Here is a 60,948-nt window from a genome sequence, read left to right on the forward strand (position 1 = left end):
ATCCCCAAGTAGCCACCAGGAACCCTCAGGTCAGTTAACACAAAAGCACCCTTTTACACTTTGTCCTGTATCCTAATTTTCCAGGATAGGCAGAATTGTAGCCTCTAATGAATGAGGCCTTAAAAAAATTATCAGCAACTTGATTACAATTTTGACTGTTCTTTCCTTTGAACTTTTTTAAGTATTCACAAAAGCTCATTGATGTTTTCATTGAATTTATTATTATTTATTTTAGAAAGAAATCTAGTAATTATCTTTGATTCAAGAATGAACTTTTGCGATTTGTTTGTGGGAATACAATGATTTATGTACCCCTTTACAGTGGATCAGAAGAGGCTAGCATCAGGTGTGGCTCCCAAATTTGTGCTCTCCAAAACTGGTCAGTCTGGACTGCCTGTTTTCTCCCACCTACCTCCTGCCCGGCTGGCTGCATTTGGCTTCATTCGGAGTGCAAGTGTGTCCTCCGTGTCCAGCAACCAATCAAATGACAGTACACACAGTGACCCCTGCCGAACCAGCCGTGAGTGTCATAACTCTTCCTGTCATAATCCTGCTGTCAGTCACATGCAAAACATTTTACCCATGCTGAACCACACAGTGGTCTGACTGGAGAAGCACTTGCTAAAACATGTGGCCATACAGCTTCAGGTTCAGTTGATTTCTTAGCTACTGGCTGCTCCACCTTCTTTTTCTTCTTCATCTTTTTATTCATCTTTATCCTTTACTTTTTCTTCATCTTTCTTTTTGTTTTTATCTTCACCTTTTTCTTCCTCATCTTCATCTTTCTCTTTTTATTTATCTTTTTTTCTATCTTTCCCTTTTTATTCATCTTCTTTCTTATTTCCTCTTCTTAATCCTCAACATTAACTTCATACTATTTTCATAATTTAAGACAAACATTTTTAAATCTCCCATTGACAAAAAAGTCAACGTTCAACATCCAGAATCTTACTGAACAAAACCAACAAAATACAAGACCCATGACAAGCTTACTTTAACACTGCTCTTTTGTTGCCTTGCAAGTACTGGCATTTTCTTCAGTAAATGCAAATCTAGTTTATCATATGTCCCTTCTACCCCATGTAAAAATCCTAGCACAGTAAGAATGCTCTTCCAATTTCGTATGTGTGACAGATCTCTGTCATTCCTTAGAAAGGAGGGAGCGAGAGCCGGCTTAAACACACTATCGGAAACTTTATACACTCTGAATAATTAAACTCTGTTTTGGGCTTTTCAGCCATAGCACACACACACACACACACAGGTTCAGTCTTCTTCCTCTGGGCTTCTTGTCTCCCCTTTATATCCCCAATGTCGCTCACTGAATCACAGAATGGCTGTTAGAGAAATTATGCACAGGTGAGAGTCCTTCCCATTCATTCCACCAGTGCTCGGCCACGCCCCTTCACAACAAAATGTTTAGTATGTTCCTCTAAATTCTTAACAGTGTGAAGAATTATCTCTGAGTGTATATAAACCCCAATTACTCACAGTGTTGGATTGTCAACCCAAATGCCCTTTTCAGTCTAGTACTGGTGTTGTGACAGGATTAGTCAAGGATCTATGGATTATCCAACTCATCCTGTCATAAGCCCTCAGTTACAAAGCACAATCAATGTCTTGAACACTCTGCTGATAATTCTATGTTTACACAAGTCTATACTTCAGATTGAAATACTGTGTCCTGGATAGAGAGTTCTGTATTTCCTTGATATGTAATTTGTGAGATTCGCTTTTTTCAGTTCATGTTTTTGTTCAGAACAGATGGCATGTGAAATGGTTGCATTAATTTGAAAGTCAAAATTATGTACAAACATCATCATACACCAGACAATGTTAAATTGACTGTTTCTTTGATATAGTGTATGAATACACCAAACAAGACAGCAAATGTGTTTTCAGGGAACAAACTATGTCACTGCAGACTATGAGTGGAGGTGAAATGTATTTGATTATTTTCTACAGATAAGATTTAGATTTCCCCATATTCTTTACACATATGAGTGCTTATATTAGTGTCCCAATGCTTGAGGTTTGAAGGGCTGAATAAGCGGCGGCAGATCGGCATGATAGACATGCGATGCACGCCATGCCCATCTCGGGACTCAAGTCTGAAGCCAGTGCTGAAGCGATCTCATATGTATCAACCCGAGGGGTGTGACCGTCGCCGAGGATGCCATATGCCCCAGGTGCCTCTGAAATTGTTTCAGTGAGACCGCTGTTCTCCCCCTGAATGCCTTCAGGCAATTCATCACCGACTGAGTGTACTCTTTCGTGAGACGAGCGATGCCCGCAGGTCCAAGATTGGTTGCAACCCACCACCTTTCTTGGGCACGATGAAGTAGGGGCTGTAGATGCCATTCTTCATCTCGGCTGGAATTAGTCATAGATATTACGATTCTAAAGTTACAGGTTAAACTTTTCAGATTAAGAAGAAATTCAGAACTCTGAATACAAATCTCTCTAATTCAGATTGCGTAAACAAACTAGGCTAAAGATCAAGCTTGCATGTTCCACAAGGAAAAGTAGAGGTATTCAGACTAGTCGAATTTAGCATTTTAGCCAATCACAGACCTACCAGTGGTGTCTCTACATTTGAGGCAGGTGGGGTTGAGCTTCACCAGATGTGCTATTTATTTATTTTTTGCTATTGTGCAAAATGCATGGCATAATCATTTATTTTAAGAAATAATATAATTTCAGCATCTTAAATAGTTTAATGTCCATAACACCTGATAACTTTTGAGAAATTCTATAATTATTATGGTCTGTTGTGTTAATGCCATTCAATCGTTCTCAGTTGCTATGTGTTGAGCTAGTCTGTCGTTCTCAGTGTTAATCAAGGGAGATCTGGAAAACATCATGATAGCCTGAGAGGCACGTTTGCCGTTGCTGCATAGCAAATGAAAAGCTTTGATCCTATGTATGTCAAGCTGACAGGTTTTTGGAAATGACCGCTCTTGAGTGCAGACCTGCATAGTGCACTTCATTGGTAAATTTTAAAAGCAAATCTTTATTTTAATGTGTTGCTGGTTGGCTTAAAGTGCACCATTCATCATTTCAATTAATTGTATACCATTGCTTTGAAGTATTGTTGATGCATTGGTTTGTATTTGATTACAATAACTGCTAAATATTCAGACTTTTGTTTGAATTAGTTTAATTAATAAGTTGCTCCCAATGGCAGGCTAGCGCCTTGCATGGCAGCTCTGCCTTCATTGGTGTATGAGTGTGATGTGTGTGTGTGTGTGTGTGTATGGGTGAATGGTACACAGTGTAAAACGCTTTGGTAACCACTAAGGTTAAAAAAGGTGCTTTATAAGTGCAGGCCATTTATTTGTTATGTGAGTTAGGAGACAATATGCACTGTCTTTGACGTATTGCTTATATATGGTTAGATTTCACGGTCACTTGAGCGTTTTGACATGGATGTACACGTTTTATTGTTGTTTTGTGCTAAAATGTCATTATTATGGATGTTTTTGAATAGCATCATGCTCAGAGGTTGTGCTAGAAAAAAACATTTGTCACAACTTTTGTCACTGTTATGATTTATTTTATCCCTGGTTTTGTTTTGATTTAAGTACTAGGGCTACATTCAGGGGCGTAGCATCCATTATAATGGCATATATATTACAGTGGAAACATACAGTGGATTTAGACTTTTTTTTACATTTTTGACTCTGAAAATGTGTAAAAGCGCATACATACAAACACAATTTATTGTCATAAGAGATGCTTAATACCAGGTGTAAATTGTGATGGAGCCTGTTAATATGCATCTTTATACCAGGTAATAAATAGGGCACACACACAGTGGGAGTGTGTGTGTGTGTGTGTGTGTGTGTGTGTGTGTGTGTGTGTAAGAGAGAGAAAGAGTGAAGTCAAAACAGATGCCCTAGGTTCAAATGATTTTTCGTTTTATCTGTCAAAATGACAGACAGCATTTGGAATTATCTGTCAATTAAAAAAATAATTAAATGACCTCTGAATTTATGTTGGGTTAAGTGATTGTTTGTGTCCCACCAGAAATAATGAGCCTGAGATGCCACAAGACCAATACGAATTCTCTGATTTTGGGCCATGATGTTGTTTATTCTGATAGCCTTCACCTGTGTAACAGAATTACGTAAAGGATGCTCATCATTTTAGTCTTCTGTGACTAAACATGGAAATACTTATGTACTGCATTTCCATAATTCTCATTATGAATCTGACAATTTGAGATAATAACTAAAGGCACACTCTAATAGTCCTAGGTAGTTAGATAACACACTTATGGATTACTTTTTTGCTGCCTTTATGTGCTTTTGGAGCTTAAAATGTGGTCACCATTCACTTGCATTGTATGGACCTACAGAGCTGAGATATTCTCCTAAAAATCTTTGTTTGCACTGAGCAATGATAGAAAGCAATACACATGTGGGATGGCATGAGGGTGAGTAAATAATGAGAGAATATTCATTTTTGGGTGAACTATCCCTTTAAGATCAGAAAAAATTGCACACATCAGCTTTAACAATTGCAACATCCAGGCAAATTTACAGACCAGATGAGAGTCTTTTCCCTATGTCAGAGATAGCAGTAGTTTATATACAGTGTTAACAACGCCATGTATTGGGCTACTTTCAGCAATCACTCACAATTCCCTATTACTCTGAAAGCTAATGTTCTGCTGAGTGTGGTCATAGATGACTGTGCACAGTGCTGCAGTATGTGTTGCCTTTGATTCAGCTTCATTGACCTATGTTAGGCTTAAGTGTTCTCTCATTGATTAATATAGATAACATTCTCTGCAGTCATTCCCCCAAGACTGCAGACAAATGCTGTCTCTAAAGCAAAAGGGGTTGCAAATGTGCTGAGTATAATGTATGCATTCTCTCTCTCTGATTCTGTTGGGTTGTTAAAGTTGCCATCTGCTGTACTGTAAGGACAGAGTGTGTTTTGAAACCACACCTTCATTTTGCGTCCCATTATGACATCAGGAGACGTCCCGACATGTCTGCTACTATAGTGGGGACACATTTGTCTCTCAGCTCGGACAGCTGAGGGGTCAACGGTGGCGCCTTCCCTTCCCAATTTTATGTTCTCTATTAAAAACCCATATAGTCGTCTGCTTGTTATTTAAATCTCGAGGACTAGTGTGTGCATGTTTTGTTTTTCTCGATGCCGTGCACGGACAGCTGTTGACCCCACCCGAGTTGAAGTCCAACTCCAGGCCAGGGTGATCACTTTTACTTTCAGTCACTCTATATGTCTTGTCTGGTAAAGAGACAGAATTGTCCTCCACAGGAAGAGGAGTTGGGTTGGTGCTATTTGGATAGAAGAGTTATTTCTTTCCGAAAAGTCTTTAAGTCTTCTTGAAGTACAGTATGGGAACCATCATTTGTAAATATTAGAGATTTGCTTGAGGCCTGAGCTTTCTGGTGACTCTGGTGAATTGTTGTGTCAGATCAATTTTATTAAAGCGGATGATGCTCTTTGTCATCTCATGTCTGGATTCTGGATGCATCTTATCTACTAAAGGAAGATTTGGCAGCACAAATGTTTACATTTCTGGGGTATTTCGTACCTCTCTTTACTTTTGTTTTAAAAAGGGACACGGAAAAGCAGGGCCTGCACACATGTAAGTGTTACTTGTCATTCATTTAAAAAATCTAGGGATGCTCCGATCAGGATTTGTACAGCCGATATCAATCACCAATCTTCTTGTCACCTGATCATTATTTTATTCAGATTTTAATAATATTTTGGTATCTTAATATTGTATTAAGAATAATTATATTTATAAACTATTTCCCTGCCTTTTCATTTAGTTGGATGATTGTGTTAATAGTTGTAAATTAACGAATGAGAGGAACACGTGCTCTCTCATGAGGGCAAGAAAAGGAAAGCGGAGAAAGAGCGCATGTTTCTGGACTCTACAGCTGCTGCTATTGTTAATGATGTTTAATCGGGAAATATTTAATAAAGAGGTTTAAAGTATACCACATCTCGTAATTCGCGTTATTACTGAGATGCCTATGCCCGGTGGAGACTGAGAAGCTGCCGCCATGAACGATAATAAGGACCGTTTCACAGCTTGCGCTGTTTTCCCTTTGTGTTGTCGCGTGTGAAATGCCACATTAACAGTACAGTACTCAAACCTTTCATATTGGCCATACCTCCCCTACTACATCGTTCTTAAAAGCTGAATCAAGTTTGTTGTCTTACAGCACAGTATCCCCCACACTCTGTGATGCCATGACTGCTTTATTCTTAAAGGAGCTAATTGAGCGATAGGTTTATGCGATTGGCAAATTACTGATCACCGATCGAGTCATAAGACGTGAATATTGGGTGATACAGATCGGTGGCCGATCTATCTGAGCATTCCTAAAAAAATCCCATACCAAATCTCTTGGTTGGGGTTTCAACCAAGGGCGTAGATTTGACTTGAACATTAATAATTATCATACAACAGTACCGTTTCTCATGTCTGATTGGACAAACTGCATTTCAAGAGTGCTGATATTTAATTTAAGGTGCTTCACTATTTGTATAACTCTGCTTCTCTTTGTTCTTGACTTTCCAAATAGTGGTTTACAAATAATACATTTAGATTTCATTCACTGATTTGTTTCTGGAGATTGCATATTTATGCCAGTAGTTGGCGACGAATAAGCAAATTTTATGTTATTCAATCATTGACTGATTCTTTAAAAAGTTGTTCACCAATGAAACAATGTGAATAGACGAGAATGATTAGTGTACCTAATAGATTCGTTTTTTAAGATTGAATTAATGTTTTCAAGTTAAGTGACCTAGCACTAAAACAGTTTTGGCTGGGACTTTTTTTACAGCTTGCTAAAGTCACAAATAGGACTGAGTAAAAATTCAGATTTTCCAATGCATCGCAATCTTCATTTGAACAATCTCGATATCAATTCTTAAATCCCAACTTTGATCTTGTACTCTATGTGGCAACCCTCTAAAACGCAAGTAAATCACTTGCATGTGCGACCAAATTTCACGCTCTGCAACTTAAAATGTGATTAACCCCTGGCTGGTAAACTTTCAGATTTCACTCAGCAATGATTGAGTAGTGTAGAGGCGAAGAAGTTGTTATCCAAGTGATCAAAGACGAGATCCACGCAATCCACATGTCATTGAATAATGTCTCTTTTAATACCCTTTCTGTTGTTTACAGTCAATTATTAATTAAAAACAACAAAGAAAGAAACACATGGGTACGCTACATGAACCTTGCACGTCTTTTCTCATTATTTGTGCTCACTGGCTGATGCCGGTAGTCTTAAAGAGACAGTAACGATTTAGCACTTGTTTGACATATCAATGTAAATACTAGTAAATAAAAATAATTGTGCAAGTAATCAATACAAATGTAACTAAATATATATGCAACATTATATATGCAATTTCAAGATACAATTGCAAAAATTATATGGTAAACCAATTAGTCTGCAAGGCAGCTGTATAAAAAAACACATCTGGTATGGCATTAGGGTGAGTAACTGATGAGAGAATCTTCATTTTTGGGTGAACTATCCCTTTAAGGATGTTCCTGAGATGCTATAAATGATCATAAAAGTACTACGACGGTACCACGGTACTGTGGGGTTATTACAATGGTAAGACCATTGTACTTTGATATATACCAAGGAACTTACTGATTGCCAGATGCATATAGCACCATAATGAGTACAAAACTAGAGCAGGAGTGTAAGTACACGCAGCAAATAAACAATGTTTTTGTTCGAACGCAGCACAAGCTTCTTGTGCTCTTTTCCACAGGTCCAAACAGTGGCAGTGAGGAGACCCTCTTCTCTCGCTCCCCTCTCCCCCTCACCAAGAGCAGCAGTGTAAGGAGTCTTCACCGCTGCAGCCCCCCACCCTCCAGTGCCCCCATCCGCCGCTCTCTGCTCCCACCCCCTCGCGGCTCACCTGTGGGTAAGTGACGCCACCGGCAGCTCATTATCATTATACTTTGTCGCAATGCTTTAATATGATGAGCACATGCTTATTTGTCTAATTATTACATGTTTATTTGCCTGATACTTCTGACATTGAAGCAATAAATGTACTTATGAACATTATGTAATTACATATGAACATCTGAACGTTACACTAATACAGTAATGATTATCCTGTATGGACACAATCTGCATAAAATGCAGTACAACAAATACTATCATGTTGTATAAATACTTTAACATTTAAGTAATTTATCATAACTTTTCCACAGTATAGTAATGAGAATAATATGTTTTCCTCATCTCATTTCAGCGAGTAAACATAAGTCATTCAATCACCGATTTTATATCTGAAATTACACATGTAATTATTTATTAAAGACCAGACTTTTTCCTGTTTCTTGAAAGCCAGAGCAAGTTATATGTATCTACTGTATATCAAACAGTATCCACCTCTAAAAACTTCATCGGCAGACAGATAAGCTTACAAAACAAATTAAACTGATACGCTGGATTGAAATGGCAAACAAACACGTATTTATGGCGTGTATCCATGTATGACTACAGAGAGTACATCACTATGAAAACAAGCATTCAGGCGATTTAGAAATCTCACCTCAGTCAGGGTGGTGGAGGACAAGTCTCAGTTGCCTCCGCTTCTGAGACCGTAAATCCGCGCGTCTTATCACGTGGCTCATTGTGCGTGACACCACAGAGACTCACAGCATGTGGAGGCTCATGCTACTCTCCGTGATCAACTTACCACGCACCCACCCCATTGTGAGCGAGAACCACTAATTGCGACCATGAGAAGGTTACCCCATGTGACTCTACCATCCCTAGCAACCGGGCCAATTAGATTGCTTAGGAGACCTGGCTGGAGTCACTCAGCACGCCCTGGATTCGAACTCGTGACTCAAGGGGTCAGCGTCAATACTCGCAGAGGTACCCAGCCTGTCAGTCACTGACACTCTATGAGAGTTTGGACATGCTAAGATGGCCGCTCGAACACTTCCGGTGGCTTCACCTCCTGCTAGTAGTTTACCATTGCGTGAGTGATCAGGTTATACTCTGTGTATGTATATATATATATATATATATATATATATATATATATATATATATATATATATATATATATATATATATATATATATATATGTATATATATATATCAGTGTCTTTACCCTGATTTCATGTTGCAGTGTTCTTACCGGCTTGTCCAATGTGCACACGTTCTGCACATGTCTGTTTGGACATCAAAAGAAGAGAATAATTCGATGATATCAAGCCTCATGTTTTGAATAAGCTGATTGTTGGTACTTCTCAGTGAATTGGCTTGTATGTAAATGCACTCGCTTATAAAAAGGGATTGGAATTTGGGGGTTTGATGGTTGTAGCTTGAGACTTTATTTTTGATTTTTTTCTCATACTGCCAGAGTGGAATGAGCAAACCTAATAATTGTGGGCTAAATCAATTCTTGGCCTCACCACTAATTTCAGTTATACACGGTGTTGAATGAAACAGTGCTCTGCAAGACAGCTTAATCAAGTTAGGGCCAGTCAGCAAATATTTAAATAATGTTAAGAGAAGTCCATTATGTTAAATCGGTCCATTTGAAAACATAGTGTTCTCCAGTATGAAGTACAGAGTTTACTTATTAAAATATTCTTGGAGAGCCCTCTATTGGCAGAATGTATGCATTGCATTTGATTTGATAACATAGACTTGACACTGCAGTCAAAAAATAAGAAGAAAACAATAATAAGTGGGCCGATGGCTCCAGCTAGTGGACAACCTTTACTCTAGCATTCACTTCACCTTTATCAGCTGTGAGCTTTTGGATTAGAATGATTGTTTAATACAGTTTGAATGTTTCTTTGTGCACGTCTGTTATCAACATCATTGTAGGCTATGTATTCATATGTACATACACTCACCTAAAGGATTATTAGGAACACCATACTAATACTGTTTTTGACCCCCTTTCGCCTTCAGAACTGCCTTAATTCTACGTGGCATTGATTCAACAAGGTGCTGAAAGCATTCTTTAGAAATGTTGGCCCATATTGATAGGATAGCATCTTGCAGTTGATGGAGATTTGTGGGATGCACATCCAGGGCACGAAGCTCCCGTTCCACCACATCCCAAAGATGCTCTATTGGGTTGAGATCTGGTGACTGTGGGGGCCATTTTAGTACAGTGAACTCATTGTCATGTTCAAGAAACCAATTTGAAATGATTCGAGCTTTGTGACATGGTGCATTATCCTGCTGGAAGTAGCCATCAGAGGATGGGTACATGGTGGCCATAAAGGGATGGACATGGTCAGAAACAATGCTCAGGTTGGCCGTGGCATTTAAACGATGCCCAATTGGCACTAAGGGGCCTAAAGTGTGCCAAGAAAACATCCCCCACACCATTACACCACCACCAGCCTGCACAGTGGTAACAAGGCATGATGGATCCATGTTCTCATTCTGTTTACGCCAAATTCTGACTCTACCATCTGAATGTCTCAACAGAAATCGAGACTCATCAGACCAGGCAACATTTTTCCAGTCTTCAACTGTCCAATTTTGGTGAGCTCTTGCAAATTGTAGCCTCTTTTTCCTATTTGTAGTGGAGATGAGTGGTACCCGGTGGGGTCTTCTGCTGTTGTAGCCCATCCGCCTCAAGGTTGTGCGTGTTGTGGCTTCACAAATGCTTTGCTGCATACCTCGGTTGTAACGAGTGGTTATTTCAGGCAAAGTTGCTCTTCTATCAGCTTGAATCAGTCGGCCCATTCTCCTCTGACCTCTAGCATCAACAAGGCATTTTCAGCCCACAGGACTGCCGCATACTGGATGTTTTTCCTTTTCACACCATTCTTTGTAAATCCTAGAAATGGTTGTGCGTGAAAATCCCAGTAACTGAGCAGATTGTGAAATACTCAGACCGGTCCGTCTGGCACCAACAACCATGCCACGCTCAAAATTGCTTAAATCACCTTTCTTTCCCATGCTGACATTCAGTTTGGAGTTCAGGAGATTGTCTTGACCAGGACCACACCCCTAAATGCATTGAAGCAACTGCCATGTGATTGGTTGATTAGATAATTGCATTAATGAGAAATTGAACAGGTGTTCCTAATAATCCTTTAGGTGAGTGTATATAATCAGTATTTGAGTAGTTGACTTCAAACTACTTTTGTAAAGTTGACGTATCCAGCAGTGTGATGCTCTATACTTCATCTGAAACTATTTTAAACAGCATTTAGATAATTGTTTCATTCATTTTTTTATGGCAGAATTTATTGAGAAACTACATGGGATGATTGTACTATAAAAAATTATATTTCACACAGCAGGACCAAGGCAAAAGAGAGATTAAAAAATGGTGAAAGATTTCAAAGAAATCACAGTATGAAGCCCAAATTTATAATGTATTGTAAAGGCTTTATAATGCATTCATAATATCTCATAATATGACTACAGTTACAATTAGTTTTGTAGTTGTTGTGACTTCAAATAAGATGCACAAACATTCGAGTTTATTGAATGCAGTCAAGTATAGAATCAATGTTCTGTAAATGTGTATTTTGTTTTTTTATTAAATGTGTTTCTTTTTTTATTCTGTGCATGTTTTTTATAACTTCCATTTTACAAGCTTGCCTTTTAAAGTCTTATAACCAAGTCTTAAAATATCTTACGGATGTTTATGAGATGACATTACCTTTGTCACTTTACTTAAAGCATACCTAATATATATTATGCATTATAACTTCTGTAGATAAAATTTGATGTTGGTCATGTTATAAGGTATCATACACTAAGATATAACTGTGAATAGGTAAGTATTATAATGTGTTATAATTGTGGTTACAATAATTGGTGAGAAGTTATAACATATTATAAGGCATATTATGAGACATTACAAATGGATTATTATGAATTTAGAATGCATTTACAAAGCATGTCAAAAATGGGCTTTATAGATAGTGTTACCGAAATGAACAGTGACCACTCACAGCACCCAAGGTTATGATAGTGGCATTTATTAAAACATTCTTTTGTTTCTCATTTAGACCCTAGAAAAGAGTTTCAAAGGGATATAGAAACCACACATCCCATTTTGTCATCTCCAAAGAGGTTTGCAGTGGTCTCTCTAAAGCCTCAGTCCCCCGATGTGTGTCTCCTGTGTGTGTGAGAGTGAGACCCTTTTTTAGGTTTCAAACTGGTAATTACAAGAGTATTATGCTATAAATTTGGTTTACATTTGTATTGTCCCCATAATTCAAATAGCTAAACAATGTTTTATTGAAAGGGTTTGTGAGGGTTAGGTTTAGGGGTAGGGGATAGAATCTGTAGTTTGTGCAGTATAAAAATCATTTTGTCTATGGAGAGTCTTCATAATGGTAGCTGCACCAACGTGTGTGTGTATGTATATGTGTGTGTGTGTGTGTGTGTGTGTGTGTGTGTGTGTGTGTGTGATGTCTTCTGTCTCTGCCCCTCCCACTTTCATTTTCCATCCCTCATTAACCGAGATGAAGCTGCTCATGGTTGTCATAGCAACGCTGTGAAGACTAAAGTCTTCCATTAGGAAACCGGCGTGTAATTGATGGGTAGATAAATTGACAGCGTAGGATTTAGAAATGAGAATAATACTTAAATTGAATTTGACATCTTGCACACTCTCTCTTTTTCTTTTTTTTTCACAAAATACGCAATAAAAGATTATGCATAATATAAACATATAAAACGAATAGATTTTCGACTCTGAAATCTAATTGGCTGAGTCACATTTCGGCATTTTGGTATACACTCACCTGTGACTGCAAAACAACAGAATTCTATATTATTGTACCATGTTTGCATTCAGTATCATCTAGAGTTCAGGTTATGAACTATATTACTTGATGAAAAAATATTACAGATTAAGATTATTATAAATACATATAATTATTTATTGAACATTAAAGCAGAATTTTATAATTTTGCTGTTATTGCCATTTTTTGTAAAAGCATCAATTATCTAACACCATTGAAAGGGATAGTTCACCCCAAAATGAGAATTCTCTTATCATGTACTCACCCTCATGGCATCCCAGATGTGTATGACTTTCTTTCTTCTGTGAACCCAAACTGAGATTTTTAGGAGAATATTTCAACTCTGTTTGTCCATATAATTCAAGTGAATGGTGAAGAGAACTTTGAAGATCTTCAGAAGCGATATAAGTGTGGGTGAGAAACAGATCAATATTTAAGTCCTTTTTCACTATAAATTCTCCTCCCTGGCCAGTAGGTGACGATATGCACGAAGAATGCAAATCGCCAAAAACAAAAGAAGTAAGTGAAAGTGGAGATTTATATTTAAAAATGCACTTAAATATGTATTTGTTTCTCACCCACACGTGTCATGTCGCTTCTGCAGACATAGATTAAACCACCAGAGTCGTGTGAATTACTTTTATGCCACCCTTGTGTGCTTTTTTGATCTTCACAGTGCTGGCCACCATTCATTTGCATTGTATAGGACCTACAGAGCTGAGATATTTTTCCAAAAATCTTTGTTTGTGTTCTACAGAAGAAAGTCAAACACATCTGGGATGGCATGAGGGTGAGTAAATGATAAGTGATTTTTCATTTTTGGGTGAACTATCCCTTTAACTGTGGTAAAATATATGAAACGCACAGTCTCTTGTGATATATTGCTTTAAAATAATGTATATGAATATATTACATCTCATTATGTGGATGGTAATGTAGTACATGTATATCCTGGATTATCGTTATTCTGACTCATCTCCCTGTAGAGTTCATATGCTGACACATCAGTGATTATTTGTAGTGTGTGTTCATTGGATGAGCAAGTCAGCAGTTACTGTTCATTGTTTTACCTCATGCTCTTATTATAACACATTCTGTAATTGTGCAGTCCTTATGCAGCAGTCAATCATTTAAGAGGAATACAGATATAATTATATACACCTTCTGGGTTTTGATTAGGTCAGAAATGATTGAATTTGTTTGGAATACCAAAGGAAATCTCTTGATTGTTTTTTTTTAATTAAAATATATATTTCCTAGTTCGTCAGAAGTCATGTGTGGCCCGTCTGGGTGGGTGTGTGGAGGGTGTGGATGCCGAACGGGAGCGTCTGATGGTAAAGAGACTGAAAGAGAGGTGTGAAGATCAGGCCAGGCAGCTGATCACCCTACAGGCCGAGCTCAGGAAGGCTTCACGATGCCTCTATGTGTTCACCATTACCACTCAACACTTCAGCCAGAAGGTAACAAACTAATATAACACCAGCACCAATGCTAAAGTCCTGTTAGCTTAATGATTATTAATCTGGGATGGTACCATATACTTCCAAGTGTGTGAATTATAATGCTGCATGCAATGATAAACGTTTTAAACAGTACTTTCAGATGTACTTTGTTCATCAAATGCTTTTCATCAAGTGATCTTCAGTTTTGTGTGATTGTAGATCACCAAAAGTTGTGTGTATATGTCCAAAAAGATATATACGTGCTCTCATCCCTAAAGCTACAGTAGTTCTTCCTACAAAAGGTTTTTCTTGGGTAAAGTCCTCTAAGTTGCAAGAGAAATGCCACAAATGGCTGTTCATGCAGTTTGATCTTAATTCTATTTGTCCTGCTATCATTACACACAAAGCACTAACTTCATCTCTGCTCATCAATTGTGGTTAAAGGGCTGTCTGTTTGGACAGACTGTTACTATATAAAGCAATAACAATGTAATGTGTCAGGTTTTACAGTATTTTATGTGCACAGTTCTGCATTTACTTTAAGTGTCATTTTTTAAATTTCCATTTAAATTTTTAAACATCTTAACTTCTTAAAAAACCCCATGAAATGCTTTGATGAATGCCTATGTATGGTGATTTTTTCCCTTATTACTTTTCATCACAATATACAGATCTGAAATGCAGGGGTGCTCGAACGTAGCTGAGCACTCGACATGTGCTCATCCATAGGTATTTAGTTTATTTTGTGATCCCAAGCACCTTTCCTAATGTTTTGTTGAATATCTTGGCTTATGAGTGGAATAGAAGCCTTAACCTACCGTATTTTCTGAAACATTAAGTCGCACCTGGACAAAATCGTGTTGTTCAGAGGAAAAAACCCACAGATAAGTCACTTCTTTGTATAAGTCGCATGGAAAGATCGGTACTAGGACCTGGAAGCAGCCGTCCGAGTCCCGACTTCCCTTCAGATGGTCAACGTCATACGTGCTTCGTTATGAGTACAGCAAATACACATCTCTATGCGTTGTAACTCTATGCTGTATACAAATAAATAATATGCCGGTTGTATTCTATTCATTCATTAATTTTTGAGACTGACTATCTGTGGATATTTCTGATTAGCAAAATTTGTTCTGCATTGAAACGTCATTTTTTGGGCATGTGAGCTTTCAACATTGGAGTTTGTAAGAACAATAATGTTGATGGGACAGAATATGTAAGATGGTTGCGTATAGTACTTTTTAAAGGCAAAATACTCTGAATTGGCAACTTTATATCTTTAACGTCTCTTTAATCAGCGATTGAGGAGGTACCATTACAAACACACAGAAACAAAAATGGGTTCACTGCAAAGCTTCTGCCAAAATGAAAGCTCAATTTAAATGGAAGAAATGTATTAAATGTATCAATACTGTATAGTTATGTAATATTCTCTGTAATACTGCTACATTGAATAATACTAATACATCAATAGTAATTGTATTATATTTAAGCAATATCTCACATATGTGATGCTCCGTTATGCGGCATTGTACTGCCAAAAAGTAAATCATTTTGGATTTTGGATTTTGCTGTGAGGTTCTATATAAAACACTTCATTTGATAAAAATAATACAAAATTATGTTATATTAATTGTCCTAATTTCATTTGATTAAAGTTTTAATAAATATTTTTATTTAGTAAAATGTTATTGGAACATAGTTGAGAACATATTTTGCAGTAGATTTGTTTATTATGCTTTTACCTGTGAAAAATACAACATATTTTGTCCTGGACATCTGAGACATAAAGTTGTTTGTTTATTGATTATTTATTGATTATTTATTTTACTCAAGCAAGTTCACAAACAAGTAAAAAATTGCTTATTTTTGAAGAAAACTGCCAAAGTTAACAGATGATATAGAGTTTGATGCTACTTAGGGCTTACAGAAGCAGTGATCAAAGCAGACATGAGACTCTTGCTTTTTTTGTCTTAGACAGATCATATTTCGCTGTGTGATTATTTTGGTAATCTTTCAAAATGTTATATTATGGCAAAATAATCATACATGATTATTTATACATCATAACCTCAGGGTTATGGGTCTCCATTGCAGAGGGTTTCAGGCCTTGTCTTGTTATGTTATGTAACATAAATGCAAAATAACTGAAATATATATATATATATATATATATATATATATATATATATATATATATATATATATATATACATACAACAGTTAGTTCCAGTCCTCGAATCTGATTGGACGAGAGACGTTCCATGAAGTCTGCCACCATCAGCACTCCAATGCTTCACTGTGTGTGTATCACTCCGCTTGTGTTTGTGCCATTCTAAACTAAAGTGTAAGAGTAGGGCAGATCTGTTAAGAGCTATGGTTTGTCTTTTATTTTATTTTATATTACATATGTTAGCCAGCAGGTGGTGGCAAAAGATCATTTTTGTGTAATATGAGCCAGTTAGGTGACTTGAAGTGAATCCGTGGCAGTTAGTGTTTACATACAACAGCTCTTCGTGATCGCTTACTACACTCACTACACTACTAAAGCTATGAAATAGCTTTAAATGGCTTCAAACGAACAACTTCAGCATTACGGCTCATCACAGCTGAGAGACACAACAGACTTATTAATTACACAATGTGTGCTGTTTAAAAGGGCGGAGGACATTGCTGTTTTATAGTGAATGACTCTTGCGCACAGGCTACTGCGAAATAGGGAGAAATACCCCCGCTTTTTTTCCACTGAGATAGCTGATATTCAGAAAGCTGACAGCACCTCTGCTTTGGAGTGGCAACAGGTGATTGCACACGCTTTATCTCTCTCTCTCTCTCTCTCTCTCTCTCTCTCTCTCTCTCTCTCTCTACACACACACACACACACACACACACACACACACACACACACACACACACACATCCTTGTTTTTCCAATAACTTGTTCGAAACAGCACAAGCCGTGATACTATTTCTGAAGTGACATTTTTGAATTACTAACGGAGGCTTGGACGCATCATTTGGTTTGTACCAGCAACTGCAGATCCTGATCGGTCGTTTAAGAAAGTAGTTCAATGCACAAATGCGTTTTTTTATGACTCAATTTTTGAACAAATTTTTTTTTATTTACTTGTTCATTGAACTGTTGTATTTAAGCAATATCACACTTTCAATCGTACAATATGGCCCTAAATCAGCACTGCTGATTCGGCCTGCGGCCGAATTACAACAGGGCTGTGATATACAGTATATATGACATATTCTAAAATGGAACCAAATTTTACTATTTTTGTATACAGGGACAGTTATTATTACACTCTGGGCCCCGCCCTGCAGAGATTAAGGGGTTAAACAGGAAGTTAGGACCCGATAGGATGCTTTGTGTGAAAATGTGTGTCCATTCCCAGTGGACACTTGTAGCAGACAATGCATGCATTCATGTAATTTAGTTTATTGATCTCTTCATCATCCACCCCTTCTTCTGCCAACGTCCTTTAGTGTGTGTGTGTGTGTGTATGTAAGAGAGAGAGAGAGAGAGAGAGAGAGAAGCTTGGGGGGTGGTCTTAAAAATTGTCTGTAGAATTGCAGTCTCACTGTACCGGTACTCATTGTTGCTGAAGTCAGGCTATGACACTCAATTCAGAGTGAGGTAAGGACATTTACTCTTTTTATGCAACACTCGTTCTTTATCCCCACTCCGCCTGTCTCTCTGTCCTGCCCTCCCTGTCTTTTCTCATTTCTATCCCTCTCAGTGTGGTGTACGTATGGTATTCCCCAGACAGGTTTTTTATGAAGCTACATCTAGCCCTAGCATGGGCCAATGTTGCTGTAATCTCTCTCTGCGTCTCCATCATACCTGCTGTTCGGACACTACGGTAAAGCAGTTGCAGCTCAGGAATAGCACATGTGCGTGTCTGAGAGTGTATTAAGCTACTTTCCTGATCTGATTTAATTGCTTATGTAAAATATGTGGTGCTTTTTGAATCAAACCTTGTTTATCTTATCCTGCAGTCATCTTTTATTAAGTTTGTTATTAGACTATCAGGAGACATGCTTTTTGGCCGAGGGAAGACACCCCACCTTGACCGTCGACACCTGATCTGATTATATAATTGTAATGTACTGATGTTTACTGGGCTCTTATTATTTTGTATAGACATTTTTATGTATTATATGTACAAAATAATATGCATATGATTTTATAAATTATTTATATACATACTGTATATTTGCATTGATTGCATATGATATGAAATATGATGCAGTGGGCTGAAAGCATTAAAGACATTAAACACAATTTTTGTTCTGCTTGCCTCTGCAAAACTAGGGTGTTCTGGGTGGTTGGCAAGGTGTTGCTAGGTGGTTGCTAGGGTGTTCTGGATGGTTGCTTGTTTGTTGCCAAGGTGTTGATATGCAGTTTCTAAAGTGTTCTGAGTATTTGTTAGCTTATGGCTATGTGGTTGATAGTGTGTTGCAAGGTGGTTGCCAGGGTGTTCTGGATGGTAGCTAGGTGGTTGCTAGGATGTTCTGGATGGTAGCTAGGGTGTTTTTGCTTGATTATTGCCAGGGTGTTGCTATGCAGTTGCTAAACTGTTCTGAGTGGATATTAGCATGTAGCTATGTGGTTGCTAAGGTGTTCTGGATGCTTGCTAGGGTGTTACAAGGTGGTTGCATGGACGTTGCTATGCAGTTGCCAAAGAGTTCTGAGTGTTTGTAAGCTTGTGGCTATGTGCTTGCTAGGGTGTTCTGGATGGTAGCTAGGGTGTTGCTTGGTGGATTGCTAAGGTGTTCTGTAGGGATGCCCCTGATCAAAGATTTTCTAGTAGTGGACTAGTAGTTGTTAGTTTAAGCCACCAGTCGACTAGTTGTCGCACGTTTATGATATTAATTTAATTACTTATAGCAAGGAGACTGTCTGAACATTTTGTTAATTTATAGAGAGAAATGCACATTAGGGTTGTGCCGACAGACGATGATCTCGGGGATCGACAATGGTCAGATTGATCACCAATAGCTGATGCCTTTGACAATGTCAAGACGATATTTGTCTCGTTTCCCCATAAATGTATTAAATTATTATTACTATTATTAGGCTATTATTATCATCAAATTAATATTACAAATAATTTGCCCGTAGACGCACAGACACACGCTTGAAGAAACATACTTTATTATATTATTAAGAACAGATGACAGAAAAGCCGTCTATGCGCATGTCTGACATGCTGTTTGTACGGAAGCATGCAGTCTCGTAGAACACACGCATGTAAAGGGTTATCTTTCTTTAATTTTGTACTCTGAATTTTTTTTGCAAGAACAGTATCGTCTATGAGTGCTGCAAATGACCTCAGACATCTTGAGATCAGTTCGCTTTATTTTCACAGAGCATCTGCAGCCTATACATCTGTGGTTAAAACATAAAATAATACAAAAACACGTTAACCCTGAACCGTGATTTATAATTCAGTGATTATTATCATCATTATAATTATTATGTTTACATTTAGAATTGTTTTTGTGTCTTCATTTGTGTAAGTAATTTTCTGCCTGTATGTTTAGACGGATACTTGCCTGACGGAAAATGGAAAGGTGGTTACTTTATATATATATATATATATATATATAAGGGCGCTGCTTTGCATGATTGCTAAATGAAATGAGTGGTTGTTACCATATTGCTCTGGGTGGTTGCTAGGTGGTTGTTAAGGTGTTCTGGGTGGTTGCCAGGGCATTGATATGTGTTTGCTAAAGTGTTTTGAGTGGTTATTAGCAAGTTTCTATGTGGTCGCTAGGTTGTTCTGGGTGGTTCTTATGCTGTTGCTAGGTGGTTGCCAGTGCATTGCTATGTGGTTTCTAAAGTGTTCTGAGTGGTTATTATCACGTTGCTATGTGGTCGCTAGAGTGTTCTTGTTAATTGCTAGGTGGTTGCTAGGGTGTTATGGGTGGTTGCCAGAGCATTGCTGGTTGCCATATAACTACTGCCCCAAGTAAAAACCTCCTTTATAATCTGTATAATATGGCTGGGGTTCCTGATTCAAGTCTTAGCTTTTTTTTTTTTTTTTTTTTTTATATTGTCCTAGTTTGATTGCTTAGTTGTCTGAGGCACAAATGGTGTGGAATGAGTTATGCAGCAAAGTGTAATACATCGCTTAATACTTAATACTTAGTGATGCTTGTCTTAATAAGTGCTACCAATAATAAATTCCATTGATATGTCTGTGTTGTTCATGTTCATTTTGTGTTAGGTGGGGACAGAGTCCTTAAGACCATCCTGTTCTCACTAATTTAGACCTTCCATATCAGGAAATGAAAGCAGGTTACCGTGGTGAGGAACACGGATTTGTATTCATGAAAAGACTCTGCAGGGATCTGCGAGATATGTTGCGTGCTGGAGGAAAATCTTATTGGGTGAGCGCTGTTAAAGGGACTTGATTAGGTCAGTGCATTGATTAGGTCATGGGGTCTTTACCCTGCCATTTGTTTACTTAGAGGAGATGTTGAAAAGTAAGATGGAAAAATAAAGTTAATCTAGCAGCATCTATTTAAGCAATGAGGTAAAGCAGATATTGTGAGCCTTTTGTATCTTTTTTGTTAACTTTTTAATTACATTTTATTAAACATTTATCAAATGTATTGTTTTTTTATTATAGCTTTTTAATTTGTTAATTAGGAATATTTCAGTGGACACACTAACAAAAGGGTGCAGTGGTACTGTCATGTTTATTTGTTCATGGTACCAATGTAGCACCATAATATTCTTTGAAGTACCTTGTTGCATGTAAATACCATGGTATATGAATATGGTAATCATTCAGTACCATGGTAAATATTAGCATACCACAGTATTACCATCTGATACTATCACTGTACTATGGTACAGTATGTTCATGTAAGGGTAATGTCTGTATCTTTAATAGGTGTTTTTGGTCAACAGATGGTGCAGTCAAGTCTGTGCCATTTGAAGCTGAACGAGTGTGGCATAAAATGCAGCTATTCTAAAATGCTGACTCATGCTGTAGTGCTTAAAGGGATAGTTCACCCAAAAATACAAATCCTCTCATCATTTACTTACCCTTATGCCATCCTAGATGTGTATAACTTTCTTTCATCTGTTGAACACAAACAAAGATTTTTAGAGGAATATCTCAGCTCTGTAGATCCAAACAATGCATGACAGGTGGCCAAAACTTTGAAGGTCCAAAAAGCAGCATAAAAGTAATCCATTCAACTCCAGTGGTGAAATCTATTTCTTCAAAAGTGCTGTGATAAATGTGGGTGAGAAACAGATCAATATTTAAGTCCTTTTTTACTATACATTCTCCTCCCTGCCCAGTAGGTGGTGATATGCATGAAGAATGTGAATCTCCTAAAACAAAAAGTAGAATGTGAAAGTGAAAGTGGAGATTAATAATAAAATAATAAAATATATAAATATTGATCTGTTGGATTAACCACTGGAGTCTTATTATGCTGCTTTTATATGCTATTTGGACCTTCAAAGTTCTGGCCACCATTTACTTGCATTGTAAGGACCTACATAGCTGAGATATATATATTTTTTAATCTTTGTTTCCTGTTCTGCAGAAGAAAGAACGTCATATACATCTGGGATGTCATGAGGGTGAGTAAATGATGAGAGAATTTTCATTTTTGGGTGAACTATCCCTTTAAAAACAATATAAATCACTTCACAGCCATCTCTTTGTGTTACAGTCATCACAATGCTGTCTAAACATGTGGTTATAAATGTGTTTAATTATGTCACTGTGGTGTAGATGTGTGTTTTTGTAACTGATGGAGATATTCCAGTTGTACTATAACTTGTGTAGATCAAGATGTGTCATTTAGGTTGAAAGGAGCTGGCTTTTTTGAGAGTATCACAAGCTAAAGTTAAGAAACATGTCATTTAACAATAAAACTATAATAGTTCCAGTCCTGGATGCTGATTAGTCTATACAGCGTTACCACCTTTATAAAATACAAAATAAAACTGTATATCTGTGATGCAAAATTTTTGTTGCATAGCAATGTTTTGCCATGTCAGGGGCTTTATTTATTTATTCAGCTGAAGTATTTTGAATGTTAAAATAATTTGAAAGATTAAATCAAGTTTTACCATAAATGTGCTTCCTAAATATTTTTATTATGTGGTTTTAAAAAACGGTTTCATTAAAGCAATAATGCACTTGTGTGTATATATATATATATATATATACACATTTATTTTTGTGGTAATTAACATTATGTTACAAATGTTGTCAATTGAGCTTAACTTGTTATGAGCCTGGAATATTCCTTTAAATTCATTTCACATAGTTCTACAAATTTCCCCCTACACATTTGTGAAATAAATTAATAACACATGTATGTCTCTGTGTGTGTGTTTTAGAGCGAGAGTGGAGCTGTGAAGGAGAGGGAGTTGTCCCTGCAGTTAGCCAGGATCAGGGATGAAGTGGGTAAGTCTCTGACACAGTCTCTGCATACTCAGAAATGGTAGCATGAGGTCAAGCACTCACACAAATAAAAATAGCTATATAGACACTCTCAGATTACATATACTGTATTTGTGAACCACATTTCCCTATTTTCCTCCATACATTGTAAATCTAAATTACATTTTTCTTATTAGTGGTGTTTGCAAAGGCACCACTACTCGTATTGTTCATAAATAACGATATATATGCATATAATAAAACAGTAACACCCCAACAACCACAGATTAACATAATAAAAACCACTCAAAACACTGTAGCAACTGCATAACAATGGAAAAAAAAAATCTTTAGTGGTCAGTGTTCAGCGGTGGGAGCGTCTGCAGGGTGAGAAGGTCCAGCTGGAGCATAATTTTGAGTGGGAGCTGAGAGGACTCAAAGAGCAGCAACAGAAGGAGCTCAAGGCTCTGCAGGAGAGACTGGTTGAGGAGCAACACTCTGAGATACAGCGACTCCAGCAACAGCAGCGCAACCACCTGGAGCAGCTCCGCTCCCAGCACCAGGAACAGGTCAGAGAAGAGACAGTGACATGGTGTGAAGACACTGAGATTATCAGAGATACATTACACACAGGAATGCAGACTATGAAGACAAATTTAAAGGAAAAGTTCACCCAAAAATTTAAATGATCTCATTTATTCACCCCCATGCCATACCAGATGTTCTTTCTTCTGCTGAACAGAATCAAAGATTTTTAGAAGAATATCACAGCTCTGTAGGTCCATACAATGCAAGTGAATGATGGCAAGAAACTGCAAAAAGGGCAGCATAAAAGTAATCCATAAGACTCCATTGGTTAAATCCATGTCTTCAAAAGCGATAAGTTAGGTGTGGGTGAGAAACAGATCAATATTAAAATATTTGAAATGTCACAATCTTCCTCCTGTGTTTTTGGCGATTCACTTTTTTTTTTTTTTTTGCATATCGCCACCTACTGGGCTTTTGTGCTAATATGATTTATGTATTCTTTTCCTTTCCTGTATTCCTACCTTTTATTTCTTTCTCCAGCCTGCCCAGTAGGTGGTGATATGCACAAGGAATAAGAATTGCCATAAAACAGAATAAGAAGAAAAACTCGGTCCTCTTGTGAATGCGCATGCAAGGGCTGATCAAAGTGGTGATTCATAGTAAAAAAAGGATTGATTGATTTGTTTCTCCCCCAAACCTATCATATCATGATATAGATTAAACCACTGGAGTCGTATTACTTTTATGCTGCCTTCATGTGCTTTTTAGAGTTTCAAAGTTCTAGCCACTATTCATTTTCTTAAAATCTGTCTTTGCTTTCAGCAGAATAAAGAAAGTCATTTACATCTGGGATGGCAAGGGTGAGTAAATGTTGAGAGAATTATAACTTTTTGGGTGAACTATTCCTTTAAAGGGTTAGTTCACCCAAAAATGAAAATTATCCCATAATTTACTCACCCAATTATAAAGCTTAAAAGAGCTAGGATATTTTTTCCTAGCTCTTTCCTAGGATGGCTAGGTGTAAATGACTTTCTTCTTTCAGCCAAACACAATTGGAGTTATATAAAAAAAAATCCTAGCTCTTTTAAGCTTTATAATGGGAGTGAATGGTACCTTAGATTTTGAAGCCCAAAAAAGTGCATCCATCCATCAAAAAAGTAATCCATACGGCTCCAAGGGGTTAATAAAGGCCTTCTGAATCGAAAAGATGCATTTTTGTAAGAAAAATATTCATATATATAACTTTATAAACTATAATCACTGTCTTCCGGTAACGGCCGTCCACACGTTCACAAGAGAGTCGAGTTCCGGCATATGACGTAGGTGTAGCGTAAGCTCCAGTGAGAAGTGACAAACACGGAAGTGCGCGATGTTTACAGCAAAGGAAAACGGTGAAAAGAAGTGAGTTGTTTTAGCTATACTGTAGATTTTTATTAGTCTTAAAATGGTGCGTTCGTGCATCTATCCAGTCATTCCAATCGTCCATTTATGGCAGCAAACACTCTTAGCCTCTGTTGGCATTACCTCGCATTTCTTGCATGAGCATCACCACATCTCCTGTACTCTCTGTCTACCAGATTCTTTTGTTTGTGCTGCTGCTGCAGCTTCCTCCATCTCCCGGAGTTCCTGGTCGGTGTACTTCAGTTCAAACAAATAGAGCTGGGCAAAAAACTCAATCTCCTCTTCTCTTATTGAAATCCTCTGACATTATTCTATAAAAATCCTCAATGTTGTCTTCTAATTTGTGACCAGCGTTTTATTTTGCTCTTTCCTCTGCGCTTCTGTTCGTCACTTCTCACCGTGACACCTACGTCATGCGCTGGAACTCGACTCTCTTGTGAATGCACGAACGGCCGATACCGGAAGCCAGTGATTATAGTTTATAAATGTATAAATATGGATATTTTTCTTACAAAAACGCATCGCTTCGCTTCAGAAGACCTTTATTAACCCACTGGAGCCGTATGGATTACTTCTGTGATGGATGTGCTTTTTTGGGCTTCAAAATCTAAGGTACCATTCACTCCCATTATAAAGCATGGAAGAGCCAGGATATTTTTTATTATAACTCCAATTGTGTTTGGCTGAAAGAAGAAAGTCATATACACCTAGGATGGCTTGAGAAATTTTTGGGTGAACTAACGCTTTAATACCAAGTGTAAATTAAAAGTGCCACGCACACTACACTTTGGCTTGTACTTGTGTTTAGTGCAAGCATTACTGTAGGAGGTTTGGTCACAATTTATATTAAGTGGCCGTAACTACTATGTACTAACATTAAATACATACAAGATTATTTATTTACTGTGTAACTACATGTTGATTAGCAAAATGCCCACATTTGCTGCTACTGAGGTTGAGGTGTGGGTTGGGTTAGGAGTAAGGCTGGGGTTAGGGTTAGAATAAGAGGTTAGAGTAATTATTATTATTAAACTTTATTTAACCAAGAAGTCCCTTGAGATTAAATCTTTTTTCGAGGGAGACCTCGCCAAGAAAGCACATCAAATAAGGTAAAAAAGTTATAAGATCAACACAACAAAAACAGACATAAGACAAATATAAGACACATTAATGAAAACAATGGACTACAATTACAGAATCCAGCGTATGCATTGCAATTGCACTCTTCAGTCATACAATTTTTTATCAAAGATTTGAATTCACCCAAGGTAACAAAGTGATTTAGATGTAACGTGTTCTGGACGGAATTCCATGACCAAAGGGCAAAATAAGAAAACGCTGTTTTACCAAGATCAGAGCAAATCCTGGGTACCTTGTAGAGTAGCCATCTAAAGGAGTGAGAATCATAACAGCTATTGATGAGTGACAAATAAGGAGGTAGTTTTCCCTGTATGGCTTTATAAATAAAAAAAAAAACAGTGATGCTGTCTCCTTAAGCTTAATGAAGGCCAAGACACCATGATGACACAATGACGTGTACTAGACAATGAATTGCTTATAAAACGAAGAGAACATTGATACATAGTGTCTAGACGGTGAAGTATAGGGAAGCAGCATGCATGTAAATAATATCTCCATAATCTAGAACACTTAAGAATGTAGCCTATACAAGCTTTTTCCTAACTGTTACATTAAGGCAGGCCCTATTTCGATAATAAAAACCCAGCCTAACCTTCAGCTTCTTCACTAGGTCTTCAGTATGTACCATAAAAGAGAGTCCATCCAAATACCCAAGTACTTATAAGATGATACTTTTGCAATTGAGTCCCCTCCTGAAGATTAAATGCCAACAAGAGTGGGCTCTAGAAAAGATAATAAATGTGTTTTTCTTAGCATTAAGTACCAGCTTAAGATTGTACAATGAGACATGTAGCTTTTGAAAAGCAAGCTGAAGATCAACAACAGCCTGGTTCAGAGAAGAGGCAACTGAGTAGACTATCGTATTGTCTGCATTAAGATGCACTTTAGCTGTAGACATGTTTAGCCAATGTTGATTATAGCTGCAAATATGGTACTATGACCTGATCTAAAACCAGACTGTCTTTCACTTATAATATTATTGTTAGCCAAGAATTGTTTCAATTGAGAGTTTACTTGATATTCTAGAATCGTGGCAAGAGAGTTTTTGGGTAAGGGTCGGGTTATTGGTAAAGTAAACAGTGTAACTACAGCATGTATGGGGCAGCTGTGGCTCTGGTGGTAGAGCAGGTCGGCTGCTAATCGCAGGGTTGGCGGTTCGATTCCCGGCCCACACCACTCCACATGCCGAAGTGTCCTTGGGCAAGACACTGAACCCCAAGTTGCTCCCAATGGCAGGCTAGCGCCTTGCATGGCAGCTCTGCTGCCATTGGTGTATGAGTGTGTGTGTGAATGGGTGATTGGGACACAGTTTAAAGCGCTTTGGTAACCTCTAAGGTTAAAAAAATATATATAAGTGCATACCATTTACCGTGCAGACCATGAACATAATTAGTACATTGTATCAAAAGGTTAAGTACATAGTAGTTAAGGCAACCTAATATAAAATGGGTCCAGAGGTTTAGTTAATCAGTGAAAGTGTTTTGTTTTTGGAAATTCACAGTTTAAGACAAACTCTGATAATCTGACAGCTGTTGTTTGATGTTAGATTGAGGAGATGAGTGAGATTCACGAGACAGCCCTGATAGAGATGGAAGAGACTCACTGTGCCACTCTGGCCACTCTACAGGAAGAACACACCAGAACCATCAAGAGTGAGTCCTGCTTTCAGACAATTACAACAGCTTTATTTTATTACCTTTATTAAATGGCAATTGATGGCCAACATAAACTAGCTGTTTTTTAAATGAAGGTATGAACCATCAATAAACACTTAACATAATGTGATCCATGCAAACTTTCCATTGCATAAAAATTTGCCAAAAGGCCAAAAAAGAAATCAAATAATAGGGTGAACCTCACAAAAGCATGTCCAGGTGAGACAACAAATAAGAAACAATTTTGCATAAAGAAAATTAAGCCTAGAATTTGTTTTCATTTTTTATTTTTTTTAGAAAGGTTTAGAATTACTTCCGTGGAACACTAAAGGAGATGTTAGGCAGAATGTCAGCCTTAGTCACCAACACATGTGGATGAGTAAATGATGACACAATTTACATTTTTCATTGTGTGAACTATCCCTTTAAGCACATTTTTCCTCCTGAAACTGATATGCATTCTGAAGTTTTGAGTCTTTTTTATATTCCCATTATTCTTTTTTTATTCATTCATTTTTAGTTCAAGAGTTCACATGTCCAACTAGTCCTCCAACTAGTCCTCCAACTAGTCCTCCAACTAGTCCTTGAAGTAGGGATAGTAAACAGATTGTTAGGGTACACATATTTGGCTTGCTGTCTGTAAAGTAGGAGCTTGAGTCTAAAGCTTGGCTCAAGCTTTTAAGTTCCCTCCTGGACTACTTAATTTAAGTTAATATTAATAATGACAAGCAAAATTGAGGAGGAGTTGGGGTGGTTGAGGAATGCTGGAAAAATTGTTATGAGTGAGTAAAGCAGCTGCTTATATGTGCTTGCATTATGATTGGCAGGACTAACTTGACAAGCTCCCACCAAACTTTCATTTAGAACTTGTTTAAATCAACATAAATTAAATGTAGTACAACAAAAACTACCATGATGTAGAAATATAATTAAAATAATACCTTTGAAATGCAGTAATGAGAATTATATTTTTTTTACATTGCGGTAATGAGAATTGGCAATTGAATGTGCTTAACTGTCATGAAATGTCATCACAATGGAAATTATTTTCTTCTTTTGATTTTGGGTGAAAGACATTATATGGCCAAAAGTATGTGGACACCCCCTTCTACTAGTCTGGTTACTTTATTATTTCCAGTGAAGTCAAATCATAATGCTACTCCATACATTGGCATTCTAGGGGATTGTGTGCTTCCAACTTTGTGGCAACAGATTTGGGAGATCCCTTTTCTATTTCAGCATGACAATACGAGGTCCATATAAACATGGTTCACTGTGTCTGGTGTAAAAGAACTTGGCTGGCCTGCACAAAGCCCAGACCTGAACTCTATTAAACATATTTGGGGTGAATTGGAACGCCAATTGTGAGCCAGGCCCCATATCTTAATAAATCTCAGGGTGTAAATAAAGGTTTTAAAAACTTTTGTTTTGTTCCCAACCATGTCAACTGTAACTGAGTAAAATGTTGTGTTGATATGACAATGCAATTAAACATTATAGCAGGCATGAGTAACAAGATCCCATTCAGTTCCATTCTGTGTCATTTGAGCCATCATTGAGTCTGTGTCATGTATTTGGCGCTATGTCCTGATGGTCATGTGTAATTACAGTGAACGATCCTCTCTGGCCATATTTGGATGACTTCCACCTCTAAATCCTAATATGACTGGTTTAGCATTTCATAACGCTGGACAACATACTACATTATTTCTGATGAAGTCATCTGATCCAGGAAAGCTAACGTGTTTTTAGTCAGATAGCTCATTATCTGCTGTGTGCACATCATGTGTATTATCTAATGATCTATGCATCTGATTATATTTATGTGGGCTCGTTTTAAAGATAATCACCTCCTCTAAGTAATGGTATGTGATATTTTATGTTCCATTTATATTCCTTGAAGATATTTGCAAACACGCAACATAGAAGCAACACCTGTTTACATATGACATGTATGTCAAAGACATATACTTAGCTATTACTCTATATATTTTTGTCTGTGAGTAAAACAAATAGGCAGGTTGTATTAACTCTGAGAGCTTTCCAACGTTGTATGACATATAGCAATTTGATCAGTTTGATGTTTTTACCGATTACAATAAAATGAGCAGTGTAAAATGATTTATAATGATCAAAACGGAACATTGCTGTCTGCAAATTTCAAAACAGTTGTTCAGTTTGGGTCATAATGCCTAATGCATTGTAAAGTACAGCTTAAAGTCAATACTTATTTTGTTTGGAGTTATTAATATGGCGGGCCCATCCGAGCTTAAAGGGTTAATTAAATGTTTATCAAGCACATATGATGTCCTGAAACATTTGGCCACATAGTGTATGACCCTGAAATGTTCTTGACTGCTCTTTCACTCAACTCATCTGAATCCAATCTGGTTGTTGTTTCTTCATCTATGTGTTCATAACAACGTGATTGTTGTTTTGATAGATTTGAAGATGGCACATGAGCAGCAGAAGAAATCCATGGAGGAGGAATTTGAGAAGCTCAGACTCGCACTGCAGGTTTGTTGTCACTTTTGAGCCCAAAAATGCACAATTTCGCCTTATCTCTATATGGCAGCTGGTGAATCGGTGTGTTTGCGTGCTGTGTTCAGGATCAGGTGGACACTCTGACATTTCAGAACCGCTCTCTGCGAGACCGGGCCAAGCGTTTTGAAGAAGCCCTACGTAGAAGCACAGATGAGCAGATTGTGGTATGGTTCCTGCTGTCAGCTCAATTGGTGTTTGGTTGGTGAGAATAAAGGGGTCTTAACAAAGCAAATCAGGATTTCCCTTGCTCTTTTGAATTAAAAGACTTTCATGTGCTATTTATAAATACTCTAACTTTCAAACGCTCCCTGTCCAGTTCTGCCAGACTATTTACAGAAATTAAGCTGCAAAAATGTCACAATCAGAAATTTCCATTATGATATCACTGTATACTTAAAGGGATAGTTTACCCAAATGATAACTTCGTTCCATGGAAGAAAGAAAGTCATGCAGGTTTGGAATAATGATGGGTGAATACATGATGACAACATTTTCATTTTTGGGTGAACTATCCCTTTAACATTTTTATGATGAATTTTCATATTTTATATTCTTTTAAAGGTACATTAAGTGTCTAAAATGCAGTAGCAAAACAGCCTGTTTAATTCTAAGGTTCAGAAAGAGGGTGAAAATGTATCATAAATGATATAACAAAATTATGAATCATTTTGGTGCAAGGACTTTGACTATCTTTAAAAGTGGACTTCTGGGAAAAAGACTAAAATGTATGATAATAAAAAAGTATATGATACAGCCTTTAAAATGTTTGCTTGTTCATGAAATGCTCTTTTTTTATATAGTTTTATTGTCTTCCTTGATGTCCACTCTTAATGTTAGTAATGTGTTTTTTCATTAAAACAGTCAGAGTTTAGTTATAAATTATCATTTCCCACCCTGTCTCTGGCCCTCTGTCTGAAACACTAGCTTTTGACATAAGCACCTCCTTAAAACTTCAGTGTAAATGGATGTGAGGTTCATGTCAAAAGCAATAGAACCCATTATAATCAATGATGCTGTCTAACATGGATGCGTCCATTGCAGCACGTCACATTGTGCGTCCAGTAAACAGATGTCTCGAAATTTTGTTTCAGCGCGCCCGGTGTAGACAGCCTCAAGCTGTTGTGTCAGGATGTTAGCACCATAAACTATCAAACAGTCATGATATTTGAAATATTCATGAATGAAATGTTTTACTTAAGTTTTTGATTGGGTCCAAGTGTTTTTTTAACTGCCATATCCTTCAATAACAGTTCTTTGCTCAACTTGAATTGTTTTATGACTGTTCACAAGCAATCCACATTGATATGAGCCGAAAAAACATGCAATCCACACTGAATTACACTGAAGACATATCCATTTTCCAGTATCATCCTGCACTGAAGTGCACATTGCCAGAAATGCAATTAAACAGCCAAAGACATCCATCCAGTGCATGTTTACATACACTAACAATTAAAAATATTGCAAATGGCGAAAGAACGCGTCCATTACGTCTGTGCTCAAAACAGCAAGAGGCAGCAGCTGAATGACAGAGAGTGGATTCTCCTCTTCAGAGTTATAACTTGACACAGCATCTTTTAAAAGCGGCCTGAGATATGGATCAAGTGGTCAAAGATGTCTGTCTGTGCATGTTTAAATACAAAAATCATTTAAAATAGTCCAGATGGGTCCCCTTTGGTGCTAGGAATTGTTTGTCCTTCTCTTTAGGTTTACGAACTGAAGCACCAGTGGGCGGGGCCAAGTAGACGTTAATGTTTTTGGGCTGTTGAGGTGGTCATGAATTATGTACCCCAATTAGTGTAGGGTTGTCACGGAAGTAGAGAACGAGGCGTTTTTGCAGCTTTGTTTCAATAAATGCTATAGTTGCACTGGGGAATAAGTTTTGAGTTCTGACATTTACAATATGTTTTTATTGTAGAAAGACCACTTATATGTCAAAATATCAAGTAAAAATTGTATTCCTCAGGACATGACCCCTTTAAAAGGTGATATACTGTTGATCACAGTCTCTATTTGTTCAGCTCATTGTGTAAGTTCCATTTTCGATGTGTAGAAGTTTGCATCTGCAATTTTTCTGTGTACAGGATGCCCTCGCCCCATATCAGCATATCGAGGAGGACCTGAAGAGTCTGAAAGAGGTTCTGGAGATGAAGAACCAGCAGATTCATGAACAGGAGCTCAAGATCTCAGAGCTGGAGAAAATGGTCAGTTCCAAAATAGAATGAAAGAGAATAACGGATTAAAGGCAGCTTTAAAGGTGCATTTAGTTTTAAAAAAAAAGGTTTATAAATTTTTATTGCTGATTAAGTGGTTTTGAATACTTGAACTTATACTGATACCTATCAGTGTGGATGCAATGTCGCACTAAAGTTTTCAGTTACCAAATGTCTCACCCATGTTTATATTAGTCCGTTCGAGAAAGTGTCCGATAATTGGGGTGTTACTGAGATAAAGTCGTTTTCGCTGGTCATATGATCTGAACATATCAACCTACCGAGTGTAAAATAAAATATAATTTTAAATACATTAGTCGAAGTACTACAAATTTTCTTTAATGATGAAAATGTATCAGTGCACCTTTAAGTAGAGCATTTCGTGATTTGTTGAATGTTGTATTTTTTTGCGCAGGCCCAAAAGAATGTTCTGTTGGAGGAGCGTATTCAGGTGTTACAACAACAAAATGAAGACCTCAAGGACAGGATTGACCGCAACCTTGCCATGTCCAGGTCTTTATACAACATTTCTAATTTATGATCTGTAGGTACTGTATAATAGTATATCTACTGCAAGTAGGCTTTCATGCAAGACTGAACTGTAACAAAGCTTTGAGTGTTGCTATGACATATTGAAAGTAAAACTATGCACAGTTCCGGAGCTCTCATTTGCATTCATGACAATATGCAAATTTGCAAAAAGACATGTTATCTAAAGCAACTCATGGAGCATTCAAGGTATACATTTTATCAGTTTGTGTGTTCCCTGGGAATGAAACCTTATGTATTTATAGAACATTGAACTTCATCTGAGCCAGTTCACTCCACACTGAGCTAGTGTAGTCACATGCGAGGATTTGGTGAGATTGGATATTAGTTGGACTAGGCTATTCTGGATCAGCTGCTAAGATTTGAAAAAGATGTTAAAGCCAGAGAAGTGATGACTGAGTGATTTAGTGTAAAGAGAACGAAAGTGGACCGAGTACTGATCCCTGGGGGACACCACTGGATACGTATTTATTTACATTTAATATATGTTTAATGCATGTTTAAACTGTTAAAATGTAAACTAATATTGACATTGAATATATCATTTGAAAGATCTGTGTCTCAAGATTGTATTTTAGTGATTTTAAGTGATTTTAACTATTGCAAAGTTGCAACAATAATATTTTATTAAACGTGTCAAGAGTGAAAATCAAAACACGGAAAATGAAACTGGAAGTTCTTACCTTTATTGTCTTCCAGCCAAACACAGATGAAAATAATCCTCCAAACTTTGGTATAGAGTTTTACTTTGAGTATGTCATTGGGTTTGTAATTTTCAAGCTCATGCACAAAAAGAGGCTGGATATGTCCGCGTTTAATGTTAATCTTAGAGTTTTGCATAAAAAAAAAATCATAATTTAGTTTTACGTTGGCTACTGTTTTCTAGACTTCTGTATGTTATTTACCTCTGTTAAGATTGGTCAATTGCTGGATACCAGCAAGTGTTGTTCATAGTACAAACCTATTGATTTCAAAAGAGCAAGGAAATGCATATACAGCTGAATGCTAAGCAGTTGATATCTACTTTACCAGGCAACTGTCGGAGGAAAATGCCAACCTGCAGGTGTACGTGGAGAAAGAGAGCAACGAGAAGAAACGACTGAGTCGCACCAATGAAGAGCTCATGTGGCGGCTTCAAACTGGCGAGTCTCCAACCCAGTCACCACTTCATCGGCCATCATCAAGTCCCGCATCACCCTCCCGAGTACAGCCCTTTCCTAGATGAGTCCCCAATTCTCTGTCTGTCTTACTCTGTCTTTCACACTCTATTTCTCAAACACTATTAATTTACTTTCGGTTCTGTATCTGTAACTTATATTTCCCTTCATGTGGATTCTCATTGGACAGAACAGAAGACCCTTTCATGCCACTTATATATGAGAAAATATTTGCAACATTTTCTGTTTCATCTCTCCAATTGCATGTCTCAGCATAGTTTGGGCCAATTCCTGTTCAGTGTTACTGCATTTATTGGAAGTTGCTGTTTATTGTACCATTCTAACTTAATATTGATTGGCTTCATACAGTGGGGCGATTTCACTTAACAGTTGCGGCACCTTAGAGCACAGTATTTGTTCACAATATTTCATGTAATCCCAGACTGACTCAATGTTCAGTGGGGGGCTCTGTGAGGGCCATGCCATCTGTTGCAGGGCTCCAGGTTCTTCTATTCTATTCTATTTGCAAAAGGAATGTTTGGGAGTCTAAAATTTATATTTCCTGTTGACATACTAAAGCTGAAGATATAAATAACCATCTTAAGACAATTTTTTGGGGAAACATCTTATGTGCTTTTTTGATACTGTTGAAAAGTATTGTAAATATTTTTAACAATAAATTTGTACTTTTAAGAAAAAATATCTAAAAATCTTTAAAACAGTATAAATTTACCTGATTTTTAACTAAATAAATCTTTTTGTCTTCATGCACTAGCCATTTCCGGAGTGATCCAGGTGGAAAACAACTAGACAGCGCATGCAAATAAACGGTGCTAAAAGTGGCCGCAATTCATTCTAAGAGAATTCCCTCCATTGATTTCACAAAGCCTGAGTAAGGGGTCATTCACACTGTCCATGTGCAGAAAAAGATTGATGGAGCACTAAGTTTCTCAAGACGTATTTTTACACTTCTACACAAAACATGCTGAAAAGACAATGAGAAGAGGCGCAAAGGTCAAAGATATCCGTCTAGCACATGTTTCAATAGAAAAAAACGTTTAAAAACAGTGCAGATGGAGGCAAAAACCAGTAGGTCTTATTATTATAAGAATTATTTACTTCCCCAAACTTGCCTGATTTTTCTTTCTTCCGTGGGACACAAAAGGAGTTATTCTCAGTCAACATTCACTTCCATTGTATGGATTAATTATACAATCAAAGTGAATAGTGACTGAGGCTGTCCATAACATTCTGCCTAAGATCTCATTCTTCCATGGAAGAAAGAAAGTCAAACAGGTCTGGAACATCATGAGATTTAGTAAATGATGACAGATTTAGAATTAAGTGAAAAAGGAATATTAGGCTCCATCATGACTGTATGACTTTATTGCGTCCATCACAATGTTGTGCATTATGATGTTTCATGGGCAGTGTTGAAATGTACTTTTTTCTGCTTTGTACAAAGTGTAGTGCTGAATGGATTTGGCTATTGGACTTGCACTGATGCTTTCTTTTGAACGGGACCATGATGCTTGTTCTCCAACCTTTGCTTCTGATCTCAAGCCTTTCCAAAGATTGATCAGGACAATGTACCTGTTGTATTTGGAACATTTCCCTACAGTTGCCTTTTTGGAATGAAAGCCACCCACCAGCAACCTTCTGTGCAAAGACATCGCCACATTTAAATAATTTTCATGAGATCAGGCTCATAGGCCAGCTAGTTTCTACAACCACAAAGCTCTTGGACTTGCGGCATTAGTATGGATTTTTAGTCCATTATTTCACACACCGTTTTCTCTGAATCTGATCACAGTTAAGGTACACCTATCTTTCACATTACTGATCAAAGTCTAAGAGACCAAATTCCAGTCATAACTCAATTTGTATAAAAAGTATTACTGTGTTTAGCACTACACAACATGCCCACTCCAAGTAATGCCCCCCTTGGATCACAAAGCCATTCTATTGGCTAAAATAACTTTTAAAAATCAATGCAATCACTGTATGATTCGTGCTGTCTAAACTATGTAAATATGACAAAGAATAACATTTAAAGTATATGTCAAATAACATTATTAAACTGAAGAAAAAAAATAGTGAAACTGAAAATTTCTGTGCTCTGTTTTGTCCAGTTAGCTCACAAGCTAACCAGTTAGCATATTAGCTTAGCATCTTCTTTTCCTTTTAATTTTCAGCACATTTCTCCTCACTGTCACCACCTATTGATACGGCAGTATGATTGTATTCAATAGAACTTTTACATTGTAGTATATTTACAAATTTTACAAAATGTTTATTTTGTAATCTTTGTGGTTAGATTTAGTGGTAGGGAAAAGAATATGTGTAGGTTTGCTATGGGACACACAATAAAAACAGTGTATGAATGTGACATCCAACTGTTGCAAGATTTAAGCATTTAGCTGGTTATTTGAGGAAGACGTAACTTGTAGTGGGGGTGCCTTGTAGTAGTCTGTTATAAAGGATGCTAAAATTAGCATGGGCTAACAACACAGTAGTGTATTGCACAACTACATTCTGCCATTTTCATTGTAGTCTGTTCTCTTTTTTTCTGAGGTAAAATGAGTTTCATGCCTTTATCTCAACTAGCCTTGTTTACAGAAACCTCCAGAATGCGTTAATCTCCAAAAACTGCCTGTGAATTTGACAACACTTGTCTGTTTATATTTCTCTGCTCTGTACAGTATGTATCATAAGTCTTCCAGTTGCTCTGACCCAAATTATATGCTTAAACTGTATTTATGTGGACACTACTGGTGGGATCTTTTATGAAGGATTTTATGAAATCCCTATGGAAAAAAATGAATAGGAAAAATACTTCCGGAACCAAAATTGCTGAAAAAATGGGCGGAAACTGTTGCGCTCCATTGGGGTGTAACAACAAGACACCATGAACTGTATTGAGTGGATCATCTGATCATCTGCACTAGTATTTCTTTCCTTTAAGGAAAACTGATGGGTTAAAGGTCTGGATTCAGTCCTACATGGAACAGTTTAAGAGTTAAAGGAACAGTTCAACCATTGTTTATTCATCCTTCTGTCATTTCACATCCCAACCTGCATTACTTTCTTTTGGGACTTTTTAATATCCTGGTTGCTCTTTTTCAAATAATATAAGTAATTATTCATTATTGAAAGACTTTATTCATCTTACCATTCGCTGTAGTTCTCAAATCAGCTTCATACAATGTTAATGATGTTTGGTGTCAATGGTGTCACATGGCATTAATGTGCCTTTTTTGTAATCCATACGGTTTTGTTAGTCTATTTCAGTGCTTTGATGGAGGGTAACAATATTATTAAAACAACAGCATAAATTTTGGTATGTTCCTCACACAAAGTTATTGAAATACTTCTAAAGACTTGGAATATAGCACATGAGTGAAATGGATTACATTTATTATACTTTTATGGAGCTTCTTTGGCCAATTTGGTGTTCACGTTCACTGTTATTTGATGGAAAAGAGCGGACAGGAAATTCTTAAAAAGTTCTGCTTTTGCTTTTGAAAATTATTTTATCATGTCCTCCCCCCTTAATGGGTGGACTATTCCTTTGAGTACTGTAAATCAGTTTCTTCATGAGTGTGTATTAATAATGTTGTCCAAAGGGGGCAATATACTTGTTTGTCTTATTTTATTTTGGTCCAAGTGTACTTATTAGTGCAGCTATTAATAATGATGAGCTACAATTACATTTTTATTATTTGACTATGTCATATGACTAAGACACTCTTTATGTGACTTTAACTTTCTTCAGCCTCAGTGTTCATGCAAATCCCCAAAAAGATTTCCCAAACTTAGATTGATGATTGTATGCCATTACATTGTAGAATTGTATTTGTGTTTATTTACAGAGTATCATTACCTCCGGTCTTACACAGAGATCTCTCAGGTTAAGGTTTATTAAATGCCATATGTCCTTACATGTTATAAAAATACATTTATTTATATTTAATGAAATTCATTGTAAAAACTGGCTATGTTCTGTCCACAATAAGCAATGTAAACTATACAATGATATATTTGAGGCTTGGCATCACTGATATATTACATTTGTACATTTTATTTCACTCAAATAGCAATTAAACTGAAGGCTCTGAATGAAATCTAAAAACTACCTGTTTGCAGAGAACTAATGCTCTTCTGCTTCAGTTTCACAGCTGTCTGCTTGTATAATTCTGACATCTGCTTTGAAATATAACTGAAATGTAATCTTTTTAAATCAGGTTCTGAAATGCACTGATTTTTGTTGTTTTCCTGTGTGTGTCCCATGGACATAATTATGGAATTTCTGAATGTTTTGTCCTATTTTTAAAATGGAAAAAACCTGTCTGTTATATGATATTTAAGGGAGGATTATAACATGCATTGTGTGTTAAGGAAGTTTCCTCTTCTAATTTCTCATTTGTGTTGTATAACTTATATGAGCTCCACTGTATGTGTAAACTGTTACAACACATGTTAATGAAAAAGCATGTCTTAAAGCTGTATCATTGTTGTTCAAACCATGTAAGTGGAGCTTACCTCACTGTTGTGATGCTTTCATGAACTCATCTGAGGTTATGTTGCATTTTGGGTATTAAGGAATAAAAGACATTGTAAAAGCATTCCTGTTCCATATTTTAATTACATATTATACATTATACATAGCTGTCCCTTAAGTCCCTTAAAACATGCTCAATTCTTGATTTAGATGGGCTCCCACTTTAATGTGATGAGCATTTTTTTTTCAGTCTTAAAATACTTAAGTATTACAATGCAACATTTTTCACAAGTGCCTAAAACTTTTGCACAGTACTGTACTTTATATAGTACAGTATGGTGAGTCTTTATGTTTAGTAACATACTTTATACATCGTAAAATTGTTTCGTATTTTAACATTAAAAGTGAGCCATTTGTTGGTTGATTCCCTCGTAAAGTCTTAACATGTGGCTCTGTCAATTTCAGGACATTGCTAGGTTTGTTCAAGCATCCCAACCAGCCCGACACAGCAACATTGCCTTAACCAATGGCGTGAATTTTGGGTGGGGCTATCTGTTTGGTCACCCAATAGTAGACAGGTGGAGTGTTTGGGAAACCTGTTTGAAAACAGTCTTTGATTTTGCAATTCTATTCAATGCTGTTGGCACAAATTTACACACTTAAAAATAATATATTGGCCAACTTTTCACTATCCAATCAAATGCAGGTGGATAAAATAGAGATGTCCCGCTCTACAGTATTTCCCACTTAATTCTGTTTCACTCATAAATATTACGGAAGTTAAATGTTTTATGTTGTCTTAAAAATCATAGAAAATATCTCCATATTGTACTTATCGAAGCATATTTTTGCTATAGTCATATTTGTACATTAATACCCAGTAATGTGTCACAACCAAAAAGGATTTTCTTAATGTGGAATCGTTAATCTCTTTTGGATGTGAAGTGCTGAATGATATCAATGGGCAGAGGAAAGATGATGGTGGAGTTTTTCTCTGCTGCGATGGAGTTAAGAGTCTGGAGGTATCGTAGCTGCAGAGCAGATGGTGACTCAGCAATCACCAGAGAGGCTTCCTTCAATGCCCTTGAGGCGTTCATCTCGCCCTCTGCTGCAATCACCTGCACGCACATGTAATAATACACTTGAGCTGTTGGTGTCATATAAGGTGCCTGATATGGATTCCCCAATTATAAATGTGTTTATTTCAACAATAATATTGGATTGCAGAGCTAGAAATGCTGTTTGGAAAACCCTGGTTTTCTCTATGTAAACTTGCGATCAGGCGGTTGCAGACCGTAGACAAAAATAGCACTGAATGCAAATAGCTGGAATCAAGTAGACGCGCATATTTTCAGAACTTATCAGGTAGTCCAACTTCCTCGCTCACCTTCTGCCAAGCGCTGTCTTTTTTTCGTCCGGTCTCTGTACATGTATGACGTTGTGTCATACAATTCTGGGTGCCAACAAATTTTTCATCCATTTTTCCAGATTTTCAGAAAACAAACTTGGTCAGTCTACTCATGTGGACAACAATTTGACATGTGCCACCTACCTAAACATCGTTGCAGACAGGTAAACCCTTCATGGCAATAGTATTCCCTTTCAGCATAATAATGCACCTTGCCACACTGCACACATTATTCAGGAATGGTTTGAGCAACATAATGACGAGTTCAAGGTGTTGGTTTAGTGATATTTATCCTGTTTGTGCACCTAGCAAGTAAAGATGCTGACTACCACACCTGGAGTCACAAGTTCCCGGCCCGATTGCTAGGGTGGGTAGAGTCACGTTGCGATAGCCACATCGTGGTCACTATAATGTGGTTCTTGCTCTCAGTGGGGCGCGTGGTGAGTTGTACATGGAGTTCAGAGCAAGAAGCCTACTTGAAAAACCTACTTTTTCGAACTCGTCCTAGGCCGTATGTCCGATTTGCACGAAAATTGGCCTGCATCATCTAGAGGCACTCACGACAAAAAAAATCTTCATTGAACTTTGATTAACCATACCATTTTTGAATGGCGCTTCAACAAATTCAATAATGAACGTGCAAAACTGAACTTGAGGCTGTATCTGTGCAATGCTTTGAGGGATAGTGACGAAGCTTTGTACGTGTCATCAACATTAGGCCCTGAGGTTACCTGCAGCGTTTTGGTACACTGCCCCATACTGATCACGAGATATGAAAAAAACACATTTTTGCTTATAACTTCTGAACAGTTTGTCATAAAATCATGAAATTGGTCTCATTAGATTCAGTGGGGTATAGAGAGTCCAACAATATGAAAAATTCAATTTTGGAAGTCAACGATTTTGAATTTTCTGAATCTTTTTCTTTTTCTAACTCGTCCTAGGCGAAAATTGGCCTGCATCATCTAGAGACACTCACAACAAAAAGATATTCACAGAATTTTCTTAAACTATTCCGTTTTCGAATGGCGCTTCAACGAATTCGACAAAGAGCATGCCAAAATGGATGTGAGGGTATATCTCCGTAACGCTTTAGCCTATTCATACAACCTTATTATTTGTCATAGGCACCATGACTCAAGGGTGCCTGCTCAGTTTCTGAACAGTGCCGCCTAGTGGTTATGAGATATGAAAAAAGCACATTTTTGCTTATAACTTCTGAACAGTTTGTCATAAAATCATTAAATAGGTCTCATTAGATTCAGTGGGGTATAGCGAGTCCAACGGTATCAACAATTCCTATGCCGGCCATTTTTAATGTAGTCATAAAATGCTGTATTTTACGAACGACTTGGCGTACCATTACGAAACTCAGTATGTGTCTTTGGCACATGCTCTGAAGGGACTCAAAAAGTTTCAGGAGAGTGCCACCTTGTGGCTAAAAATTATAATGCTATTTCTAAAAATGCAAATAGCTATTGACTCCTTTTGCCTTCTGTCATGAGATTGACTAATTTTGCCTGTATTCTCAGGGTGTTGTGGTGGTCTCACCTTGGCACGAGCCTCTCGGGCCGCCTCTGCCTCTGCAGCCATGGCTCTCTGAAGCTGCTGGGGCAGTTTAACGTCCTTTATCTCCACTCGCTCCACTTTAATGCCCCACTCACCAGTGGCCTCATCCAGGGCAGCCTGTCATTAAGATATTACAAAGCTATGAGGATCCGGGAAGATGATACAGAACCCTGGGGATAGGTTTACAACTAAAGCAATATCAGTGTAAAAGAAACAAATGAATCCTGGTCTATATCTACAACACATAATTAACAAACTTAACATCCCTCCCTGGTATCATTGAGATTCGTTCCTCAGTTTGTAAAAATGTGTACAGTAATGAACTTACAATAGTTTAACAAGTTTAACAAATGGCTTAAAATGTGAAGATTGTATTTTTGTTAAAGTGTTTAGACAAAGGCCCAAGATGATGGATGAATAGCTCTTTCTGCTCCGAGAGCTTTTGTACCTGCATGCTGTTGGAGATGCCCTCTCTATCAGACAGCAGCTCTGACAGGTTCTTTATACCCAACACGTTTCTCAGGGTAGTCTGGGCCAGCAGACGTGTTGAGTGGTCCGCATTGGACACGTTGGCCACGGAACAGATGGGGTCACAAACACGGAAGTACACCACACCATCCACACTCACTGTCACCGAGTCCTTTGTCAAGATCTGTTCTCACATAAACACATATAGATGCTGTTCTTTAGATCTAAACTTTTACATTGGGATATAAACCTTTACACAATTTGGCCTGCTACTGTTGGTTCTAAATATTGCTTTGCCTGCATGAACTTTGAGTTGGAAGTGGATGTACTGTATGACAATTGATTGGTTATTGAATCTATGGCTTTTGTAATATAATAGTAAGTTCTGTTAGTATATGGAAGTAGATCAAGAATATGTACCTCCTGAGGGGGAATATCAAATGACACAGTTCTCAAGTCCACCTTCCTGAATGTGTCAGTACATGGCAGTACAAAGCAAATTCCTAAGAAAAAGTAAATTATTACAAATCTATTACAAATTCACAGTAATATGGGAGTAAGATGTGACACTTTTTAGTTCAGTTGTCCTCTAGACAAAGAAAAATGGAGGTAAAATGAATATGCCTAAATATGTTTTAGGGTGACTGCTTTTACTTAAAAGCAGAAGAAAGCATCTCTATAACATGCAGCCATATAAAAATTTTATTATTTCTCAAAAACAAAAGTGTAGTGACTCATTTTCTAATAGTATTTTCTGCATTTTGAGGCAAAGTTTACTTATTTCCGCATTCAAATCAGGACGTATTGTAACCAGACAATATGAGACAGACTGTAGCGAGTCCTCAAACTTTCTTGGATCACACGATTTAAGCTTTGAGGGTGTTTTTAAAGATTTCCTGTTTCAGTGGTATCCCCAAAATTAAAGGCTTATAACTCGACAAACAAACCCAAAAAATAACAAGGAGTGTTTGGTATCATTTTAAAGGAAACTTTGCAAAAAACTAATTATGATTTAGAAAATGATAAATTATGAGACTGCTGAAAATTCACAAAAAAGCTGAGCCAAAATGTACTTTTATTCTTATTTTTCAGATTTGACATTATACTGTATACCTCAGTGTGTTAATAAGGTGGCTCTGAAAACTGCTTTTGTTTTGTTCCCAGTTGTGTCACCTTTAACTGAGTCAAATTTGTGTTGATACGACAAAGCAATCAAAATGTATTACAAAAATAATATATCCTAGTGACCAAACATCTCAGAGTGTCCAAAAGCCTCTCCAAACAAATAAACATAATAATTGTACATAAGAACAAATTCCACATGCAACCACAACAATGACTAAAGGTTAGCATAGTATGCAGACATGATTTTAGAATGAGTTTCATTCTGTGCCATTTGAGTCATCATTATGTCTGTGTTGTGTGTGTATATATGCAATTACAGTGATTGATCACTTGAATCTCTGCCCACATATGGATGACTCTCACCACTGTTTGGAGCTGTCTGAACCCAATCCAATTGGTTTAGCATTCCACAGCTACAGCATTTCCAATGTAAGCTAACATAGCCAGATAGAAATAGATATAACTTCTAATCTTTAAAACTATACCCATTTTGCATTGCTCGAGAATGTAGTTATTCATATTTTGATAATTATTTTGTTTATCTGAGTTTAAAGGGATATATTATAATCCTCACCAAAGAAATGTGAAGTAAACATATGAAAATGCCTCAATATTTATTTTATAACTGTGGGCAAGATTGGATTAAAAGTCCTAATATAGGTTGTTTACTCATGGATTATTCATGGCTACTTGTAAGCACAAAAATCGACATGGTTTTGTAATTGGTTTTTACAAATTTGCTTCATTTGCAAATTAATTTAAATGCAAAAAACATACTTTCTTTGCACTTTTCTTAGCAGATACTCTTTTTCTCAACTTCTTATGATATAACTATAGGCAATATTATGTGACAATTTAGAACATTAGATGTGCACATTGATGAGTAGTTCTATTTGTGGATCCCAAATGAAAACTTTGTCATACCTGGTCCTTTTGGTTTCTTGTCCATAATGCGACCCAATCGAAAGATCACAGCCCTTTCATACTCCTGTACAATCTAAGAGTGAGCTAATGAGTACATTGTCGATGCAGTCAGTTATCACTGATCATGAGTTAATCATCTCTGTACAATCTATCATACTAGTCTTTCTTTTAAAAACATATCATACCTTGACACACATGAAAATGGTAACAGGAAACAATCCTATGATGAAAATGAGGGAGATGATGATAATGAACCAGCCGATACATCCCAGTGAGGGTGGTTTATCATCTGAAATATAAGTAGCCAACATTTGGTACTAGCAAAGTGTAATTCAAGACAGGCTTGTCATGTAACTACATCATTTTTATACATCTTTGTAAATCACCTTAAGGGCCGATTCTGAGAATATGGGGGCCTTAAGCAAATTCAGACTTGGATATATACAACCAAGAATGACACCACTATACAGTCTCCAACAACTTTGATTAAATCAACTTAAAATTGAAATAGATTAATTACACAAATATGAAAAGATTTAGCAACATATTAACAAAACATTTATATATATATATACTGTATATATATATATGTGCATATACATTTTACCATAACTATATACCAATAATTAAAAATAAATTAAAAAACGACCTTTCTTTGTGGGGGCCCCTGGTGGCTTAGGGGCCCTAAGTGAACCTTCTAATGAGGCTGTGTTAACAGACTGTTTGTATTTATCATATTTGTGAATTTATACAGTGTTGTTATAGATGTTTTGTACTTAACTTAAATAATTTAACAATTTAATATGGTTACATTTTACATTTAAAGCCATTATTACCATGCTTTAGTAAACTTTTAATGTTTTGATACTGACATTTTTGATACATGACTTTTGTTTTGTAAAGACTTATAGACATATAGAAATGTGTGATGTTTTCATGAAGGCCTACCTTCAGGTATTATATGTGTGCTACTCTCAGTCTGCTGGTCTTGAAACCTGGTTACTGTGGTCATCATTAAGAGCAACGCAGCTTGTTTTACGGAAGACAGCAGGTAACAGTGAAGCTTTAAATGCAAACGCACTTGCCTATGCGGGTGTGGCCTGCTCTCTTCCTCTAGATCGCAGATGTATGCAGAGCAGCAGAGGAGGAAAGGAAAATTCTGCCGTGACTCATTTCATGTCAGAGACTGATAACTTCAACCAGAATGAAATATACGTCTGATAATATTGTATTTGCTTGGGGCTTTCTGTACATTTACAGTATCAGTAGCTGTAATGAGACATTCATTATTCATGGATTTCTGTGCCATCACCAGGCAGAGAAATGAGCTCTCAAATCACATGACATACAATCACATGATACACAAGTGCTGATATGTGACCATATAAATCAATATCTTATTTAGCAGACATCACTTGCTATGTTGTAGCTGGTAATGCGACATTGAAATGTAAAGTTGGTGTTTTGATTGTGTCAGGTAGAAAAAGCACTGGAATAACTTTATTTGGCTATAATGACTGGGTGACTTTACATTATCTTGCTTGTTACTCAACATCTTGCCAAATAAATAAATAAATGGACATGAAATGTTGATTTCAGTTCAAATAATTGTATTATGTGAAAAGAGAGTATGGAGTGGAACTAGCATAGCTATAGCATAGCATAGCTAGTTTGTAGAAAATGAAACAAAGTAAAGGAAATCGAATGCCAATGCCAATTCTAGAATTTATCGGTCATGATACAAACATATTTGTCCTCAGAATGCCATGACCAATCAGAATCAAGTATTCCAGAGTGCTGGTACGGTGTTTATTAGTTTGTGTATGAATGTTTGTCTGTGAACCTTTTAAAGATTATTTAGTTCATTAGGTTTTACAAAACCAAATAAAAAAGAACAAAATTATACAGTTATCCTCTCAACACAAATAAATTGTTTTTATTTTTTTGGCATTTCATTTATGAATGATCTATAAAGATTGTTATTTCTGCTAAAAGCTTTGTGACTTTATTATCTGATTAGCTGTAAATATTTAAAATATGTTAATTATTATAAATGTTTATCGTCATTTTGATTCCATGTATAAGAATAATAATTAAAAAAAGATCTTATTATCTTGTTATTAATAATACATTAAAATGAATAAAATTGTATTATTTAATTAGTGAAATTACTATTAATGATATAATAATTAATAATGTTTTTATTACAATATTATTATAATGATTATTCTCAATATTGTTTAAATATTTCAAAATATTTTTATTTTAATATATTTAATATTTTAATATGACATTGCAGCTTTATTGTGAGCCTTTATATATATAGCCTATGATTTTTATGTTAATTCATGTATTTCTATTTTCATTTCACAAATAATAAAAATAAACAATCATGTTTCAATATTTCAAAATATTTTAAATATCAAAATGATGATGCAGTTTTATTAAGTGATTGGCCATAGATTTGTAAAAACATGTTAAATGTTATAATAGAGTATTGAAGCTGACTACCACCCCTGGAGTCGTGAGTTCGAATCAAGAGTGTGCTGAGTGACTCCAGCCAGGTCTCCTAAGCAACCAAATTGGCCCGGTTGCTAGGGAACGTAGAGTCAAATGAGGTAACCTCCTCACGGTTGCGATTAGTGGTTCTCGATCTCAATGGGGTGGGTGGTAAGTTGTGAGTGGATCACAGAGAGTAGCATGAGTCTCCACATGCTGTGAGTCTTCGTGGTGCCATGCACATCGAGCCACGTGATAAGATGCACGAATTGACTGTCTCAGAAGCGGAGGTAGCTGAGACTTCTCCTCCGCCCCCCGATTGAGGTGAGTAACCACGCCACAACGAGGACCTACTAGGTATTGGGCATTCCATTGGGCATTCCAAATTGGAAGAAAAGGGGATACAAAAATAAAGAAATATTTCATGAATATATATAAAAAATTATATACAATCAAGTTTCAAAATGTCAAAATATTATAATATTTTAAATATCAAAATTACAATGCAGTTTTATTATATGATTAGTGTTGGAAACTCTCAGAGAGGACCAGGAGACTCGGGTAAAGCTTCAGCAGAATTCTTTATTGTAGAAGATATGAGAATCAGTCTACACGTCAGAAGGTGCTGTCTCACTCTGCAGTCATCAAGTCTAACTTAGGGAGGCATCCGTTGTATTTTATAGGCATTCTGTGTGCAGTCCTTCCTGGTGGTAACAAAGTATTCAGTTGAACCTTAAACAAAGAATGCAGTTGAATCCGCAACAGAGACTGGGGTTTCTCCAGCCCTAATCCAATCAGCATAACTATATCACTCAGACGACTTCATTTTCATGGAGATAAGGAAGGGTCCACAGCTATGGTAATGCATTTACATTTGATTCAGATATTGATTGAATCATGAACAATGGCCACCAATTCAAGAATGGGGCTGGGGCATCTAGAGCCATCACAGATAAAAGGTGATGGGCTTAGCAAGCATGAGAAGCACATTTTCATTTTCAATCACATTGCAAATATCTCGAAAGCCAAATACAATGTGCATCACTTTAGTTTTTAATGTGATGTGATATTAAATGTACAATCCCACATTAGCCTTAGATTAAAGAATACTGCATATATATATGTTAAATGTTATAAATATGTTTTACAATTTTAATTTCACAAATAATGATAAAATAATAAACAATCATATTCAAATATTTCAAAATATTTAAATTATGTAAATTATGTATTATATAAATTAATATTTATTATGTGCTTAGCTGTAGAGTTGTAAAACTATGTTAAATGTTATAAATATTTATTACATTTTAATTTCAGGAATAACGACAATAATAATAAACAAAATCATATTTAAATATGTCCAAATATTGCAATAGTTTAAATATCAATATTGCAATGCAGATTTATTATGAGATTAGCCTTAAATTTGAAGAAATATGATAAATTCTATACATATTGATATGACTTTTTAATTTCACAAATAATGGTAATACTAATAATAATAAACACTTATGTTTACATTTTTCAAAATATTTCAATATTTTAAATATCAAAATGACAATGCACCTTTATTATGTGATTAGCCTTAGATGATCTTGAAATATGTTAAATGTTATAAATATGTATGACTATTTTAATTTCACAAATAATGATAATTATAATAAACAATCATTTTTAAATATTTCAAAATATTTTAAATATCAAAATAACAACGCAGCTGAAGGGTAAAGTGGCTAAATCGCGTTTTTTGGCTCAACACCCGTGTGTCCTGCAAAATAATGTTAACCAAAAATTGAGTTTACGTGGTAACATCTAAATTAACTGGTTTTATTCAAGTCCAAAAACTTATTTAACATGTCTGAATCAACCTGAACTTATTAGGTAACAACAATAAAACAATTTTTTAAGATTAGATCGGGTACGGATAACAATGGTAGGTTACCACTTTCTACAGTGTGGCACTATAACATACAATGTGCATTTTATAAAATGCCAAAAATTATTTATTGCGGTACAATACAGTAAATTATTTTAACAGTAACTTCATTAAAAGTCATCTAGGCTCAAACACTATATGAGGGTGTTTTGGGTCCCTGGGTCGAGTGCCACATGCAGCCAAGAGATTCTCACCAAGAAACAGGCTTATTTAAATGTCTTAAACTCATGAAACATTGGGCCGCCCAACAACACTAGACGCCACGTCACATGCAACTTTTTCCAAATTCATGCAAAAACACCTTTTTGGCCTTTATGTAAGAATGACAACAGCAATTTCATACACCACATGAAGTTCCTCTTGTTACAAAGGTATTTTTGGCAGCAAGCTTTGCATTGAGTAGTACCAGTAGAAACATGTAAGAAACTGCATTTTCATAGAGTCTACACAAAATGTCATAAGAGAAGTATTTCAAGTGTTCAGAAAAACCTGTGCAGAATCCCAGATGTCCTATTTAAAGAAATATTTCACCCAAAAATGAAAGTTCTGTAATCACTCACCCTACTGTTGTTTCAAACCCAAGACTTTCTTTCTTATGCGGAACACAAAGGAGATGTTTTATGTATATTACCCACTGCACATCATTTTAATACAATGGTAGTGACACAACCTGAAATTGAAGTCAGTTGTTAGTGAAAACGTGAATGTCAGTTCATGAGAGAAGGCTGTAAAAATGACTCAAGTTCTCGCGTGACCATGTGAACAAACTTCTATGATAGCACTAATGAGAAATGGAGGTTAAGAGGTTAACTGAAAAATACTTATTTTTCGAGTTGTTTCTCACCAAAACCGATCATATGCCTTCAGAATACTTGGAATATGATGCACAAATCACATGGACTTCTTTTACGATATTTGGGTGTTTTTTAAACTTTAAAGTGAGTCACTATCCACTGCCATTGTATTGAAAAGATGAGTTGTGATATTCATTAAAACATCTCCTTTAGGTGACGTACACAAAATACGTTTTCGTTTGAAAACGCATCTTTTTCTCTACGGTTTGGCCTTCCGTCCTCATTGAGACTGCGTTTTTTGTCCAGCAAAAACTGAGCTTTTCGAAAAAAGTGGATACAGTGGATACATTTGAAAACGAGGTCTTCCTGATGTAGTGTGAACAGAGAAAATGGAGATATTCGAAAATGATTACATATTTGTTGCCATGTGACTGTTGTCATTTGATCCATTCAACCCAAATCAATCGAGATGGCGGCCCATGTTGTAGCAGCGTTGTTGTACCTGCTGTTCAATTTGACAGCATTGTTAAAGATAAATCTTGCTCTGTACAACATTCACATTGCATTCCTACTCGGAATTGCTGTCTGGAGGTGGAGCACGAGGACATTGCATTTTGTTCACGGAAATGACGGAGATGAAATTCTTACGTTTTGTCCGCATGTGCAGTAACTGGATTTAGGCATTTTCAAACATTTCAGTGTTTCGAAATAAAACATTTGGAAAACGTCAGTGTGGACGGAGTGCGTTTAGAAAACGAAATGCAGTTTTCAAATTTATCCGGATTAATGTGGACGTAGCCTTAGTGTTCCCCACAGTCAAATGGGTTTAGAACAACATGAGGGTGAGTAAATTATTACAACATTTTCATTTTTGCTGAACTGTTTTGTTAAAAACATCTCTAGATATTGAAAAAGAAGAAGAAGAAGAAAAAAAGAAGCATCTGCTACTCAATGGGACAGGATTTGAATAAATAAATTTTGTTCCAATATGTGACCAGCAGATATGGATCCTTAATATGAATTGTGATAATATTGATTGGCTGGTCATCGGAATAATACAAATAAAAATACCGGAGTGGATAATATCCAACAAGCTGTCTGTGCTACCTGAAAACGGTTGCAACATGGCATTAATAAGTTCCAGTGCAGGGTAAGCTGAAAAGACAGCAGAACCTCCAGGAGGTGGTGTCAGTGATCAAACTGTTGCATCATCATCTTGCGACTGAGTTCATAAGCTAGAAAGAGCGCCCCATTGGCGGGAAATGTTCGAATCATAGTGGGGGTCAAACCGGAATACAGAGGCCGCACTCCTGCAAAAAAGAGAGCAGAAATGAACATGCTGCAACCCTAAAATGAATAACCTTGTCCCATTTTATAAACATTTTAAATGCTTATGTTAAAGAAACAATTCCCTAGGGTCTTTTTTCAGGAAACTATTCCATTTGCGTACTATGCGTGTCCCCTTGACTAACTACTGATATATTTACCAGGATACTAAAGACACATTATTTTATATATTTGACTCTGGCTCTAACAATTAGCTCATAGACATATAACTACATTACTTACAGGACGATGTGTTTGAGTAAAATCGGACTTCAACTTATACCAATAACCAGCTTTCACACTTGTGATTTTTTCAATGGACTTTGATAATTTCCATTTGAATAAATTATGATGCAGTTAAACACTGAAATGCTGCATTAAATACACAATGTCATAATGCTTATTCCTGATGTGAGCATTAAAGGGATAGTTCACCGAAAAATGTCAATTCTCTCATCATCTCACCCTCATGCCATCCCAGATGTGTATGACAGTCTTTCTTCTTCTGAATGCAAACAAAGATTTTTAGAAGAAAATCTCTGCTCTGTAGGTCTATACAATGCAAGTGAATGATGGCCGGAACTTTGAAGGTCCAAAAAGCACATAAAGGCAGCATAAAAGTAATCCATTCGACTCCAGTGGTTAAATCCATATCTTCGGAAGCGATACAATAAGTGTAAGTGAGAAACAGTTTCATATTTATGTAATTTTTTACTATAAATATTCACTTTTACTTTTACTTTCACTTTCTTCTCCTTTTGTTTTTGGCAATTCACATTCTTCGAGTATATAGCCACCTACTGGCCAGGGAGGAGAACTTACAGTACAAAGGACTTAAATATTGATCTTTTTCTCACCCACAGCTATCATATCACTTCTAAAGACATGGATTAAACCACTGGAATTGTGTAGATTACTTTTATGCTGCCTTTATGTGCTTTTTGGACCTTCAAAGTTCTGACCACCATTTGCTTATATTGTTTGGACCTACAGAGCTCAAATATTCTTCTAAAAATCTTTGTTTGCGTTCAGCAGATGAAAGAATGTCATACACATCTGGGATGGCATGAGGGTGAGTAAATGACAAGAGAATTTTAATTTTTGGGTGAACTATCCATTCAGTGCTCACATCAGTAAAAGGCATTATGACATTGTGCATTTAATGTAGTATTTCAATGTTTAACAGCATCATAATTTATTAAATTGGAAATGTTCAAGTCCCTTAATCACATAAAGCTGGTTATGAGTTAAAGCTGAAGTATGTGTTTACACAAACACATCGTCATGTAAGTAATTCAATTATACATTTATGAGCTAATGATTGGACAGAAATATTGGAGTCTCACCCTCATTTCTTAAAATCCCCATAAGGGTCTTAAGGAACCCCTCCTGTCTCCCTGCTAAAGACAGAACCTGGATGCGTGACTTCACACAGTCTATGGGGTACACCACCAACCACAGACAGGCACCGCCAAAACCACCACTGAACATCAAGGGAACAACACCTACAGAAAAAAATGATTGTTAAGCGTTTCCTGTTTACAAAGAATAATGAGACTTTTCACAGTTGCTTAGGTCCAAAGGCAAATTAACTTATAAATTATGGTGTTGTTTCTCCTACAAAGGCTTACAGGTACTTTATAGATCATTATCTCTTTAATATGCAGAGACAACTAAAAGTAAACCATATGTTGGTTGAATCCCAAGAAATGTATAAACACTGTTGCTCTGTCTCGCTTTCAGTACATTGGAGGATCCCAACCAGCTAGACATAGCAACATGTCGTTTGTGACGGGACCATCAGTGGGCATCTTACCTATGTGTTCTTTGTCTCTTCCCATGTACTGGGCAAACATAGAGCGGCTGAGTTCATATCCTCCAAAGAAACAGAAGTATCCAGGTATCTCACGGACTATAGTTGTGCTGAGTCCCTGATAGAAACCCAGAGGGCCGTTCGTCCGTATCACATTTCTGACAACGGACCAGACCGTGCTGGAACAAAGAGGGAAAGAGCTTATATTTGCATAAATATATATATATATATATATAAATCAAAACAGGTGCTCCCTCTGGTAGCACTTGATTTCTTGGACCTACATACCAGGTATGTGGCAACATGAAGAAATGACATGGTGACTGATTATGAGTCATTTTTGTTTTAATTTAAGTTTGTATATATAAATACATATATATAAGTACTAAAAACCTATGAATAGTAGATTCACCCCTCAACCACAACCACGTTCACACTGGTTCATTATATCAGTGACTATATAATGTTCTACCAATATAACCAGCTAGTGTATATAAATATTTGAGTTTTAAATTATTATAACTTTTATTCTGTTCAATTCAAACTGTACACTTTTTCCATGACAGGTTTCAAACTTTCTAAATGGTTTTCCAGTTTTTTTCTTTTGTACCTAATAGTGTTTTGATGCCTGATTGGAGCTTTAGAGTGAAATCAAATTTGAAAAAAGTCAACATGTACAACATTACAGATTTACTGTATAATGATGACCGTCACATACTGTAGTTTCTCAGCCATAACAATAATTATCAGTTTTCATATCAACAGAATTTGCTATATCAGCACATTTCTATTCTCTTCATTACCCACATTTCAGCCCTTTATCCACTACCAAAACATCCTCTATGCAAACAGACCTTTTCTGTCCGCTGGTGATCTTGCCGGAGGCCTCCATTTCATGCATGGCCTGCAGCTGACATTTGACCAGCTCAGTGGGGCATAAAACCATAGAGGAGAAGATAGAGGCAACGGAGCCTGAGCATGCTTTCTGAACATTACTGACACACAGAGAACATGACGGTTAATAAGACATACTCACATTACAGACACTATGAACTGGAGAACTTGGAGAGTTCACACTGTGACTTTGTCAACTGGCAGTGTAATGTTGAATAAAACATACATGTGAAATATGGTATCTTAAATGTATTAAAGGGTATAATAAAAATGGAATCATCATTTACTCACCCTCAAATTGTTCCAAACCTGCATGACTTACTTTCTTCAAATAGAGATGTTACAAAGCTTCAGTCACCATTCACTTTCAATGTATGGAAAAAGAAAGTGAATGGGGGCTGAGGTTAATGCTCTGCCAAACATCTCTTTATTTGTTCCATGTAAGAAAGAAAGTCAAATGGGTTTGGAACAACATGAGGGTGTGTTAATTATGAGACACTTTTGGGAGAACTATCCCTTTAACTCTTAAATGCATGGGTGTTTCGCCAAATATTATTACATACTCTGGTCTTTAGAGACCCAGCATTCATATATATATATATATATATATATATATATATATATATATCACAAATGGATCTACAAAATGCCCAGGTTTTTAAGAGAATTAGAAAATAATAGAATAGAATATATTCTGATATATTTTAATATTTTTTATTTTTCATATAATAGATGATTAAACAAATCTAGAACAGGATTAATTACTTCCAACTCCAACATAACAGGCTGTCAAACACATATTGAGCCATAACACATAAGATACACATATGTATTTTCTCTTATTGAGCACTTTTTGAGACACACAACTTAAATCATTTCAGTAGTACACCCAAATGACAATAGCCAAATCATACTGTTCATGTGTTACACTTGCTATAGTTTACTACTTCGTCAAATAGCAATGTCAAATGTAAACCAAGTCAATCACTGACACATCAGCACCACCTTGAGTAATAGTGTTTACTGATAATTTCCAGTTGTCACACAGAAAATCAACGTGATATAGTTATCTTTTCTATGAATATAGAACTCATTTGTTTTGTAATAAAAAACTGATGAGACAAAATATTATGACCACCTTCCTAATATGCTGTTGGTCCTCCATGTGCCGCCAAAACAGCGCCGACCCCTGAAGGTATCCTGTGGTATCTGGCACCAAGACATTAGCAGCAGATCCTTCAAATACTGTAAGTTGTGAGGTGGAGCCACCGTGGATCGGACTTGTTGGTCCAGCACATCCCACAAATGCTCAATTGGATTGCGATCTGGGGAATTTGGAAGCCAGGGCAACACCTTGAACTCTTCATCATGTTCCTCAAACAATGTGTGCAGTGTGGCAGGGCGCATTATCCTGCTGAAAGAGGCCACTGCTATCAGGAAATACCATTGCCATGAAGGGGTGTACCTGGTCTGCAACAATGTTTAGGTAGGTGGCACGTGTCAAATTGTCGTCCACGTGAATGGCCAGACCCAGGGTTTCCCAGCAGTACATTGCTCAGAGCATCACACTGCCTCCACCGGCCTTCTACCACTGCTCCAAGGTCCAGTTCCAACACTCGCTCAGGTCTTTACTCCAGCCCATTTCTCCTGCATTCAACATGTTGACCACGAGAACTGATTGTTCACTTACCAGCTAATCTACTTAGACCTTGACAAGTGGCCCTGTTAGGAGATGAACAAGGTTATTCGCTTCAACCGTGAGTGGTCATAATGTTTTGGCTCAATAGTCTATATCATGTGACTGTAAACACATAGATTTTCAAAAAATAACCATTAAAATATGATTAATGCAACAAAACAAAAAAAAAGTCACTACTGTATGTCTCAGGTCTTTAATGACCCTATACACTTTTGGTAACTATGCAGTTATAAAATATAGATTTTTTACAATTTTGGCTTTTTTTTGTACACTATTCAGAAGAGAAATTTTTAGGAATACTTAAGAGGTGTTGGCATAACTAAAAAAAATGGACGAGGTACAGGTGGTGGAATGAGGTCCTGGGTCACTTCAGACCCGAGATATTCATCAAAGGGTTAACAAAATCACAAAATCAAAATATTTAAAATGTTGAAATGAAATTATAATGACTATTAAAGTAGTTAATCAGAGGAAACATCTGTAGCAAATATGCTTTGAATGAATTTGAGTTGTTTTAATAAATCAATATTACAGTCAATTTACACATTACTGACAACTTCAACTGAACTCATTTTGCCACTAACAAAATGAGTTTTATTTTTATTTTTTACAAAAACCCTGATAGTACCTTGTTTTGGACATGCAACAGGTTATTTCCATAGTATTCTTTGAAAAACCTTGTAAATATCATTGTATTTGAATATGGAAATTTAAATCAAGGCAGAGGCTATTTGCACTAAATGTAAATAGGAAAAAAAAAACTGTTTCTTTGCACTAAGTGCAAATAGTGTTATATGCTATTTGCTACCCGGTGCAAATAGAGGCAGATACTATTTGCTCTCTTAATTAAATACTAACATACAGTATAACTGCAGTGTGTTTACTGTGTTTATAAAGAGTTCCACAGACACCCTACACCTAAACCTAACTGCCCCTTACAAAAATTCAACATGGTTTTACTACAGAAGCCATAGTATCACCAGAGAATAATGTAGTAAAATCATAGTGACATAAACATGGTTAGTATCTGAACCCCATATTACTGTAGTAACACCTTGGTTAATTACATTCAAACTATGACTTCTGCCAAAAAACATTGTTACTACAATATTACTATAGCAAAACCATGGTTTAATATACCCAGACCAAGCCTTCCTCTAGACTCCCTGATCGCTACCATGACTACTGCTGGCAATCACCCTTTATTTTTTATTTGTATTTATTATTATAAGTAGTATGGAAAGATTAACAGTGGAAAGAGGAAACAGGATGGGAAAAAGTGGGTATCGAACCGGGGTCGTCTGCATGAAAAAACACTTTTACAGCATCTTTACACACTACACTGTGCAGTTTGTGTTTAATTTCTCTTTCCATCAGATTATTTGAGTGCACATAGCAGCACTGTGTGGCAGGTGTTACTGTATTTACACCTATAGTCACAATCTAATACCATTACTGTACCGTAGTACCACAACCATATTTTTTTATTAGGGGTATCATGACAGAAATGGCTAAGTGCATGTATTGACTGTAAACAAGCCATGTTTGTGGAGTCTCTGAGCATGCAGGCTGTGGATCATATGTCCTTGAGGATTGAATTGCATCACGCATACTGAGTTTACTAGTGAAACATAAGCACATCAGAATTAATGTACCTAGTACAAGGGGCCGAGGGGTGTGTTCATTTTTACCAGTTCAACACTGATATTCTAAATAACATTAATTGCCCACATGTTAAAATACTGTTACAATGCAATAGAAACAATCACACTGTAGCACAGTAATTCTGATGTGAGTATGTGCACTAATACTAAAGTAATATGGTATTTTTTGGACAAACCTGGTAGTGCCATGGTATTCTTTGAAATACCGAAGAGTAGCCAACCCTCCCTTACAAAAAAATACTGTTATTAGCATCTATACCATATAACAACAATGTGATATCATATTTGTGGACGCTAACATAATGGTAATGTAAGAGTCTAATACTGTATATTAAGTACAGTATATTTGTACAGTATGCTGAGTAAAAATTTGAAAACTGAATTATTTTGTATTTGAGTAATGGATAACATGGTAATTTGTATTTTGATAGGCGGGACTGTTCTGTTTTTGGATCACTGTATTTTGGTACTTTAAAAGCAGTTTCCTTTAAGGGTACAGAAACTCACCTGAGTTCTTTGTCTCGTTCTAGTCCTGAAACAAAGCGCACTACATTCTGGCAGAAGCCGTAGCTCATGAAGAGGACTGCGTTTTCTGCTATGTTTGCTATGAGGGCCGGTGTGGTGCCCTGATAGAGCCCTTGCAGTCCAAATTGTTTGTAGACGGAGATCAAGCAGTGGATGAAGTTTCTGTACAAGCTGGGGAAGGTCTGCATCTTCACCTTGGCTGTGTCGAAAGGTTGACCGCTTAACACACAGGCAGTCCCACCTTACAACAACAGAAGAGGGGGAAAAGTGCAGAGAATGCACTTTATTACATATACTCTAGGAATGGGACATTGCGGATTCAATTAGCACCTTACATATGCACAGTGGCCTCAACACGTATTTGGACGCTAAAGTCGCACTTAAAAAATGTGTGATCGTTGTAGCATTTGTCTTTATTTTGAACAGAAAATCTAATAATTGTTTTATTATTTAAAAACTAACAAACTTCTTTATTTAATGTTTTGCTTGAAAGTGTGCTGTGCTACCTTTCAGTGATTTTGTTTTACCATCTAATTCAGTAGCATTCAAATATTTATTTCTGGGAATATTGTACATGAAATTATACTGTAAATACATTTCTTTACACAATAACATTTCTTTGTTTTTAAGCAACTCATTTTGTCTTCCTCAACAAAATTCTCATTCGTCATGTACCACTAAGTTGTAGCTGCCTACCAGCTGGCAAATAACTGTGTGAAAACATACCAGAATGTCAAAATGATGTAAATTGTGATTTTGTATATTTAAAAAACGTACCAAGGTAATCCATACACTGAAAATAATAATAATAATAATAATTTAACCAAAAAATGTGTTTTATGTGGTAACATCTAAACTCTGGTGCATTCTGGACTGCCGCCTGCAATTTTTCACGCACAAATTTAAGAGCTCCCTTTTAAAATTCTCATTTTATTCCACTAGATAGCAGCAAATACTAAGAAAAATAAATTTTCCTCTATCACCTTGATAGAGGAAAATTTAAGTGGTGCCCTAATGCATTTTATCCCTCAGAGATGTGCTCGTCCATAGACATTCAGTCTAATTTTCAGTTCATGCACCACCCCCATTGTTTCATTGGATATCTCGGCCTCTGAGTGGACTAAAAGCTCAATCAAAAAGTGTCATTAGAAAGATGAGATCCTCCCATTTGTGATGATATAAAACATTTCCGATAGTCGATAACATACGTATATTTCCAGTGATTTGTTTAGCATGCTGACTTTATCTGGATTGCATATTTTGCTCTGGACATCTAAGATAAAACATTATTCACCCAAGCAAGCTCATAGAAGTAGCAAAATAACAAATGACTCATTTTGTAGAAAAAGTAAGAGCAGATATAAGTCCTTAATATAAGGCTACTTGGAGCCTACAGCAGCAGTGTTAAAAGAAACATTTGTATTTGATTGTATTACTTACAGAAATCATATTTAACTTTGTGATTATTTTGAAAAATGTCCAAACTGTGGTATTAGGGCAACAAAATAAAACTGCAGAGAATGAGAGCTTTCATTTGATATATGATTTATGTGCTATGTGAAGGACTTTTTAATTCATATGAATATTTCTACCACATTATTTCTAGGTGACGCTTATTTGCGTCACTGATTTTTTAAACCCTTATTTTGTCATTTAATGTAACATAAATGCAAAACTGATGGTGTTTTATAAAAAGTTCAGATTCTAAGCTTTGAAATGATACATCATGTGCCTGACTTGTGTTTTTGAGGACTGTAATGTTATAACAAAATCTTATTTCGCGATATAGCGCCCCCCATATTTGATTCAAGTTAAAAATATGATTTATTATTTGACATCACTGAATCAACCTGACTAAATTAGACTAAACCAACAAAACTAATTTAAAGAGTTAGATCTGGTAGAAATTGATCTCTACGATAATAATTGCAGGTTACCAATTTTAACCGTGTAGTTTCCGTTCAATAAACAGTTACTGAAGATATCGGTAACTGTTGTAACTTGGCATTAATAACACTGCCATTAAAAAGAAACTGTCATAAAAATGTCTAAGATTACCATAGCATGGGAAATTTTTGAAAGGTTGTCCAGAACAGGATTCAACATGTTTTGCACAATTTGTAACCCGCCAAATTCTTTCAGTTCAGTCACAGGAAATTAGTAATACAAGACTGTTACCACATGCTCCAGCTGACAGATCAATGATGGCTTGAGTAACCGAATGTGAAGCCATGATTAAGTAGTTCTATATTGCATCACTTCCTGTAAAGTGGAGGAGAAAAAAAAAATGAACTGAAATTAAGACGCACACAATCCTCTATTCTCAAACTCCAAAGTACACATCATTAAAGCAAAAAATGCAACATTAACTTTACAATAAAGTTGTAAACGTAAACATTAGGTAATGCAATATTGTTAACATGAACTAACAATGAAGAAAAAACATTTACAGTATTTATTTATCATGTTTAATGCTAATGCCTACATATACAATGCATTTTAAATATTAAAAGTTGTAAATGTAACTAATTATACATTATGAACTAACATGTACTTAAACAAAAGTAGGTTTATGAAGTATTTAGTGTAAAATACTATTTATCATTGTTTGTTTATGTTAGTTCATTATGCATAAACTAATGCTGACATAATGCTGAACTTTAAATGTTAAAAAATATATTAGCAATACTATACAGTATGTAGAAATTAACATTAGCCATGATTTTTCAATGCTTTCAAAGTATTGTTCATTGTTATTTCATGTTAACTATTGTGTTGTGACTATCGTATGAGTTCATAATCTACAATGCATTACCAAATGTAAAACCATAACAAATATAGAACCAGATTGTAAAGTGTTGTCGAAAAGGCACATATTTTTCAAGAAATAATGCAAAAACTTATATAAAATAGAAATCATCATACACATGCTCATATGACACAGACAAACCCATGTCCCTTACAAAAAAACAAACAAAAAAAAAAACATAAGTTACGATGTATTCACATGGTAATACCATGGTTCTTAAATACAGGCAATAACATTCAGGTACTGAATGATTAACCAAATTCACATACCATGGTATTTAAAAGGTAGTCCAAGGTACTTCAAAGAGTGCCATGGTACTAGTCCTAAAAACCATGGTATTATCATGGTACCAAGTCCATAAATGGTAGCACAAGGTACTTTTTGTTATAGTAGTGGTAACACACAAATCTAAAGAGAAATGAGAAAAGGATTTTGATTAGACCATTCTTGATTAGACCGTCTTCATACTCATCTAAAAAAGTCCAACAAACAACATTGCATAACTTTAGTGCACACAGTAAATAGAATTCAATATACATATATATGGGCTTTCTATTAATAGTAGACGTCCTCTTATTCTGTAATCCTGTTTTAGAGGGATCCCTCTTGATCAGTCAAGAGTCCCGTCACACATGTTTGCTTTGAGACCAACCCTAAATGTAATCACTTCAACCTACTCAACTGCCCATGTTCTCATCAGAATGTCTTATCAACGTTTACTCAGCTGCTGCAATGTCACATACTGTATGTTCTGCAGTTATTCTCACACTTACCGACTCCTTGACCAATGGTTAGTTTGACACTTACATCCAAAAAGCCTCCTGTTAAATACGTTTTCTCAATACTGTGGTAAAACATAACCAAAACCTGTATAAACACACATGCACACTTCCTTAATCACAGAAGGTTTATGCATACCACACACTCAAGGGTGTGTCTTGTGCAGCATATGGGGGATTCCTGGAAAACCCCATGCCTTTGAATTAATAGGACTATATACTATTTTCCAGTCATTTCCTGCCTAAGGATGTTTACTCAACATTAAGATTGTGACACAAGGTCACTTTATCACAAAGTTTGATCTTTGAGCATAACCAATGCCAAAGGACATTAGTTATTTAGTTATATATTTGTTATTTGAACCACTAGA

At 36.4% G+C, this 60,948-nt stretch overlaps 3 protein-coding genes across 6 annotated transcripts; 1 reads left to right on the top strand and 2 right to left on the bottom strand.

Moving 5' to 3' along the window:
- Positions 1-7,852: 7,852 nt before the first annotated feature.
- On the top strand, positions 7,853-38,459 carry LOC127629558 (microtubule-associated tumor suppressor candidate 2-like). 3 transcript variants are annotated; one of them, XR_007968774.1, is made up of 12 exons: positions 7,853-7,950; positions 14,044-14,243; positions 22,612-22,678; positions 23,009-23,223; positions 27,270-27,375; positions 29,822-29,895; positions 29,988-30,086; positions 32,007-32,126; positions 32,551-32,648; positions 33,717-33,905; positions 34,614-34,733; positions 35,307-38,459. XR_007968774.1 is itself a non-coding variant. In XM_052106649.1 (11 exons), exons 2-11 carry the CDS (start codon positions 14,115-14,117, stop codon positions 34,629-34,631), a joined length of 1,095 nt encoding a protein of 364 aa, XP_051962609.1. In that variant the 5' UTR covers positions 7,853-7,950; positions 14,044-14,114; the 3' UTR covers positions 34,632-38,459. The 3 variants fall into 3 exon arrangements, 1 of the variants encoding a protein (XP_051962609.1); XR_007968775.1 differs by having other exon boundaries at positions 35,312-38,459; XM_052106649.1 differs by having other exon boundaries at positions 33,717-33,888; positions 34,617-38,459.
- Positions 38,460-38,518: 59 nt separating this feature from the next.
- LOC127630129 (stomatin-like) lies at positions 38,519-44,900 on the bottom strand. The gene is made up of 7 exons (XM_052107574.1): positions 44,785-44,900; positions 44,022-44,125; positions 43,837-43,909; positions 42,208-42,290; positions 41,768-41,971; positions 41,302-41,436; positions 38,519-39,460 (listed from the first exon to the last, which is right to left on the bottom strand). Exons 1-7 carry the CDS (start codon positions 44,849-44,851, stop codon positions 39,266-39,268), a joined length of 861 nt encoding a protein of 286 aa, XP_051963534.1. The 5' UTR covers positions 44,852-44,900; the 3' UTR covers positions 38,519-39,265.
- A 2,854-nt stretch (positions 44,901-47,754) lies between these two features.
- On the bottom strand, positions 47,755-60,701 carry LOC127629896 (mitochondrial ornithine transporter 1-like). Of its 2 annotated transcripts, XM_052107197.1 has the most exons (8): positions 60,572-60,669; positions 60,068-60,206; positions 59,168-59,251; positions 56,972-57,230; positions 53,062-53,202; positions 52,211-52,386; positions 51,741-51,899; positions 47,755-50,378 (listed from the first exon to the last, which is right to left on the bottom strand). In XM_052107197.1, the coding sequence occupies exons 3-8, from the start codon at positions 59,220-59,222 to the stop codon at positions 50,257-50,259; spliced, it is 912 nt and encodes a 303-aa protein (XP_051963157.1). In that variant the 5' UTR covers positions 59,223-59,251; positions 60,068-60,206; positions 60,572-60,669; the 3' UTR covers positions 47,755-50,256. The 2 variants fall into 2 exon arrangements, with proteins under 2 accessions (XP_051963157.1, XP_051963156.1); XM_052107196.1 differs by lacking the exon at positions 60,068-60,206 and having other exon boundaries at positions 60,572-60,701.
- Between the last annotated feature and the right edge of the window lie 247 nt (positions 60,702-60,948).

Source organism: Xyrauchen texanus, chromosome 36, assembly GCF_025860055.1.
Source record: "Xyrauchen texanus isolate HMW12.3.18 chromosome 36, RBS_HiC_50CHRs, whole genome shotgun sequence".
Classification (NCBI taxonomy): Eukaryota; Metazoa; Chordata; class Actinopteri; order Cypriniformes; family Catostomidae; genus Xyrauchen; species Xyrauchen texanus.

What these genes read in the sequence shown, in the direction of transcription:
- LOC127629896 (XM_052107196.1), bottom strand. Translation starts at nt 59,222, where the DNA reads ATGGCTTCACATTCGGTTACTCAAGCCATCATTGATCTGTCAGCTGGA. An exon ending in ATCACCAGCGGACAGAAAAG is followed by an intron (nt 52,387 to 53,061) that starts GTCTGTTTGCAT and finishes TCTTTGTTCCAG; the next exon opens with CACGGTCTGGTCCGTTGTCA. An exon ending in AAGAGACAAAGAACACATAG is followed by an intron (nt 51,900 to 52,210) that starts GTAAGATGCCCA and finishes TTTTTTCTGTAG; the next exon opens with GTGTTGTTCCCTTGATGTTC.
- LOC127629558 (XM_052106649.1), top strand. Translation starts at nt 14,115, where the DNA reads ATGGTAAAGAGACTGAAAGAGAGGTGTGAAGATCAGGCCAGGCAGCTG. An exon ending in TCTCAGAGCTGGAGAAAATG is followed by an intron (nt 32,127 to 32,550) that starts GTCAGTTCCAAA and finishes TTTTTTGCGCAG; the next exon opens with GCCCAAAAGAATGTTCTGTT. An exon ending in CGCAACCTTGCCATGTCCAG is followed by an intron (nt 32,649 to 33,716) that starts GTCTTTATACAA and finishes CTACTTTACCAG; the next exon opens with GCAACTGTCGGAGGAAAATG.
- LOC127630129 (XM_052107574.1), bottom strand. Translation starts at nt 44,851, where the DNA reads ATGATGACCACAGTAACCAGGTTTCAAGACCAGCAGACTGAGAGTAGC. An exon ending in CCATTTTCATGTGTGTCAAG is followed by an intron (nt 43,910 to 44,021) that starts GTATGATATGTT and finishes GCTCACTCTTAG; the next exon opens with ATTGTACAGGAGTATGAAAG. An exon ending in CAAGAAACCAAAAGGACCAG is followed by an intron (nt 42,291 to 43,836) that starts GTATGACAAAGT and finishes ACTTTTTCTTAG; the next exon opens with GAATTTGCTTTGTACTGCCA.